This window comes from Zea mays, chromosome 5, assembly GCF_902167145.1.
Source record: "Zea mays cultivar B73 chromosome 5, Zm-B73-REFERENCE-NAM-5.0, whole genome shotgun sequence".
NCBI lineage: Eukaryota > Viridiplantae > Streptophyta > Magnoliopsida > Poales > Poaceae > Zea > Zea mays.
The window spans coordinates 32,864,293-32,935,737 of record NC_050100.1 but is presented as its reverse complement, the minus strand read 5'-3'; the positions used below and the strand labels follow the sequence as shown (position 1 = coordinate 32,935,737).

Here is a 71,445-nt window from a genome sequence, read left to right as displayed (position 1 = left end):
AGCATGATATATTGTAGAAGGTTCATTAACTTTCCTAGGAACATTAACAACCTTTCTTCTAGGCATATTACGAACAACATTTCTCCTACCAACATTTCTATCATGCATATAGGAAGAACTAGAAGCAAACATGGCATGAGAATCAAAATCATCATTATAACTCCTATAAGCCTTTCTAGTTTGTCTCCTATCATGGTACATAAAAGCATGGTTCTTTTTAGCATTACTTGCCATAGGGGCCTTCCCTTTCTCCTTTGCGGAGATGGGAGCCTTATGGCTTGTTAAGTTCTTGGCTTCCCTTTTGAAGCCAAGTCCATCCTTAATTGAGGGGTGTCTACCAATCGTGTAGGCATCCCTTGCAAATTTTAGTTTATCGAAATCATTCTTGCTAGTCTTAAGTTGGGCATTAAGACTAGCCAATTCCTCAGTTAGTTTGGAAATTGAAGCTAAATGATCACTACAGGCATCAACATCGAAATCCTTACACCTAGTGCAAATCTCAACATGTTCTACACAAGATGTTGTTTTACCATATTTTTCTAGTTTAGCATTTAAATCATCATTTATGCTCTTTAAACTAGCAATTGAATCATGACATGTAGACAACTCACAAGAAAGCATTTTATTTCTATTAATCTCTAATGCAAGTGATTTTTGTGCTTCTACAAATTTGTCATGTTCTTCATACAACAAATCCTCTTGTTTTTCTAAAAGCACATTCTTATCATTCAAGGCATCAATCAATTCATTAATTTTGTCTATCTTAGATCTATCTAAACCCTTGAATAAGCATGAATAGTCTATGTCATCATCATCACTAGACTCATTATCACTAGAAGAAGCATAAGTGGAGTCTCGAGTACTCACCTTCTTCTCCCTTGCCATAAGGCATGTGTGATGCTCGTTGGGGAAGAGGGATGACTTGTTGAAGGCGGTGGCGGCGAGTCCTTCATTGTCGGAGTCGGAGGAGCAATCCGAGTCCCACTCCTTTCCGATGTGTGCCTCGCCCTTGGCCTTCTTGTAATTCTTCTTCTTTTCCCTCTTGTTCCCCTGTTCCTGGTCACTATCGTTATCGGGGCAGTTAGCGATAAAATGACCAATCTTACCGCACTTGAAGCATGAGCGCTTCCCCTTTGTCTTGGTCTTGCTTGGTTGCCCCTTGTGACCTTTTAGCACCGTCTTGAAGCGTTTGATGATGAGAGCCATCTCCTCATCATTAAGTCCGGCCGCCTCAATTTGTGCCACCTTGCTAGGTAGCACTTCCTTGCTTCTTGTTGCCTTGAGAGCAAGGGGTTGATGCTCGTTGATCGGTCCATTCAAGGCGTCGTCCACGTATCTTGCCTCCTTGATCATCATCCGCCCGCTTACGAATTTTCCGAGTACCTCCTCGGGCGTCATCTTCGTGTACCTGGGATTCTCACGAATATTGTTCACGAGATGAGGATCAAGAACGGTAAATGACCTTAGTAATAGTCGGACGACGTCATGGTCCGTCCATCGCGTGCTTCCATAACTCCTTATTTTGTTGATGAGGGTCTTGAGCCGGTTGTATGTTTGAGTTGGCTCCTCGCCCCTTATCATTGCAAACCTTCCAAGCTCGCCCTCCACCAATTCCATTTTAGTGAGCATGGTGATGTCGTTCCCCTCGTGAGAAATCTTGAGGGTGTCCCATATCTGTTTGGCATTGTCCAAGCCGCTCACCTTATTGTACTCGTCCCTGCACAAAGAGGCTAGCAACACAGTAGTAGCTTGTGCATTTTTATGAATTTGTTCGTTAATAAACATAGGGCTATCCGAGCTATCAAATTTCATTCCATTCTCTACAATCTCCCATATGCTTGGATGGAGAGAGAATAAATGACTACGCATTTTGTGACTCCAAAATCCGTAGTCCTCCCCATCAAAGTGTGGAGGTTTGCCGAGAGGAATGGAAAGCAAATGTGAATTCGAACTATGTGGAATACGAGAATAATCAAATGAAAAGTTCGAATTGACCGTCTTCCTGTAGTCGTTGTCATCGTCCTTTGGGAAGAAGAGGATTCGTCGCTGTCGTAGTAGACGATCTCCTTGATGCGCCTTGTCTTCTTCTTCTTCCCATCTTTACGTCTGTGGCCCGAGCCAGAGTCGTTGGATTTATCATCTTTTGGCTCGTTGACGAAGGACTCCTTTTCCTTGTCGTTGATCACGATTCCCTTCCCCTTAGGATCCATCTCTTCGGGCGGTTAGTCCCTTTCTTGAAGAGAACGGCTCCGATACCAATTGAGAGCACCTAGAGGGGGGGGGGTGAATAGGTGATCCTGTAAACTTCAAAACTTAAGCCACAAAACTTTGATTAAGTGTTAGCACAGTTAATGCCAAGTGGCTAGAGAGAAGATCTTGCACAAAATGATAATCACAAAGAGTTCAACACAGAGAAGACACAATGATTTATCCCGTGGTTCGGCCAAGTACAAAACTTGCCTACTCCACGTTGTGGCGTCCCAACGGACGAGAGTTGCACTCAACTCCTCTCAAGTGATCCAGTGATCAACTTGAATACCACAGTGTTATGCTTTTCCTTTCAATATCCCGTTTGTGAGGAATCTCCACAACTTGGAGTCTCTCACCCTTACACTTGAGATTTACAAAGAAATACAGAGTAAGGGAGGGAAGCAACACACACAAATCCACAGCAAAATGCGCACACACACGGCCAAGAATCGAGCTCAAAAGACTATCTCAAAGTTCTCACTAGAACGGAGCTCGAATCACTTAGAATGACAAACGAATGCGCAAAGAATGAGTGTGGATGATCAGGAATGCTCTTAGGTTGCTTGGTGTATCCCTCCATGCGCCTAGGGGTCCCTTTTATAGCCCCAAGGCAGCTAGGAGCCGTTGAGAACAAATCTGGAAGGCCATCTTTGCCTTCTGTCGTCGGGCGCACCGGACAGTCCGGTGCACACCGGACACTGTCCGGTGCCCGATTTCCTTCCTTAAACAGCGCTGTCGACCGTTACAGATGCGGGAGCCGTTGGCGCACCGGACATGTCCGGTGCACACCGGACAGTCCGGTGCCCCCTTCCGACCGTTGGCTTGGCCACGTGTCCCGCGCAGATCGCGCGGCCGACCGTTGGCCCAGCCGACCGTTGGCTCACCGGACAGTCCGGTGCACACCGGACAGTCCGGTGAATTTTAGCTGTACGCCGTCAGCAAATTCCCGAGAGCGGCCTCTTCGGCCGAGGCAGCCTGGCGCACCGGACACTGTCCGGTGCGCCACCGGACAGTCCAGTGCCCCAGACTGAAACAGCCTCTTGGCTGTACACAGCCAACTTTCTTCTTTTCTTCTTCTTCCTGTTTCTACCACTTAGACAAGTATATTAGTACACAAAACCAATGTACTAAGACTTAGATACATACCTTTGTTCTAGATTTGCACTTTGTTTATCCATGGGCATTGATTCACATTTAAGCACTTGTGTTGACACTCAATCACCAAAATACTTAGAAATGGCCCAAGGGCACATTTCCCTTTCACCAAGCCATCCTGCAGGCGGCGTGCCTATCTATTCCGTTGGCAGGCAGTACGCCCGTGCTGCGGCGTACACTGTGCTCATCATCACCCGCGCGGTACCGAGGAAGCAGTGCGGGATATCAATACTATGTGCGCTACGACGCTTAGGGATCTTCTGGACGACACTGGCATTGGATACTTCTATATGTATTCCCTTCGTTTTGCCCCTGGGCCCGTATGTCGGGGCCCAGCACTCTTGTACGTGCCCCCCTTGAGCTATAAAAAGGAGGGCACACGACGTTACAAGGTAGACCCAACTGAGGCTCAAGCTCACTTAGACTCTCAGACTCACAAGTTCATACAAGCTCTCAGACTGTCTCCAGCAACGTCCTCTATATCTATCCTCTATATCCGTCCTTTACAGTCTTCTTTAAAAGATTTCATCCTCTATATCTCCTTCCTCTCCAACAACGTTCTCTAAATCACGTCCTCTATACTCAAATATCTATATTAGAGACATTTTTTATTTTTATTTTTTGTACATACGTATTTGTCATACTCTCAAATATATTGTACACATTTTAGTTTTGCTAAACCGGTTATTTAAAGTATTCAAATGGATAGAGGACCGTTTATAGAAACTCTATATATAGAGAATCCAGCAGTGTTCTCTAAGTTTAGAGTACCGTTTAGAGGATGCTGCTGGAGGGCGTAGAGAACCATTTGATCCTCTATATTTAGGGTACAGAACCCTTTAGGGTACCTTGCTGGAGCTAGCCTCAAGCTCAATACATCACACAATGGAGTAGGGTATTACGCTCCGGCGGCCCGAACCACTCTAAATCCTTGTGTGTTCTTGTGTTCTTTCCGTTTCCACCTAACAGGCAAAACGCTAAGGCCCCTCCTCATCTTAGGATCTAGGACGGGTGCATTCCGCCACCCGGCCGGAGAATTCCTCTCCGACATATACCCGTCCTCTAATAGGGGAATTTGCAATGGGAAATCGGGGACCGAGTCCCATTGCCATTTCTAGTTAGGGGGGCTCTGCCCCTCCTTATCTCCTTGAGGTTACTCAGAAAGTACTAGGGTTAAAATTCAGTGAGTGCACTTGATGACTTTCACCACGCCACACCAAAGGAGACGGGTCCAATAAGAAATAAGCAACCTCACCGGTGTAATCGGACCTGATGTCCTCCGTTGACGCTGACCTGATGTCCCAGTATGGCTCAGTGTTGCTCTAGCAATACCTTGGTCTAGCCCAACTAGATATCCATGGTAAAAAAAATCGTAACCCTAAACACAACTCATCTGTCACGATGTTAGGCCTCCACGTCATCGCTGTGACGTCGAGGCTCGGACCCGCGCCTCCGATCTCCATCGCCCTGGACCGTCGGCGTCGGGCAGCCGCGCCCAGTGCCCCCCTTCCACCTCCGAGCCCCATGTTCTGACCAGCGATCAGACGTACCCGCGGCTCCGCGCCTAGGCCAAGGCGTCGCTGCCCGCCGACTCGAGTTCAAAGCTCCTCCTCGCGGGTGCCAAACAGCCGCAACCAATCTCCTCCCCACGAGCGCGGAGCAGTTGCAAGTCAAGCTCCTCCATGTAGAGGCTCCTAGTGCAGAGCCACAGACCTGCTCCAGGCGGAGGTGTCGAGCTCGACCCCACGTGCCTCGCCACTGTCCAAGTGTAGCCGCCCCGGCTCCTATTCTCTTGCCTCGACTCCTGTTTCGACCATGGCGCTGCCTTCGTCGATGCTCCGCCATCTTAATTTTGGGATTTTAGCAACATATTAATTTTGGAGCGTCCTCCGCCACCAGTTAGTGTCCTTGACGACTTTCACTACGCCACGTACATCAAAGCAGACCGGTCCAATAGGCAATAAGCAACCTCACCGGTGTGATCGGACCTGACGTCCTCCGTTGACGCTGACCGATGTCATGGTGTAGCTAGCTATATATCTCAAGGATGTCCGCAGCGCCGGCCGGACAAGCAATAAATACCCGTCCCAATTCCCAACCTGGAGGAGGAGATTAGTAGGAGTAGTATCGATCGATCAGCGCCAGCAAACACAGTCGAGGCCCCCGCGACACGCGAGGTGTAAAACCGCAGACGGCGGCCGTGAGGTGAGCAAGTGCTGGTTCGCTGCTTCCACTTCCATGCCCTCGTCCGTCGTCACCAACTCGCCGAGAGGTCGAGCGCGGCGCGGTGGCCTATTTTTGGACGGGACCCTCCCTCCCCGGCTGACCCGATCGATTCATCTTCCTATCCTGTTGAACACTGCCTATGCTAGCTGCATGCATGCGCGCGGTGAGGCATGCAACATCACAGCACCGCAGTGTATATCTAGCAGCAGACGTGACAGTTTCCACTGGCCATTGGTTCCCGACCGCGACAAGTATCTGCGGCTCGCATTACACTTAATAGACGTGCTGTTGACGATATGCTTCTTCTCTGTGCTCCGGTTTTGCAGGATCTAGGCAGGAACAAGGCAGGCCCCTCGTCCCGCGGCTGACCACGCAGAGATCGCACGAGTGTGGCATTGGCCGTCGTCGCGACGACACTTGGGTCATCTATCATCCTCCGATCCGTCGCCTCGCCGCCGGCCGGCGAGCCCGAGAGTACGAGGCCATGACGCTTGCGAGCACGGACAAGGTGGTGCTGGGATGCGTCGCGTTCAGCATCTTCTGGGTGCTGGCCGTGTTCCCGTCGGTGCCGTTTATGCCGGTGGGGCGCACCGCGGGGTCCCTCCTGGGCGCCATGCTCATGGTGCTGTTCCGCGTGATGACCCCCGACGAGGCGTACAAGGCGATCGACCTCCCGATCCTGGGCCTCCTCTTCGGCACCATGGTGGTGAGCATCTTCCTGGAGCGCGCCGACATGTTCGAGTACCTCGGCGGCGCGCTGGCGTGGCGGAGCCGGGGCAGCAAGGACCTGCTCCTCCGCGTCTGCCTCGTGTCCGCCGTGGCCAGCGCGCTCTTCACCAACGACACCTGCTGCGTGGTGCTCACCGAGTTCATCCTCAAGCTGGCGCGCCAGAACGGCCTGCCCCCGCAGCCCTTCCTGCTGGCGCTCGCCTCCAGCTCCAACATCGGCTCCGCCGCCACGCCCATCGGCAACCCGCAGAACCTGGTCATCGCCGTGCAGAGCGGCATCACCTTCGGCCAGTTCCTCGTCGGCGTCTTCCCGGCCATGGCCGTCGGCGTCGCCGCCAACACCTGCGTCCTGCTCTGCTACTTCTGGAGGTACCTCGCGGCGCCGGAGAAGGACCAGGAGGCGGGGCCCGACGCGGTCGTGGCCGACGAGGAGGTCACCTCGCACAGGTTCACACCGGCGCGGATGTCGCACGCCTCGTCCATGAACGGCGGCTTCGACGGCGACTGCGTCAGCGAGCCCATGCGCCGGAGCGAGAGCCTGGGCAGGGCCGACGCGCTGAGGAGCCGCAGCTACAACTCGGAGGGCGACATCCAGGTCTCCATCCGGTCCATGCGCGCCTCCAGCCTGTCGCAGGAGATGGTGGATGTGTCCACCGTCGGCGACGGGCCCAGGAAGATCACCAGGAGCACCAGCCAGCAGCGCAGCGTCATCATCGAGGACGCGCCGCCCGAGGCCGACGACGACGCCCACAAGGGCAAGGACGGCGACGACGACGACGTCAAGGTGAAGAGGTGGAAGGTGGTCGTGTGGAAGAGCGCCGTGTACCTCACCACGCTGGGCATGCTCGTCGCGCTTCTCATGGGCCTCAACATGTCCTGGTCCGCCATCACCGCTGCTCTTGTCCTCCTCGCGCTCGACTTCACTGACGCGCAGGCTTGCCTGGAGAAGGTACGGCACTGCACTCCTGCACTCCTGCTCTGATGAATCCATGATGGTTTACGTTACGACACACTGCAGGTGTCCTACTCTTTGCTCATCTTCTTCTGTGGGATGTTCATAACGGTCGACGGCTTCAACAAGACCGGCATACCCAACGCGCTCTGGGAGCTGGTCGAGCCGTATTCGAGAATCGACAGCGCCAGAGGCACGGCGCTCCTCGCGCTTGTCATTCTCGTCCTTTCGAACGTGGCCTCCAATGTCCCAACTGGTTGGTATATATATATTCAGTCTGAACATTCGAAACATCTGACAAAGATCTGAGACTTCGTTTCCGATCCAGTCCTCCTGCTGGGCTCCAGAGTGGCAGCGTCAGCGGCTGCCATCTCCCCGGAGTCGCAGAAGAAAGCCTGGCTCATACTAGCGTGGGTCAGCACGGTGTCCGGCAATCTCACCCTCCTGGGCTCCGCCGCCAACCTGATCGTGTGCGAGCAGGCGCGGCGGGCGCAGTTCTTCGGGTACAACCTCACCTTCTGGAGCCACCTCCGCTTCGGCCTGCCGTCAACCATCATCGTCACCGCCATCGGCCTGCTCATCGTCGTCAGCTACTGAATGGTAGTGTACGTGAGAATTAATTGAAGCAGATGTTGTACCCCGCTCTTTGTTGTAGTTTTTTATGGAAGTTTTGCTTCGCGCAACCGATGCCTCAAAGGCGTCGGGTTGCCCATCTGAATGGCATCGATCGAGCAGTGGCCGGCACAGGTAGCAGGGCTCCTCTCAAGTCTCAATCTGGTTCTGTCGGAGGGGCCTGTGGTCGGAGCCTTTCTCGGTGAAGAAACAAGTTATGCCGAGGTGTGGACTTTGCAACTTTACCCTGCATTTGCAGGACGAAAATCGTTACAGAGGCTTGTGCTCTACCGACCCAGCTAGACGCGCCAACGTGGTTGTGTATTGAGATCTTTCTTTGTGGCAACAGGCCGGTCACTCTAGCACTCATAGCAAATAATATATAGCTGTTGAGTATCATATTTGGCACCTAAGCATGTTCGGACGGTTCGCCCATGTGGCCCGGACGGTCCGCATCTCCACGACCAGATTAACACAGATGAGAGTATTTATCCCATGCATGTGTATCCTAACATATCCGTGCAAATATATTGGTTCACGCCTAAAAATAGGTCCAGATCTCCTCCCTTATAAATATAAACGGGTAGGCTGATTGAGAACACCGAACACATTTCAATCGAATCAATCTATTATTTTCTTTATCATTCATGTCCTATAAGTAGACATAGTGTAGTTCTAGTTGTAGCTTTCCGCATATCCATATCCGCCCCTATTCGACTCTACGTCGTCTAGATTTGTTTTGGGTGGCCTGCAGACCCCAAAACACCCTAGGACCTTAGACGACTCTACGTAGTCTGGAAACGTCCCGGGTAGCCTGCCGACCCCGAAACACCGTAAGGTTTGTTCCCCAGGGGGTGAGATCTAGGTTCCCGCGAGGAGGACGACGACTCTACACTATAGCGGACCATTCAACCCAGAGCGCGAACCGTCTAGAGCAACGCGGAGAAGGAGCCGCTCATGCAGCGAGGTCACGGACCGTCCGACCTAGAGCCACGGATCGTCCATGCCACCATAAAAGGGCACTGCTAGGCAGTACACCTCTAGTGTTTGGTACCAGATCGGCGCCAAACACATTTTTTGGCGACTCCGCTCGGGAATGAATGTTGTAGATCTACAAAAATCAGCTTCTATGACCGATTCTAAAGATCTCAACGATGTTTTCTCTAGACAGCAATACAAGACTGACTAATTTATCGACCGCTGAGCATCAGGAATTAGAAGACTACATGATGAAATGGGACGAGGAGTTCCAGCGACAACAAGCTCAAAAGCGTGAGGTGATTGAGAAGTGGTAGCTCTCGCACTTTAGGATAGATCACCACCAGAAGGTCGTCCGAGAGAGGAAAATAAAGTACGATTCCCTATCAGCTTTGTTGCCGTAGCGCCCCACACTGTAAGTGACACCGCATCATTCGACGATATTCAATCTATTAAAAATTCTTTTTGATGATCAAATTAAAAGTATGACGAAGTGGAGGTCACTCTAGCACTCATAGCAAATAATATATAGCTTGCACCTAGGCATGGCCGACAGTTCGACCATGTGGCCCAAACGGTCCGCATCTCCGTGACGAGATTAAAATGGGCGAGAGTATTTATCTCATGCATGGTTATCCTAACCTATCCGTGGAAATCTGTTGGATCACACCTAGAAAATAGGTTTAGACCCCCTCCCCTACAAATGTAAAGGGGTACGACTTTGGGAGTTGTTGGTCCTTGTTCTCGAATGCTATACATCAAGAACACAGCAACACAATTGTTAATGATTAAAGACCTTCGTCCTTCGAAATATTATCTCCTTTTGGATATAATGATCTTCAGACGAAGGTCATGAAGGACGTACCTTTATCATCTTGATAAGTAAATAATTATAAACGAAGAAACATGAAATACAGAAGTGGAATATAAATAATGACAATAAAACAACACATTATTTATATTCTTATTTCATTTTATAAACATGAGCAAATGTTCATAATGTTTTATAAATACATATATCATTGATACCTTCGGCTTGACAGAAGGTGAAAAAGTGAGTGACGCAAAGATGATTACAATCCAGCGTGAACAGTATGGTGTTACTGTTCATCTATTTATAGGCACGGGACGCAGCCCGGACAAGATTACATTCATGTCCCTGATGTTCACTATTTACTATAAGGCAAGCTGTCGAGGACTAAGCAGTCTTTTCTCCTTTAGGTCGGTTTCGTCTTTCACCATCGTCATCATGCTAAGCCGAAGCTCCTTCGGTCGCAGCTTTGGAGCTAATTTGTCCCTCTTTCAGATCGCACCTTCATATCACGCACACCTTCATCTCAAAGCCGAAGCTTCCTGTAACAGTCTCTTATACTAAAAAACATGTTAGTTAAGTTTTTGAGGACCTTCGGAAGAGGAAGGCCCCCAACAGGAGTAGATATCCCCCAGGTCCTTACAAGCACAAAAACATTGTTCTGTCTCGCCCGAGGCCAACCTCGGATGGGAGATGATGTTCTGTCTCATCCAAGGCCAACCTCCGATGGGAGATGTTGTTCCGTCTCACCCGAGGCCAACCTTAGACGGGAGACGCTGCTCTGTCTCACCCGAGGTCAACCTTGGACGGAAGATGCAGTTCCATCTTGCACGAGGCCAACTGTTGGGGGTCTGCTTCGTCGCCGAAGGTCCCATAAGAAAAAACACCTTCGGAAGATTGACACAAAGCCGAAGCTATCAATCAGAGAGCTTCGGAGTGCATTTCCAAATGCACCAACTTAAAGATGAAATGACCAATCGGCCCATGATAACTTGTATTATGATTGTAAACCTTTGTAAAGGGCATGAATGTAATTTCTCACAGGCTGCGTCCTGTGCCTATAAATAAATGAACAGTACCCCTATACTGTTCACGCTATCATGTATTAGTTCGTGCGCAACATTTGGATTTTTGCCTTCTGTCAAGCCGAAGGTATAAATGTAATTAAATATCATATTTAAATATCCAAGTTTATATAATGAAAACATGTGAATGATATTATATGTTTGTTCATGTTATCTTTCATGTTTCATATGTTTCGTCTTTCATTATCTTATAACCGTGATTATGAAGGTACGTCCTTAATAACCTTCGTCCGAAGATCGTTATATCCTAAGGGAAATAATGCTTCGAAGGACGAAGGACATTAACATTTAATACTTTGTGTTGCCTTGTTCTTGACTCATAGCATTTGAGAACAAGTTCCCAACATTGGCGCCCACCTCCGGTAAACTCACTTCCACTTTTGAGCTGATGGCTTCGTCCAACACCCAAGCCGAAGCTGCTTCGACTACGAAGCTGGTGCTCCCAATAACAGGCGGTTCATTTTCAAAACTAGCCGACAAGAAGCAGAAGAAGGATGCTCAGAGAAGGGTGTAGCATGTTGGGGTGCAGGGACCCTTCATCAAGTCAAAATGGTCCCACATCCCAATCACCTTCTCCCAGGAGAACCTTCAGCTCAAGGATTACCCTCACAATGATGCTATGGTTATATCTTGTGTCATCAAGGGATTTCTGGTTCACAATGTTCTGGTTGATACAGGCAGTGCAGCGGATATCATATTTGCCAAGGTCTTCAGACAGATGCAAGAGCCAGAGGACAAGATTCATGATGCTACACACCCTCTTTGTGGCTTCGGAGGAAGGCAGATTGTAGCACTTGGCAAAATCACAATGCCAGTGACCTTCAGATTTGTCCACAATACAAGGACTGAACAGGTTGTGTTTGATATTGTTGACATGGAATACCCCTACAATGCAATCATTGGTCGTGGGACACTTAATGCTTTCGAAGCAATCCTTCATCCAGAATATCTATGCATGAAGATACCTTCGGAACAAGGGCCTATTGCAATTCATGGAAGCCAGGAAGCTGCCAGAAAGGCTGAGGGAAATTGGACAGACTCAAAAGCCATCCACAATATAGACGGAGCTGAAGCTTGTGAGCAGTACAAGTACAGAAGAGAGAAGGCTGCTTCGGCTGATCAGCCGAAGCCCATGCTTCTATGTGAAGACATAGCAGAGCAGAAGGTATTGCTGGGGTCTCAATAATCTGAAGAGCAGGAGAAAACTTTGATAAGGTTTTTATTCAACAATAAAGATGTTTTTGCATGGTCGGCCAATGATCTCTGTGGTGTTAACAGGGATGTCATTGAACATTCACTCAATGTCGATCCATCCTTCAGGCCCAGAAAACAAAGGTGTTGGGGACTTGTTCTCAAATGCTATGAATTAAGAACAAGGCAACATAAAATGTTAAATGTTAACGTCCTTCGTCCATGAAACATTATTCCCTTAAGGATAATGAGCCTTGGACGAAGGTTGATGAGAATATAATTTACGAAGCTCAAGTCTTCGTAATAAAATTTCAATAAATTGTATAAAATAACATAAGACAAAGGGTATAAAAGGGTAAATAAATCATAGACGAATTATATTATATTCACTTAATATATTGAATCATTGAACACAATAATACCTCTGCCTTGACAAAGGTTGGTTCCCGGGAGATGCGATTGCAATTTTCAAAAAAGCGTGAACAGTAAAGGAACACTGTTCACTATTTATAGGCACAGGACGCAGCCTGTGAGGAATTACAAGTATGCCCCTTATAAAAGCTTACAACATTGACTCAGACCTTTATGGACTAAAAGGTCATTCTATCTTTAAGTCGGTTTGTAATACCGAAGCTTCACGAAGAGGAACCTTCGGCCATCTTATACAAACAGCTTCAGCCGAAGACCGCTTCTTCCTATAAGACCTTCGGCGACGAAGCATAGACCCAACAAAAGGCTTCGGAAAATGTCTGATGATAAAGCCGAAGGTGCTCGAAATGAAGTAAAAAGACTTCTCAGTGCTGGTGTCATTAGAGAGGTAAAATACCCAGAGTGGCTAGCCAATACTGTTATGGTGAAGAAGGCCAATGGCAAATGGAGAATGTGTATTGATTTCACGGATCTCAACAAGGCCTGTCCGAAGGACGAATTTCCATTACCAAGGATAGACTCTCTTGTGGATGCAGCAGGTTCTTCAGAACTTATGAGTATGCTGGATTGCTACTCAGGATATCATCAAATATGGATGAAGAAGGAGGATGAGCCGAAGACTAGCTTCATAACTCCCAGTGGCACCTATTGTTATCTTCGGATGCCTGAGGGGCTCAAGAATGCTGGAGACAGTTTCAGTAGGATGACAGCCAAGGTCCTTCATTCCCAGATAGGCAGAAATGTGCTAACATACGTTGATGATATCATAGTAAAAAGCACTAGGCAAGAAAATCATATCACTGATCTGCAAGAAACATTTGCTCATTTCAGACAAGCTGGCCTGAAATTAAATCCTGAAAAGTGTGTATTTGGAGTGAAGAAGGGTAAGTTCCTTGGTTGTCTGGTTTCAACGAAGGGGGTTGAAGCTAACACAAGCAAGATCGAAGCCATCCTTCGAATGGAACCGCCGAGCACAAAGAAGGGGGCTCAGCGGTTGGCAGGAAGACTGGCTTCATTGAATAGATTTATATCTAGACCAGCAGAAAGAAACTTGTCATTCTTTGAAATACTAAAGTCAGCCAAAGTCTTTCAATGGGGCCTAGCTCAATAGAAAGCCTTCGAAGAGCTGAAGCAATACTTGATTGATATAACAACATTAACTCCACCCGCGCCAGGGGCTCCGTTGCTATTGTATGTGGCAGCTTCGCACTCTGCAGTGAGTGTAGCATTTGTGCAGAAGAAATTGGAAGGACAAATCAAAAAGCAAGCCCCAATATACTTTGTCTCCGAAGTTCTAAGCTTATCAAAGAAAAATTATACAGAATTGGAGAAGGTCTTGCATGCTGTCTTAATGGCCTCCAGGAAGCTTCGGCATTATTTTCAAGCATTCCATATAATTGTTCCTTCATCACAGCCTCTGAAGGATATCATGAGGAACAGAGAAGCTACTGTAAGGATTGGAAAATGGGCTGCGGAACTCAATGAATTCAGCATTGATTATGTGCATAGATCCTCAATCCAGTCCCAGGCTTTAGCAGACTTCATCGCTGACTGGACGCCAGGGGCTCAGGAAGAAGAAGCGAATAAAGATGCCGAAGCTTGGACAATATTCTTTGACGGTTTCTAGGGAACCTTCGGGGCAGGTGCGGCTGTTGTCTTAGTTGCACCTTCTAAAGTCAGAACATGCTATGCAATAAGGCTTGATTTCAGTTGTACAAACAATATTGATGAATACGAAGCTTTACTTTTGGGGCTTCGGAAGTTAAAAGCAATGGGGATAAGAAGGGCGAGCCTTAAAACTGACTCCCAAGTTATTTCTGGTCATATTGACAAGAGTTGTAAGGCAAGAGATCCAAAGCTTGAGAAATACCTGGATACAGTTCGAAGGCTTGAAGCTTCATTCGAAGGGTTTTCTGTTAAGAATATTCCACGAGGAGAAAATGAGCACGCTGATTTGTTAGCCAAGTCAGCGGCACAGGGGCTGCCTCTACCTTCGGAAGTATTTTTTGAGACAATAAGAGCACCTTCGGTGGAACTTCTCGAAAGAGCAGTGCTCACTATATCTCCTGTTCATAGTGAAGATTGGAGGACTAAGATTATATCTTTCCTCCAAGGTAGCTGCCTTTCAGATAATGAAGCTTATAATAAGAGAATGGAGGCAAGAACAAGACCATATGTAATAATAGAAGGGGAGTTATACAAACATGGAGTCTGCTCTCCACTTCTCAAGTGTCTATCCAGAACCGAAGGTACAGAGCTGATGAAGGAAATACATGCAGGCTTGTGTGGATCTCACATTGGATCTAGACCTTTGCTGGGGAAGGTCTTTAGACAAGGATTTTATTGGCCGAAGGCAGCTTCGGATGCAACGGATCTGGTTCAAAAGTGCGAAAATTGTCAAAAATGTGCAAGAGACCAGAAACAACCTTCATCGCTAACCCAGCTAATACAACCAACCTGGCCATTGCAAAGATGGGGCCTGGATTTGTTAGGTCCACTTCCACCAGCACAAGGCAATTTAAGATATGTTGTGGTCGCTGTAGAATATTTTTCCAAATGGATTGAAACGAAACCTTTGGCCACAATAACTTCGGTCACAGTCCAGAAGTTTTTTTTGCAAAACATTGTTCGTCGCTTCGGTGTACCAAAGGCTATAACTGTGGACAACGGAACACAGTTTGATGCCGAAGCTTTCAAGGAATTCTGTGATCAAATCGGCACAAAGATTCATTTTGCGTCAATCAGACATCCAGAGTCAAATGGACTTGTCGAAAGAGCAAATGGTATTATAATGACATGAATAATGAAGTTAATTTTTAATCAACCCAGAGGAAAGTGGCCTGAAGAGTTGATTAAAGTGGTGTGGAGCCACAATACAACCGTATCAAGATCAACAGGTTTTACGCCATTCAAGTTATTATTTGGTGACGAAGCTATAACCCCAGAAGAAGCTAAAACGGGGTCAATAAGAACAACAGCTTCGACTGAAGACGAAGCTGATTATCATGTGGCAAAAGACACTATAGAAGGGGTCAGACTTCAGGCTGTGGAAAATATTAATAAATATCAAGCCAAAACAATAAAATGGCGCGACAGAAAAGTCCGACTGAAAAATATCAAGCCAGGGCATCTGGTGCTTCGGAGAGTGGCTAATCCGGACACAGTAGGCAAATTACAGCTGAAGTGGGAAGGACCTTTTCTGGTGGTATCTTCGTCAAGGCCCTGTTCTTACAGACTAAAGGATATGGATGGCAATGATATTCCTAGGTCTTGGAATGCGGATGAGCTTCGACGGTATTATGTATAGATTCATGTAATCTTTTTCATTTTTCCATGGCACCCTTTTCCTTTCCAAAGGGGGAGAAAGGTTTTTAATGGGGCCATAGTTTGTAATTTTTTCCTTTCTTATTCAGCTCCACGAGAGCAAAATCCCCCAAAATATGTAAATGTAAAATCTGAGCATGCACCATCGAGTGCAGAAAAAAGAGAACACATGGAGAAGCTCGAAAGTCGTCCCTAAGGGGATGCAGAGCACAATGAAGCTACAAAAAGCCGTTCCTAAGGGAGCGCAGCGTAAGTTTAATGCTCAAAAGTCGTTCCTAAGGGAATGCAGAGCCAAATACCGCCGAAATATAAGGCGAAGCGCGAAAAGTCAACGCGAATACCGCCAAAATAGAAGGCGAAGAAGTTCAAAAGACGTTCCTAAGGGGATGCAGAACTTACACCAAAAAATAAGCGGTGCAGCCGAAAAATAAACGACAAAGAGATTTCAGTCATTCCTAAGGGAATGAAGGTTATGGATGAAGCTTCATATGCGTGTGTTTGGGCATTCATTTGCACGATACATTACATCATACAGTGCATTCATAAACATTCATTTAGACATACATAGGATCATCATCATCATCGTACCATACAGATACAGACAATTGTTTCGGCTATAAGGATACAGTTTCAAAAGCAGATTTATGCTTCGTTGTGTACGAAAAGAAGGGAAGGTGTTTTTCGCCTTCTGCTCAAAAAATACAAATTTCGTCCACATCAAAGCACTTCATACATTGATGGAAAGGTAAAAATATATTACAAGGTATGGACAAATTTACAGAGCAGAATCTGATTACAATATTCTTTATAAAGGTTAATACAAGAGTTTTCTTAGAATTTTTTCACAGCTAGGCATTCGAGCTTCTTCATCATCTATTGAGCTTCGGATCGTCTGCTAAGCTTCGGTTCAGTGTTCCTTGGCTTCGTCCTCCTGTACATATTAAAGCATTATAAGGAAAGTTAACGTTTCAAAGAAAAGGTAAGCATAAGGTATGATTTTATTACTGGCTTGAGATGACTCCGAGCTTCGTCACCATCTAGGCTTCGCCCACCCTTCGTCTATATTTGCTTTATAAATCTGTTTCCTATGCTTCGAGAAAGACTGGGGATATCAATCGGATCTGCTGGTGATAAGCTAAAGTTTGGTCTATTAACAATTTTCCCATGCGTGCAACCAGACTTCATGAAGGCAACAGCTGTGCCCCGAGAAGCTAGCAGGGCACAAAAATCACCGTGCCCAGCTATAACCTCATCAAGAGCATCAACTTCGCCCTCAATGTGTTCGAAGGTTCCCGGCAGGTCTTCAATCGAAGGACTGAATCTTTCAGAACTGGCTCCAACCGAGTTGAAGACCTGCATTAGCCGCTGCACGCATCAGTTGCTGAACTCTAGGCATTTATCTTGAAGCTCTTTCAATGATTTTTGCAAATTTGAACTTTTTTCGACCTCAGCTTCAAACTTCGTATCAAATTTCTGCTTTTCTTGTTTGAAGCTTTCTAATTTTGAGAGAAGCTCTTTATCCAATTTTGCAATTTTGGCTTCAGCTTCTGCCAGTAAACCCTCCACTGTCTGAAGTTCGAAATCTTTCTTTTCAAGAGCAGCTGCTTGATCTTTTATTTTGCTTTCTAAACCTTCAATTATAACTTCATGCTTTTTATCTTCAAGGTCCTGTTGCATCCTCAAAGCTTTACTCAATAACATACTCTGTATAGAAGCAACTTTCGTTAGAAAACACCTTCGTTGTTAAAAACAATGAAAAGTCGAAGAGAAGTTTTTACCTTGAAGTTGGAAAAGAATAAACTACCGACGATATGCTGTCGTCGGTAGCGACTGATATCAGTCTCAAGCTTCGGGAAACCAATACTCTTCGACAGAGTACCGATAACCTTCGCTCCGGTTTGGTCTCGGAGACAGCCTAAGCTTTCATCGTCAACACCGCCAAAGAGTTGCGCCCCTGGTTGATACCCGCAGGATATGGCATAGTCTTTCAACTCTTCTTTCTCAGCCTTTGATAATTCTTGTCCAATTAAGTTTTGAAAGTTGAAATTTTCTTCTTCCGAAGCATCTTCGGCTATTTCCTTCTCTTTCTCAGGCACTGTGGTCATGGTCTCTTCGGCAGCTGTAGCAACTTCTTCTGCGGCTATATCCAGAAGTATTCTATCAATATCAGAGAGTGTGCTTTCTAGATTTGCAACTTCGGCCGTTGCAGCTTCGGCAGCTGCAGCTTCAGTAGGTGCAACTTCGGTAGCTATAGCGCTCTCAACATCTGGTGTCTTTGACGCTGAAGCTGACGGTGGTGTTTCTTCAATGGCTTCAGTCACAGTAATAATTCTTCGCTTTTTCAGCCCAGCAGACTTCTTCGTTGACGAAGGCTCCTTCTTCTTCTGTAAAAGCTTCGTCAGATGTGGCCCCAGTGGACTTAGCTTGATAGGCAAAGATTCAGTCATTACCTTTAGAATTTCTTCCACGTTGGCAGCAGAAGGTGTTGAAGGAGTTTCTTCTTCTATATCAGTCGCCTTCTGCTTCGGAGCCGCAACTTTCCTTTTCTTCGGAGCAACTGCCTTCGGCTCAGGGCTCAATTTTCTCTTCTTCAGGTTTTCTTCATCTTCTTTTACCATTCTAGCAGCCTGTCTAACCACAACACTAACAATTCTTTTTCTTTTTTGCCCTTTGGCGCCCTTGTTCAATCGCTCATAGTCTGGATATTCAAAATTCAGGGCATCCATTACCCGATTCAATCTTCGCTTCGGTCGGGCACCGAAGGCTGCAGTCATCAACTGATCTTCTTTTCTCGTATAATTGCCCAAAATCTCGTTGCACATAACTTCAATTGTATCCAACCATTCTTGGCAGGGTTCTTTGAAGTGTTTCTTGAACTTGAAATGATAGGGCAGTCGAACGAGTTCATTCTTCTTCTTCTCTCCTTCAAGCTTCGACATACCCCATTCCCTTAGCGTTGGGAATACTCGGTTGGCCAAGTATTCTTGAACTAAATCCCTAGTTCCAATGTGTTCAGATACAACTTTAAACTCATACATAGCATCTGGGCATGGTGCCCCTGGTGTCATGTTGCACTGAGGCCTAGTCAGTCCGAAGGTTAGCTCCAGCGGGCTCTAAACTAGCTTCTCCTTTTTCTCGTCAATCTTAACATAAAACCATTCAGATTTCCAACCGGTCGGCCATTTAGTGTGATAGATAACACCGGTGTCTTCATGTCTTTGCGATAAGCAAAATTATAGCAGCCGAAGTTCTCATGCAGTCCGTCTTCTCTAGCCTTCGTCTGATAGTGAAGTTCATGTACTCGGCAGAAGGCTTCGGCGAGCGGCTCCACCCCTTGACTTCGGAGAGCCCAGATATACACACTGAGCCTAACAATGGCGTTAGGGGTCAACTGATGAAGGTAAATCTCAAAATTTTCCAAGACATCTGCAATCATCCCGTGCAGAGGAAATCTCAACCCTGCTTTGAAGAAGCTCTTAAAAACCACCGCTTCATCATTTTCTGGTTTCGGGATAGTCTCTTCCCCGCCAAAGCGAATCAACCCCTTATCGGCTTCTCTGAAGTAGCCTAACTTCGTCATCATAGACATATCAGCTTCAGACACAGTCGACTTCCCAAAATCCAAATGGCTGGGCTTCGATGGCATAGTGGTGTTATAATCAATCTCTTCTTCACCAGCATCGCCCTCTTCAATATCTGCCTTCTCGGCTTCAGCAGCGGGTGCATCTTCGTCAGAAGCGCCCTCAGTCACAACCAATCCCGACCGCCTCATGACTTCGGAAATCGGGACAGTTTCAGCAGTTTCGGTTTCCTCTCCGTCGCCAGTAACCCTAGCTGTTGAGCGCACTCTGGCCATTTGATGTTGAATTTCTTGCGTTTTGACGAAGTTGATTATTCTTTACCTTTGCCGAAGCTCCCTCTTGTCACGAAGCTAGAGCAAAGTAATACGGTGAACAAGCTTCGGCTGTGGTCAAATTTTTCGGCAGCACAACAATGCAATAACAGTAAATGCTGTGGTAACTTCACACCTACCCGTCTGTTTATATAGTGCTGCAGGTGGGAAGGTGAATCGTCAAGCCGCTCGCACCCGCTGAATAGTCACCCGCACTCGCTGAACGGTGGACCATAGTGCCCAAGAAGCTAAATCACCAGATCGCGCGTACCCGCTACATGGTGGGACCATCCTTCACTCGGAATATTTAAATCGTTTCTCAGCAACAAGCTCAGGGAAGGTGTTTTTTGGACCTTCGGCATTCCGAAGCCTGAGAGAACTTTTCACGGGTCGAGCTCGTTAAAAAAAACAATCTGGCACCGTGAAGGAGCTACTGTTGGGGGTCTGCTTCGTCGTCGAAGGTCCCATAAGAAGAAACACCTTCAGAAGATTGACACAAAGCCGAAGCTATCAATCAGAGAGCTTCAGAGTGCATTTCCAAATGCACCGACTTAAATATGAAATGACCAATCGACCCGTGATAACTTGTATTATGATTGTAAACCTTTGTAAAGGGCATGAATATAATTTCTCACAGGCTGCGTCCTGTGCCTATAAATAGATGAACAGTACCCCATATACTGTTCACGCTATCATGTATTAGTTCGTGCGCAACATTTGGATTTTTGCCTTCTGTCAAGCCGAAGGTATAAATGTAATTAAATATCGTATTTAAATATCCAAGTTTATATAATGAAAACATGTGAATGATATTATATGTTTGTTCATGTTATCTTTTATGTTTCATATGTTTCGTCTTTCATTATCTTATAACCGTGATGATGAAGGTACGTCCTTCATAACCTTCGTCCGAAGATCGTTATATCCCAAGGGAAATAATGCTTCGAAGGACGAAGGACATTAACATTTAATACTTTGTGTTGCCTTGTTCTTGACTCATAGCATTTGAGAACAAGTCCCCAACACCAACCTCGGGCCTCATGCTACTAGGTGCCACTACCACCATGCGGTGGGCCCCATGCCACTGGTCACCATCCCTGGAGTTCGCCACTGGCCAAACTTAGCCACCTAGCTAGAATCCACCCAGATAAGTGTTGAGACACCACTTGGACAAGTGCTGAGACACCTCGATCGTCCATGCGCCTTCCCTTAAGCCCCACCGACTGCTACTTCGCCATGTACATGGTCTGAGGAGAGCAAATTAGCTATTGAGGGAGGCATTGCGACATTGGGACACAACCCTAACACAACATGACTTCCTAAGAATCCTAAAATGCGAAGAAACTTACATGCTTTAATGTCACCAACGACATTGGTTTTGATTGATGCATATATAAGGATCCTGTTGAAAAAATTGTAAATGCATATTCACATGTTTATAATGAAATAGTTCATTTTTTACTAAGATGAACTCCAAAAGACTTTTCCTCAAGTCATATCACATCAATAACTTCTTGCATTGTTAGTAGACATGTCCACGGCAAGGTACTTCACTAACCATTACATACACTATCATCGCAGATGTTGTGTCTGTCCCTGAGCCTTATACTTCTTAAAATTCAAAGGTTCATGATATCACAAGTACTCCATTTGTGGATTGTCTAGTTTTAGCTAAAGCAAGCTATTCCACTATGCCTTCACAAAGCTAGTCCACTTTGGCTACAAGCTAACCTAACTGTTGTAGACTTGTTCTCAAATGCTATGAATTAAGAACAAGGCAACACAAAAAGAAGTTAATGGTTAATGCCCTTCGTCCTTCAAAGCATTATTTCCCTTAGGATATAACGATCTTCGGACGAAGGTTATGAAGGACGTACCTTCATCATTGCAGTATATGTTAATGAAAGACGAAGCATATGAAACACGAGAAATATAATGGATAATCATATGACATTATTAATATATCTTTGTTATATCATCATGGATGAATAAGAACAATATTGAATTACATTTGTACCTTCGGCTTGACAGAAGGCAAAAAGTCCAAGCGTGACGCACGAGCAAGTACAAGTCAGCGTGAACAGTACGGGGGTACTGTACGCTCATCTATTTATAGGCACATGGGACAGTCTGTATAAAATTACATTCATGCCCTTCATGTTTACAATTGACTTAAGGATGATCTGTCGAGGATTAAATAGCCTTTTCCTCTTTAAGTCGGTTCCTTTTTCTGCTACTGAGCCGAAGCTTCCTTCCGCGTAGGTTCGGAATTGATTCAACCTTCGTCCCGACCGTCCTTCGTCTCGATCATGCTTTCCATATTGTGGACAACTTCGTTCCAAGTCCGAAGGTTCCTGTACATACATTTCACTTGGAAAACATTGTTAAATCATGTTTTTAGGACCTTCGAAAGACGAAGACCCCCAACAGTAGCCCCTCGTAGTATTAATTTGTTATTATAACGAATTTAGACTGCGATGTGAACGAAGGCCTTAAGCCGAAGGTCCGAAAAAACACCTTCCCTTTGCTAGAATAGCAACAGTCAATGATAGACGGGGCCCTTCAAGTTGCAACACACTAGGCGTATAAATATGAGCCCACACCGGCAGCATTCTATACGCCATTTCTGCCATTTGCGTTATTTTCTCAAATTTTTAGCTCTTGCTCACTAGCTCTCGCCTGATTTTCAAGCTTTTCGAGCTTCGATTTAAAGGCGTGTTTCACCATGTCTGGGGAAAAGGTGACTGAGGAAAAGAAAGTGACTATAGAGACGAAGCTATCTGAGGAGACGAAGTTGTTTGAAGAAAAGAAAGTTGCGGATCGTTTTGCCACCGGATTTATTGAGTCCATGGCAAAAACAAATACAGAGAAAATCACTAAGGAGATTCTAGAAGGTTTATCCGAAGATTCTGATGACAATGATAGTTATGACGTGGAAAGTGGGGGTGAAGACTCTGAGGATCGGTCGTGGCGCCCAAGCCATACTATCTTCGGAAAATCAACTATCAAGCAAAGTCACATTGATGTCATGAGGGGGAGATATTTTCGTGACATGTCTATTGTTAGAATTGGAGGATACAATACTGCCCCTGCTCCAGAGGAAAATGAAGTTGTTATATACCGAAGCTTCTTAAAGGAAGGTCTTCGGTTCCCTTTGAGCAAGTTTGTGGTTGAAGTGCTGAAGATATACCAGATCTTTCTTCATCAGATCACCCCCGAAGCCATAATAAGGATGGGAATTTTTGTCTGGGCTGTAAGGAGTCAGGGGCTAGAGCTAAGTGCAAAATGTTTCTGTAGTATGCACAAGCTTTTTTATGAGACGAAGGCTACTGGCAAAGAACAGTACCACAACAACTTCGATTGTTATTGATTTATTGCTCGCCCCAATGCAAGCCACCCGGTGCCAACATTCCGGAAGAGATGACCCGGGGCCTGGATGGAGGAGTGGTTTTATGTTAAGAATGATTTAAAGAAAAGAGAAGATATCAAGGAAGTTATCCAGCGCCCCATCTGGTCCCGCTTCGGCCTCCGAAGGCCGAAGGTGAAAATTGATAGCGGTGTTGAAGAGTGTCAGAAGGCCTTTAGCACTGTGTGCTCCTTTATTGGCACAAGAGATTTAATTCAAGAGCACATAGCCTTCAGGGTATGGCCACTTGCGGAGAGCTAGGAAATGCCGAAGGAGACCACCGTCGATTCCAGTGAGGGTGGTTTAGTCCGATTGAAGTATACCTTCAGATTTGGGGAGAAGTTTGATGAGCCAAACGATGACTGGCTGAAGTATATTGAAGCTACTAGCGACTAGCTACTTGGGGCATACTCCAAGGCCGAGGATAATGCTTTGTCCGCAGCTTTCGGGGGTCAAAACAAGAAAAGATTGAACATGGTATTTGATGCTATTGGCTTCATATACCCTAATTATCACTACCCGCTGCGAGGGCAAGGGAAAAAGAGAAAAATTGCTGCTTCGGTCATTACAATTGAGCCAAAGGGCAAGAAGATGAAGGTTCTGACTCACCGGCTGTTTTATATTGAACCGGCCATGATACCTGAATTTGGCAAAGGGACCTCTTCAGCTGCCGAAGCAAAAGAAGTTGTTCCGATTGTGCAGAGCACTGATGAGCCGATTGTAGTGCCGAAGGTACCTACAGTTGGGCCAGCCGAGGATGAAGATGATAAGGCCAAGGAGCCACAGGTGGAAAGAGTGATAGATTTGCCGAAGATGCATAGAGCTCCTGTTGCAACTCCCAAAAGGAGGAGGATGGCCAATGTGTTGGATGCTATGCTGGAGACTACAAAGTCCTTGAGCCCTGCTCCTACAAAGAAAATTGTTGAAGCTACCTAAGCGCAAGTCGAAGCCGAAACTGGAGAAGCAGAAGCCGAAGCTACAAAAATTCAGGCTGAAGCCGAAGCTAGGCCTCCAGCGCCCTTCGCGGCGAAGACTGTCGCGTCCGAGGAAAAAACGGCAGGGCAAGATATGGCAGAAAGGGCAAGATCTCCTGCCTCCGAAGCGCAAGCCGAAGCTGCTGATTACATTTATCGACATGCTTCGGGGAAGAAATTGTCCGAAGATGAAATCGCGGAAGCAAGGCATTATGCTCAAAAGCTGAAATATTCGAAAGGAGCCTTAGTATTTAACAGAAGTAGTGAAGATGATTTCCTGTACTGTCTCTCGGACAACAAAGAAATATCCGTTTGTCGGGAGATAGATAAGAGCATGGGATTCTCGAAGCTAGAAGATGGTCTTTCGATTTTGTCGAAGGATGATCTTGCTGACAGCCTAGCATACAACAGTATAAAGGTATATAAGTTAGCTTTGAAATTGAGAATGACGAATTTTATTTGTCATGCTCAATTTTTTCTTCTCTTTTGTTACAGGGCCCTGAGGGCACAAAAGAATATTGAAGACGAAGACTATTCAATGGCTCTGAATAACCTTCGTTCAGAGGTGATTGAATTGAGAAACGAGGGTCTTGAAAAAGACAAAATCTTAATTTCATTGGTAAACAAAGTGAAGGAAGACGGAGCTAATTTCAAAGCTCGGGCCGAAGCCCAAAAAACTGAAATTGAAGACCTTTAGAGACAACTGGCCGAAGCTAAGGAAAACTGCGCACTCGCACAAGCTAACCAAGAAATTAGCGAATACTGGAAAAATCATCTAGAGAAAAACGTTGAAGAACTTCGCACATCCAAGGAAAGGTGCTTTGAGAAATCCTTGGATTACGTGAAGAAAATAAAAGCTAGCTTTGCCAAAGTGGGTGCCTACTCTGCTGAAGAAAACTTCATACGAGGCGACCCCGAAGGCGTTGTTGAATGGATAAATGGAGAAGCCGAAACCTTCGAAGAAATTTTGAGTGATCGCGGGGATGTTTGCGCGTTCTCCGGTGCGTGGGGAATTTTAGCCATGTTGGAGAAGGCGGGATGTGATCACATTAAAGTCGTAGCCGAGGCCGAAGCAGCCTTCTTCGTAGATGATACGAAGGATCTTTCAGCTGAAGCAACCTTTATGGGAGGGAAATTTTACAATGATGTCTGGGTGAATGGTGGCCGAGAGATGGCCCATGAAATTATAAAGAAAAGTGAAAAAGACACCAATGACGCCCAAGCAGAAGCAAAACGAGCTGAAGAAGCTGCAGAGCGCGAAAAGCGTATAGGTATTATTTTTTGGTTTTTAGCTTCGACATTTGTTTTTGTGGCTTCGGACTTATTAATTTTTCCTACTTCAGCTGAATTATCTCCGCCGCCGGAACCGTTCGATTCCCTAGTTGATCCAAAAATGAAGGAAGCGCTGGACATCATAAACATGGCCGAATCCATTGTCGACGAAGTCGTCAATAAATTGCTGAACGAAGTTGCAGAGAAAGTCCTTAAAGAGGAATATGTTTTATTGTAATAAACATTTTGAAAAGCTTAATATATATAATAAATGAAGGAAGATTAGGTTTCTACTGTAACCAAACTATGTAATATTTGGAGTGTGTAATGTTGAATTGAATATGTAAATTATTGCAGCTTATTTCTTTGCGATGCATGAAATTTACACACGTACCATTTTTGAGCCTTCGGCAAAAAAACACCTTCCCTTCTTTTCATGCTTCGTAAATAAAAATATCTATGCTTCGTAAAGAAAGATCCCTTCTTGTGATAAGGCTGATAAAACTGTATTTTCGAAACTTACTTCGTGCCTTAGCACCTTTTTATTTTGACGAAGCATTTACCGAAGATCAGCTTCGTATTCAATTCTCGTGTCATTGATGCGATATGATGTATGATGTGATGATATGCGAAATGATATGATGCAAAATGATGAGGATGCCGAAGACCCACACTCCCACACTGGAACACACAAGCTCTACATCTCCTTAGGAACGACTTTTGAGCTTCTTCACCTTCTATTTCGGTGATATAAGTTCCGCATCCCCTTAGGAACGTCTTTTGAATTTCTTCGCCTTCTATTTCGGCGGTATAAGTTCTGCATCCCCTTAGGAACGACTTTTGAACTTCTTCGCCTTATATTTCGGCTGTATTTGGCTCTGCATTCCCTTTGGAACGACTTTTGAGCAGAAAACTTACGCTGCGCTCCCTTAGGAGTGACTTTTTGTAGCTTCGGCAATTTAGGCTCTGCATTCCCTTAGGAACGACTTTTGAGCTAAAAACCTACGCTGCGCTCCCTTAGGAACGACATTTTTGTAGCTTCGGCAAATTTAGCTCTGCATTCCCTTAGGAACGACTTTTGAGCTTTGTAAATCCGTGAAGAACATATATTTCATTCTAATAGAAGCAAAAACATTACAAGAAATTAAAACTAAATTTACATTGCTTGTTCCTTATTAAAAAGAAAAATGGCATAGAACATAAAAGTATTTCAGAAGCAGGATATCGCTCAGTATATGTGCTTCGATTCTGGTACAATACTATTGACTGTACGAGCTTTGGATTCGTCCCTGAATTCACGTTGTTGTTCGGAGTGCTGGCGCCCTTCTGGTTGCTGGCTTTGGGAATAAATAGGTTGCAGTAGTTGTGGCGGTGGGAGCTGGGGCCAAGAAGCCTGTGAATGGCTTGCCGAAGCAACAGAAGCTGCAGGTTGGTTGCCCACATATTTTGGTATGTAGGGAGAGTGGCACGAAGCAGTATGTAGGACTTGCTTCGGCTGATTCTGTCGGGCTTCTGCTTCGGCAATCTCTTTTTGCTTCAGAATAGTGATCTGGCAGGTTCTTGTAGTGTGTCCTTTGTCCTCACCACAGAATAAGCAATAAGTTTTTCTAGGCTGATCCCCATATCTTCCTCCGAAGCCTTGCCGCCTCTGTCCCTAGGAGCTGGTGGCTTGAAGGAGCTTTGCTGCTGTCCCGAAGACTATGAGGTGTGCTATGCCCTCTGAAGCTGGCTTCCTTTGTCATCATTCTGACTGGAGCTGTGGATTGATCTGACATGCCTAGGGTGGATTCTCCCTTCGAAGCCCCTAGTCATCTCAGAAAATCTGTAAGCTTCCTCCCTTCTTCGTCGGAAGTCATTGTCAGCCCGGATGTACTCATCCATTTTCTGAAGTAGCTTCTCCAAAGTTTGGGGAGGTTTCCTGGCGAAGTATTGGGTCGTAGGTCCTGGCCGAAGACCCTTGATCATGGCCTCAATGACAATTTCATTGGGCACTGTGGGCGCTTGTGCTCTCAGTCGTAAGAACCTTCGGACATACGCCTGCAGGTATTCCTCATGGTCTTGTGTGCACTGAAACAAGGCCTGAGCTGTGATTGGCTTCGTTTGAAAGCCTTGAAAACTGGTAACCATCATATCCTTGAGCTTCTGCCATGACGTAATTGTCCCTGACCGAAGAGAAGAGTACCATGTCTGGGCCATGTTTCGGACTGCCATGACGAAGGACTTTGCCATGACAGCTGTGTTGCCTCCATATGAGGATATTGTTGCCTCATAGCTCATCAAGAATTGCTTTGGGTCCGAGTGCCCATCGTACATGGGTAGCTAGGATGGCTTGTAGGATTGTGGCCATGGGATAGCCTGCAATTCTGCTGCCAGGGGAGAAGCATCATCAAAAGTAAAGGTACCATGATTAAAATCATCGTACCATTCATCTTCATTGAATGAGCCCTCTTGACGAAGCTCCTTGTGTTGGGGCCTTCGGTCATGATCATCTTGAGTAAGATGACACACTTACTCAGTAGCTTCATCGATCTTCTTTTAGAGGTCGGCAAGCCGAGCCATCTTCTCCTTTTTCCTTTGTACCTGCTGGTGAATGATTTCCATGTCTCTAATCTCCTGAAGTGTTGGACTGATGGCCTTTCTCTTTTGGCTTCTGGCCTCTCGAAGAGAGAGAGTCTACTGGTTTATGTCCAGTGGCTGTAGTGCAGCCCCTGGCGCTGTTAACTTCTTCGGCGGCATGACGAAGGTTGATGCTTTGCCGAAGATTGTGGAAGTGAGTACACTGGAGGTGGGCGCCAATGTTGGAGACTTGTTCCCAAATGCTATGAATTAAGAACAAGGCAACACAAAAAGAAGTTAATGGTTAATGCCCTTCGTCCTTCGAAGCATTATTTCCCTTAGGATATAACGATCTTCGGACGAAGGTTATGAAGGACGTACCTTCATCATTGCAGTATATGTTAATGAAAGACGAAGCATATGAAACACGAGAAATATAATGGATTATCATATGACATTTTTAATATATCTTTGTTATATCATCATGGATGAATAAGAACAATATTAAATTACATTTGTACCTTCGGCTTGACAGAAGGCAAAAAGTCCAAGCGTGACGCACGAGCGAGTACAAGTCAGCGTGAACAGTACGGGGGTACTGTTCATCTATTTATAGGCACAGGGGACAGTCTGTATAAAATTACATTCATGCCCTTCATGTTTACAATTGACTTAAGGACGATCTGTCGAGGACTAAATAGCCTTTTCCTCTTTAAGTCGGTTCCTTTTTCTGATACTGAGCCGAAGCTTCCTTGCGCGTAGCTTCGGAATTGATTCAACCTTCGTCCCGATCGTCCTTTGTCTCGATCATGCTTTCCCATATTGTGGACAGCTTCGTTCTAAGTCCGAAGGTTCCTGTACATACATTTCACTTGGAAAACATTGTTAAATCATGTTTTTGAGGACCTTCGGAAGACGAAGGCCCCCAACACTAACATAAACGAGCCTACTCATGAGAATTATCTTGGAAATTCTAAGCCATGTAATGAACGTGTGGGTATTAATGGCAAAGTTGCGTACAAAGACCATGGTAAATGTGGACCCGATTCTGAGTCCAATGAAGAGTACTAGGAAGAGGATTGTCAAGTTGAGAAAGATCTTGTGCCACCTACACCAGTTATGAATTGCTACGTTTCTTGGTCAACATTTGAACCAATGCATCTCGACATATTGTATATGGCTAATGACATGTTAGCTATGCTTTAAAATGTTTCTTTAATTTTCCTCTCACTACCGGAATCCGGCCCTTTGCCGAGTGCCGGAGTCTTTGTCGAGTGCTTTTTATCGGACACTCGGCAAAGAAGACTTTGTCGAGCGCCGCACTCGGCAAAGTCCGCCGCTCGGTAAAGAGCTCGTTTACCGAGAGCGGGACACTCGGCACAGCGAAGCACTCGGCAAAGACTCCTTTGCCGAGTGTCAAACACTCGGCAAAGACGGCTCTCGGCAAAGGTCCGTTAGCGGTCGTCTACAGCTGACGTCCGTCAGTCTTTGCCGAGGGCCGCCAGCCGGCACTCGGCAAAGCAGATTCTTTGCCGAGTGCCACATAGCTGGCACTCGGCAAAGAGAGTCTTTGCCGAGTGTTTTCTGTGGACACTCGGCAAAGAAGATTTGTATTTTTTTATTTTGGCCACCAAACTTTTTGTGGTATGTTCCAACACTATATAGACCTACATGTACCATTTTGGGACAATTATAACTGTATTTTCAATAGCTAGTAGATTTAGTTCGTTTATTTGGATTTCTTTGGAAAATTCAGATTTGAACTGCAGGTCACTTGAAACTTGGAAAACAGTCCATGAAAAAATGATATCCATGCTACTTAACACAAGTTACGACCGATTTCAGGAGCGGACCGGAAACTTCGAGCACCATGCTCACTTAACATGGCCGTGAACTTGCCATCCAGGTGCTTATAAATTGTATAAAACACAAACAAAGTCAGAAAATCATGAAACCTGTCCACATGTCATGATATCATATGTAGAGGCTGTGATAAAAATTTGAAAAAATTTCGAGAAAGCTGTGACGCACTATGTGTGCAAACCTAAGAGATCCACATTGAAACTCCATGATTTCATTTGTAGTTCTCTTAGGTTTCTACACATACTGTCTCACAACTTTCTCCAAACATTCTAAATTTTTTATCACAGCCTCTACATATGATATCATGACACGTGGACAAGTTTTTATGATTTTCTGAGTTTGTTTGTGTTTTATAAAATTTTTGAACAGCTGGATGGCAAGTTCACGGCCATGTTGAGTGAGCATGGTGCTCGAAGTTTCCGGTCCGCTCCTGAAATCGGTCGTAACTTGTGCTAAGTAGCATGGATATCATTTTTGCATGCACGGTTTTCCAAGTTTCGAGTGACCTGCAGTTCAAATCTGAATTTTCCGAATAAATTCAAATAAACAAACTAAATCTACTAGCTATTGAAAACACAGTTATAATTATACCAAAATGGTACATGTAGGTCTACATAGTGTAGGAACACACCACAAAAAATTTGGTTGGTAAAATAAAAAAATACAAATATACTTTGTCGAGTGTCAGATGGTTGACACTCGGCAAAGTAGGCTTTGCCGAGTGTCAGCTGGGTGGCACTCGGTAAAGAATAGTAAAAGAATCTTTGCCAAGTGCCACCCAGCTGTTGCCGAGTGCCAGCGATCTGGCACTTGGCAAAGCGTATTTTAAAATTTTAAAAAATCTTTGTCGAGTGCCAGATCACGGGCACTCAGCAAAATACGTGTAAATACGGCTGGTAACCTTCTTTCTCTCTCACTCTCTCACTCTCACTCCGCGTCGCCGCGTCCCCGTCGTGCCCCCGCCGCCCACGCCGCGCCCACGCCCACGCCCGCGCCCGCGCCCACCACGCGCCCGCTCCCACGCCGCCGCCGCAGCTCGCGCCCACGCCCTCACTCCGCCGGCGCCCTCGCTCCCGCCCCCGCCCGCGCCCAAGCCCTAGTCGCGCCGCCGCAGCCGCGCCCAAGCCATGCCCCCGCCGTGCCCCTGTCGTGCACCCGTCGTGCCCCCGTCGTGCCTCCGCCGTGTCCCCGTCGTGCGTGCCCTCGCCGCGCCCCCGCCTTGCCCCCGTCGTGCCCCCGCCGCCGTACGCCGTTCCCCACTAGGTATGAATTTGTTTATGCTTTAGTTTTGTATTTATTACGTGTCAATTTGTATTTATTATTGATTAGATGATAGGATGTAAATAATGTAAATCATTTAAATTTGTGAATGATAGGATGTAAATAATGTAAATTATGTAAATTTGTGAATGATAGGATGTAAATCATGTAAGTTATATTATAGTCTCGTTGAGAATTTGTTGTGTTATCTCTGATAGATTGAATATATATAGATATGATTGCCGGCCATTGTGCCGTTGAATTATACGTGAATGTCAGCCATCGTGCTGATACTTTTATTTATAGGATTTCGAAACCTTCCCGTGCAGGGGAGGTGTTGCCGAAATTTCCTGTTGCCAGAGCCGACTGCAAAGGCGTTCTACGACATGTTCGACGCGGCACAGAAGCCCCTTCACGGCTAGACAAAGGTTTCTCAACTAGATGCCATTGGGCGTGTAATGGTGTTCAAGTCACAGTACAGCATGAGTAGAGACGCATTCGATGGCTTGTTGGCGGTTATTGGGAGCCTGCTTCTGGATGATCACGTTCTGCCAAAGAGCATGTACGAGGCACAGAAACTCCTTCGTGCACTCAAGATGACGTATGAGCAGATTCATGCTTGTCTAAAGGACTGCGTGCTATTTAGGAAAGAATACGCGGAGGCAAAGTACTGTCCCAAGTGTAAATCGTCTAGGTTCATGGAGGTAGACTCTAGTGATGGACAGAAGAGGCTGCTCGACATCCCCTTAACAATCCTACGACACCTTCCGTTCATACCGAGGATCCAACGTCTGTACATGACAGAGGAATCCGTGAAACAGATGACATGGCACAAAAATGGAAAACGATACAATCCTGACAAGATGGTGCACACATCCGATGGTGAAGCATGGAAACACTTTGATGCCATTCACCGTGAGAAAGCCGAAGAGGCTCGTAATGTACGTGTTGCGTTGGCCACAGATGGGTTCAATCCCTATGGAATGAGCGCTGCCCCGTACACATGTTCGCCCGTGTTTGTTATCCCAATCAATCTCCCCCCTGGTGTGTGCTTTCAAAGGCAGAATACATTCGTGTCGTTGTTAATTCTCGGACACCTGGGGAATAAAATGGGCGTGTACATGGAGCCTTTGATTGATGAATTGGTACGTGCCTGGGAGGAAGGGGTATGGACGTATGACCGAGCTACGAAGACAAACTTCAGAATGCATGTTTGGTACCAGTACTCCATGCATGACTTACCGGCGTATGGGCTATTCTGCGCCTGGTGTGTTCACGGTAAGTTCCCATGCCCAGTTTGCAAGGAAGCTCTCAGGTTCATTTGGTTGAAAAAGGGTGGCAAATATTCGTCCTTCGATAAACATCGACAATTTCTCCCTGCTAACCATCCATTCCGCCTAGACATCAAGAACTTTACGAAAGGTGTCGTAGTGACAGACCGCCCACCTGCAATGATGACTGGTGCCGAAATTCGTCAACAGATAGATGGGCTTGTGGCTAATACAGAAGGTGGTTTTGTGGGATATGGTGAGCAACATATGTGGACACATAAGTCTGGCTTGACTCGGCTCCCCTAATATGACGACCTGCGCCTTCCACACAACATTGACGTGATGCACACTGAAAAGAATGTTGCCGAGGCACTGTGGGCAACAATTATGGACATTCCTGATAAGTCAAAGGATAACGTGAAGGCAAGAGTGGATCTGGAAACGTTATGTGATAGACCAAACCTAGAGATGAAGCCGCCAAGTGGCGGAAAGACGTGGAGAAGGCCTAAGGCCGATTTCGTCCTAAGCAGGGCCCATAGGAAGGAAGTACTTCAGTGGATCAAGATGTTGATGTTCCCTGATGGGTATGCAGCTAACCTGAGTAGGGGGTGAACTTATCTACTATGCGAGTCCTAGGGATGAAGAGTCATGACTTCCACATATGGATTGAACGGATTCTTCCTGTGATGGTTCGAGGCTATGTCCCTGAGCATGTTTGGCTAGCGCTTTCAGAGTTGAGCTATTTCTTCCGTCAGCTTTGTGCAAAAGAGTTATCTCGGACCGTGGTTGCAGACTTGGAAAGATTGGCACCCGTGTTACTGTGTAAGCTTGAGAAGATATTTCCACCTGGCTTCTTCAATCCAATGCAGCATTTGATTCTTCATCTCCCCTATGAGGCACGAATGGGGGGGCCCGTGCATAGACGTTGGTGCTATCCAATCGAGAGATGTCTAAAGACTATTCAAAAGAAATGTAGAAATAAATGCAAAATCGAGGCTTCCATTGCAGAGGCATACATTCTAGAGGAGGTCTCAAACTTCGCAACAACTTATTATGGTGACAAACTGCCGAGCGTGCATAATCCACCCCCTCGTTACAATGATGGCGACAATGAATCGAACCTTAGCATATTTCGAGGCCAACTCGGAAGCGCAAGTGGCTCGACCACCAAGACCCTGACACATGAAGAGTGGCGGCATATCATGCTATATGTATTGACCAACCTTGAAGAGGTGATGCCATACATGGAACAATTCCTTCATGAATTCTGGCATCGATCAAGGGACCCCACTCCATAGGAATATGACACTCTTCTTAGAAAGGGTGCGAGAAATGGGTTGCCCGATTTCATTTCCTGGTTCAAACATAAGGTACGTGCTTAGTTTGTAAAAGACATACGTCTTTGAACTCAATTTAACGTCTTTTAACTTGCAAATACTTGCAGGGCCAAAGAGATCCGTCTATGAGTGCCGAGTCGAGACAAGTAGCCAACGACTTTGCTTATAGGGTCAAGAAACATTCTAGGTATGACGTCAATGGATACCGTTTTCGCACAACAAACTACGACAAAAGTCGGCCCAATCGGAAAACAACGTGTTCTGGAGTCTTTACGCCCGACCTTGACAATGTTGATTATTTTGGACGAATCAAAGAAATATATGAGCTCAATTTTTATGGTTCCAAACCTCTTACTCCAGTGATATTCAAATGTCATTGGTTTGACCCTCAAGTGATGAGACGGACACATTCTAATCTTGGGATAGTCGAAATTCGACAAGATTCCACCTTAGCAGGAGACGATGTCTATATCGTGGCCCAACAGGCCACACAAGTGTATTATCTCCCATATGCGTGCCAAACGAAAGAACATCTTAAGGGTTGGATGTTGTGTATAAGGTATCGCCGCACGGGAGGTTACCTGTTCCTAACGATGAAGATTACAACTTAGACCCGGACACATATGATGGAGAGTTCTTCCAAGAAGATGGGCTAGAAGGGCGATTTGAGATAGACTTAACCGAAGCTATCGGAATGGACGTAGATATTGAAATGGTTGTTTATGAGGAGGATGATGAGGTGCAAAATGATAATGACTTAGTAACCCTTGAAGGCAATGACATTAATGACGAGGTTGCGTCTTTCAATGGTGTTGAGATTGAAATGGTTGATAGTGATGATGAGAGTTATGATCCAGCTAACCCCGACACATACGAAGATTATTTTTAATCGATGTAATGCTATATGACTTTTTATTTCACACCTGTTTTTAAATACATCTTTTTATATGTGCTTATTTGTTTACTCTTAATTGCAGGTTTTTGGACAAATATGGTCGGCGGTGATTGGCTGAGTAGGAGGAGGAGGAGGAGTAGGACGGCGGACGAGGCAGGCCGACACCAGGCGGTGCAGCAGGACGACCTTGTCCAGCAGCAGGCGGCGCCTCAGGTCGACGACGACCAGCAGCAGGACGATGACGACCAGCAGCAGGACACCTCAGGTTCTGGTGCCTTAGGTTCGAGGGGCATCTACCTGCGAGGTCCCACGAGTCTTCCTCAGCGTCCCATACTTCGGGACAGGTGGCCGCTGATTTGGCCGGAAGGGGAGAGGTATGTAACTTTATGTTCTTCATTCTTGTTCATAATATGTGTTCAAAATCATAATATAAACTAATACTTTTTATTTATCACTTGGGCAGGTCTTGGACGGTTGTGGATTATGCTGGGGGTCATCGTCGCCCCCCCCAATGGCATCCTTGGCTTGCTGTGTAGGGAACACTTCTCTAGACTTGTGGAGTACGCCGGAGTGACGGGCCCAGCCTTCACCTTCGACCACTACGCCGTCGCCCCCGATGCAGTAGACCGGGACGGCCGGGAATTCAATAACAAGGCGGAGCGGGTGAAGCAAGAGCTATGGGTAAGTCTTAGTATAATGTAAAATATGTCGCATTAGTTGCAAATTCTTGAAATAATGTATGGATACATCGTTTTTGTATGCAGGATTTCTTCAGATGCGAGGCTGGATACGAGGCTAGGGCGGATGTGGTGGCCACCACGAGCTGTAAGATGCTCGTCATGGACATGCACTATGAGGCCCGAATCCAGGCCATCGTCACCTACCACGGCTCCGTCCTTGGGGAGAGGGTGACCAAAACTCAAGCCCGAACCATGTCGTTGACCAGGGACTAGTACCTGCAGGTAAAGTCATGCATGTTTAGTACTAGTACTCCATGCATGAATTTTATTTTATCTTCTGATATGCACTTTACGTGTTTACGTTGTAGATGATTCCACATTGGTGCGCCGCACATCCTCTGTGCTGGGAGCAAATGGTGGATAGGTGGTGTTCGGCTGAGTGGGACGAGGCGCACAACGCTAGCCGGGAACGACGTATGATGATGCAAGGTCCCTCCTGTGGCGGAACCACCCGAATTATTCCAGCTTAAGTGCCCAAGTCGCACCCTTAAGGGCAGCAACGCACTTAAACAGGAATAACCCGTCAGTCCCTCGGATCTAGTCCGATAAAGCCACTTACCAGGATCGAATACCACTAGCTCACACGATGGTGAGGCACAGAGAAATACAATAAAACATAATACCACAAATTTAATAAGTATCATTAGTGATTACATTATCGGAGTTTCAGAAATAATAAACATAAATTTTAATGCAGCGGAAATAACTAACGGAGAAAACCGAGTAACATGGCGAAGCCTGGCCACGCTACTCCTCCCGGTCCTCTCCTGCGGAAGCAATAACCCTCTCGACCGTCTATCCCGGTGGCAGGGATGAAGGCCAAGTCACACCATCAACCAATCATCCTAAGGGTACCTGCAAAAATTATGCCACAAGCAAGGCTGAGTATACTAATACTCAGCTAGACTTACCTGGTGTGAGGAGTCTACTCCTCTACCTCTAGACATGCAGCTGTTTGGCTGAGGGGTTTGGTTTGCCAAAAGCACTAGCTGAGTCTAAAATCAAGTTTTAGCTTTTCAAGTTTTCGTATGATCCTCTTTACTAGATGTGTACCTAGCTAGTCATACATGGTATCAAACATTTTATCAATCAACATCTTTTGCCATCTCATTTCCACTTATTACTCAATGCAGTACAATGGATCAAGCAGTCTCATTAGCTGCGAGAAGCAGACGATTCGAATCGAGTTTTTATCCTTGCAAGGTAAACCTAAACACACGACGTGGCGAGGCACTCCGTCCCCACACACATCAACCGTCCCCATCTATTCCCCGTCAGCAGATCAGGGCTCACCGCCTTGGCGTACAATGCCTCACTGACCCCGAGTGCCGTCGTGCAGTGACCGCACTTGTACCCACCATAACCGGAATGGGAGACCACGTCTCAGGTCGCGTGAGGGGCAAAGTCTACTGCCAGGTTCAATCAGGTACTAGGCTTACCGATTTACCATATTTCTCGGCATGTGCTTAGTATGTTCAAACGCTTGACACAGGTATCCGCACGTTAATCCTTATTCCAATTTCATCTCGTAGACCACGCATCCCCATGGATCCATGTCCACAGACCGACATCAGTATGATATGAAGGTGGATACAACCAATTTCCTGACCTCGCGCGAGTGCTAGAAAAATCACTCGACTTCTACCGAGATCCCTAATTAGCAAAGCAGCTACTTGACCTAGCATACTAGTATCCATCTCAAAAAGGAACCCTGAGTTCATGCAACTAGGGTTTCAGGCAACTCCTACACTTAAGTGCACAGTACAAGCCTACAAACATTAAGTGCAGTAAAATAGCATATATAACGGTTATGCATAAAACCGGGGCTTGCCTTTAATTTAACACTTAGGTAGTGTTTGCTGGGGGAGGTACTCGCTTAGCGAGCATCCACTGGGTAAGTCCACCATTCTTCAGGTCATCCATCAACGACATCTTGTTGTTGGCACCACATCACGTGCACGATCATCACCTCTCGGTCCTAAATGAGATGCAAGATGCATATGTATGAATATAATGAAAGGAGCACAAAAGTAGCACGGATATACAAAGACTCAGTGGCGAACTAAACATTTAAATTGGAAGACACCGTAGACAACCACACGTTAGCATTAGTTATCTACGCTTTATCGTCGATCAACATTAACACCATTAAAAAGATGACAATATTTTATATATTTACGCAACACAAAAATAACATCACAAGTACGCGCATTTTATTTATTTGGATACGGCTTTTCATTAGTTCTCATATGGATCGCGCAAAAGCATCACCGACCACACCAGTCCAACCAAGACAACATAAGCTTGAATACGACATAGGCATCACTAACTACGGAACTTCTATATCACAATCAACTAGAGCAAGAAACATACAAAACGTGACACACGTGCATTATTAAGCTTAGTCATGGCAAGTCTATATGACTTAAGTGTTAACTAAGCATTTTTAGCCAAAAGGGTCAACTCAACAATCAATTAAGCACTTGCAGAATTTTAGGACAGCAGCACAGCAGCTACTTGTTTCAATCATAACTTTTCAAATATTATTCCAAAAATAGCAAACTAAAACTTTTTGAAAAGTTTAGAAAGTTCTCTACAACTTTGGTATTGTCATCACAACATGATTCGACCCTTATCAAGGTCAAAACGAGCCAATACGACAGCTCTGTCCAGATTTGGACAGATTCAGACTTGCAACTTCAAAAATTCATAACTAAAGATTCAGACATCCAAACAATTTGATCCTAGACTTTCTGGAAAGGTAATTAATTTGTCTATACATTATTTATAAACATCCCTGGCTGGTTTAGCATGTATCAAGGGTAAAATATATTATGAAGGCTGTGTTGTCCAAAACTGGACAGATTCAGTCTTCACACTTCAAACACATGTAACTTAATATTCAGACCACAAAAAGAGTGATCTAAGACTTTTTGAAAAGCTTAGCAAAAGTACTACACAACTTTTATAATCACCAAGAAGTGATTCCAGGTTTAACTAAATCAAATATTACAGTTTTCGAAATCTGTTCTGACGGTGGACAGAACACAACAACCAGTCTGTAAAATTCATAACTCTTAAACCGTCAGGCCTATAGTTATGAAATTTTAGCACAAGCAATATAAGAAAAGCCTCTACAACTTTCTTATAATTGACAAGGACTGATTCTAACATTAACTTAAGCAAACAATGCAGTTTCTGAAATCTGTACAGAATTTGGACAGATTCAGTTACTGAATTTGTAAAAAGCACAACTCCTAAACGGTCAGACCTATGGCTGTCAAATTTTAACACCAGCAAGATAATAAAGTTATCTACCACTTTTCTATAGCGCATATCTACAGAAAACACAATTTAGTTCATCAAACATACAGCACACCAAAAACAGTACGTGCAGCCCAAAACAGAAATTAATAAATTTCAGCTCCTATACAATTCAAGAATTGCCATGTTCTAGAGACTTAAATCGTTCTAACACTTTGACAATTGTTAGAGTTAAAATAACTAAGTGAGAACTAACATGTAGACTTACTAATTTTTATACAAGTTATTTTGCGCACTAAAAGTACCATACTCAATTAACAATGCATTATCTATAACAATCAATATCGAAGCGCTTTTCACCAATAGTTTGCATTTTGATTTAGACATCACCTAAGCACTACTACTTTTCATTCGCAACCATAACCATACACATTTAGACCACAACAAGCAATTCATCGCGACTACAAACTTAACCAAAGCCATCTAACAAGTCGGCTAGCCAGAGAAACAATATAGGCCGCTATACATCACACGCGTCGGCTAGTCTATTATTATCGAAATCTGAGACACAACATGTATATGACAATCACTTAACGAAATCGACTCCTACTTAACATGAGTTGGTTAATCGCAGTATTGGACTTAGCGAACCATTTTAGACATCACAACTCAAAAACATGGGTTGGAGCAGATTAATCAGCTTTTCCTAATCATTGCTCAACTTAAAGTTGTTACTACACAGGTCACTTAAAATGGCACATTTTTGGGATCTAACATAGAGGCAATTACACATGGCGTAAAACTCCATAAGACTACATTTGCTACTGAAGGACCTGAAGCACTTATGTGCATATCTTAACGGATTGTTCTTCAATTTTAACAAGGACCGACTTATGAACGCTACTCGCCTCCAATAATTATTGGGCTGCGATAACGCTCGTATAAGACCTCTAATCGATCAACAAGACATTTATTTATCCAACGGACATGGAATGCAATGATTGACAAAACAAAGTACCAATCCACCATACAACAGAAATCATGACGACACCGATGGATGCTATCAACTACCTGTTTAAACATATTAAACTTACTTCTCGCTTCGCCACTACACCACCCTTTAGTCACATGACCATCAGGAGCATCCTTCACACGATTATACAATAGCAACCTACACGTCGGGTTACACAATACATACATCTTTTCTTCGTCGCGGGTATAACCACATTACGGCATATACCCGCACACCTCAATCAATTATCTTACGCCACCACTACTACAATACACTACGGCACACACACATATGTGTACTAATTCAATCCTCACATCACATATATTCCCAAACTTACTCATCACATAAAACAAGCACGACACACGTGTTTACCAAAACGTGAATGCGACCTTGCCACGGCATATAATCCAAACATTTTATGCCCACATCTAATCAAACACCACTATACACCACATCGACCCAAAACGTAATTAGACAAACTACAAATCGCACACCTCAACAATACATCGCATATATTCCTATCGAAATATAAAAACGTTCGAGTTCTTTTCTACTTCTTTTTCTTTCGCCACGAACTTCAATCCACACAAATACATTTTCTTACACATGCACAACATAGACCAAAGCTTAAACAGATTAATCCACAAAATACCAAGTGAACAACCTGGACGAATCGAGGCTAGTCACATGGGCTGTCCACAAGGCTTGGCATTTCGTCGAACGGCCAAGCGCGGAGCGCGACTTTGACGGTGGCTGCGATAATACACGAGTTTAGGGACTTGGCATATCGTCCACACCATGGATACAAAAACAGCAAGGGTAGCGGAATGTCTCACCGAGGGTCGATGACATCGCGAGCGGGTCTGCGCCAAAAACAGCAAACGCCCGGCGAGCGTCACGACGTGCTGTCCACCGGGCTTCACAAAACAGCGAGCCGGCAGCATGCGGCTTGCTGCACATTTTTACGAACAGCCGGCGGGCACCACGGAGAACAGCGAGGAGGGGGCTCGCTGTTTGCAGAGGAGGGCACAGGGAAAAAAATGGAGCAGGGAGGGGAGAAAGTTTCCTGCTGCTGGGCAGCCATGGAGCAGGAAGGTGGAGGTCGGCCGGAGGTGGAAGAAGGACGCCGAGCACAGGGGCTAGAGGTCGCAGTGGCGCTGGCCGTAGGGGGCGGCTCCACGCACGCCATGGGAGGAAGGGGGCGCTGGCCTTGGTGCTCCCTGCGCGCAGGGGGACAGCAGGGGAGAAAAGAAGCTCGGCCATGGCTGCTGGAGGTGCTCGGCTAGGGAGGGAGCATGGAGAGGGAGCCGGCTTCCATGGGGAAGAAGTGGAGGAGGCCATGGCTGCTGGCCGAGCTCCCTGCTGGCCACCGTGAGGAAGAAGACAGGGAGCGTGTGTACGTCGGCTGAAGGAGAAGAGAGGGAGAGATGGCTGTGGCGGCTAGGGGTAGGGAGTGGTAAATTTTTCCAACTTGCAAGGGGAGGCCTCATATTTATAGACATGGGCTAGGGTTAGGGTTCCAATTGGGCCAAATGGGCTGGGTTGGGCTTGGCCCAAAATCCCACTTCGGGTCGCATTAAATTTATTTTTCGGAATAAAAATGTTTATGCGGGTTTCGTCTGTACGCAAAACAGCGTGAAATAGATTTCGGATGAACGGACGGTTGCGCGATTAACTCGGCCGAGAGTCTGTTTTGACTTTGCTCGGAAATAATTCCTCGCGCATGATTCGAAAATAAATCGTCCTGAGATTTGATCGGTTTTGGATTTTTAGTCGGGGAAATCGGATCGTGACATTTTAAAATCGCTGTCGATACGGGATTTTGAATTTGGTTCGGACATGAGATATTTGGCTGAGTCGAGTAAGAATTAATTAGAGGACGACATATTGAGTATTCCGTCTGAGTGTACGGACTCGGATTAAAATAGTCAGACACAGATCAACGTTCGAGGAATTAACTCGGGCTCAGACCAAATAGCAGCCGTCGAGAGTTTGATTTAGAGAGCTTCAGATGAGATTTATAATTCGAGATTGACCATCGAGTTTGCATTCGTTCCGAGAATAAAAGTTTTAACACACTCCAAAATTGGTTGTTTCTCGCGATCGATTAACTCCGAATTCGGTGAACTTCCAACAGAAAGCCTGATAGACAGAGATAGACACGATCGAGAAATAGAAATTTTCACTGAGCATTCACGTTAGGGACAAATCTCCCGACATAACACGAAACTGACACCTGGGGTGTCACACCTCCCACCACCAAGGCAGCCGGAGCCTGGGCCAATATGCTGAAGCATGGGTACGCCCTCTTTTTTATTTAGTTATATAGCACTGGATTAGATATTATTTCTAACTATCTCGTTGGTTTTCTTGCAGTCAGCGTCAAATGGTGGCCGGTCTTGCTCCACCTTCTCGGCCTATGCTATGGCCCATAAGGGCAAGGCGACGTCCGACGTCACCTACAACCCGAATGACGGGTCTGAGGTCTACACCAACCCCGCCGTCTACAGCCGCCTTCATGACTACACCGCCATGGCGCAGGAGGTCCATGGCCCAGAGTATGATCCGAGCACCGAGGCGATCGACCCTGATGTGCTCATGAGGGTTGGAAGAGGCAAGAGACATGGGCAGTACTGGATTGCCGACGGGGCAATCGACTCGTCCTCCACTCCCACTCTGTCTCAGGTGAGAGCAAGGAGCACGGGCTCGAGTCCAGCCATATGACCTCGGCACGACAGCTCACAACAGCGCATACAACAACTCGAGGTTAGTGCTTCTGTAACTCGTTCTTCCTTGAGTTATATACCTTCTCTTTGAATTACTGTAACGCTGGCTTGTAATATTACAGACCCAACTAGAAGAGATGGAGGCAAGGATAATGGCGGAGCGGGCGGTGACTGATCAGAGGATGGCAGATATGTTCCAGTACATGCAGAGCCTTAGCGCGGCACAGGGTTTCGCTCCGCCACCTCCATTGTTCCCTGCAGTTGACCCTGCTATGTTCCATACTCCTGTGAGTATCAAAATTGTAGTTACATTTTGGTAATGAATATGGTATAACACATGCAATCTATTCTCTGTGCAGGGCCAATCTGGGGCGGCATCCAACAACCCACCTGAAGGGTTCAGCCCAACGCAGCACCAGACCAACCGCCCACCTCCATGAGTGCCGAGTTATGTTTTTAGTGTTTCGAACACAAACTTATGTTGAATACTTGTCAGAGCTTGTGAACTTGTGTTGATACTTCTGAACTTTTGAACTTATGTCAGTATTTGTGTTAATACTGTTTGTGTTGAGAACCTCTCAACTTATGTCAGTATTTGTGTTAATACTGTTTGTGTTGGCTATTTATGTTTGTGATGATATCTGTGATGTATATATGTGATATATATGTGATATCTTTTGTTTGTATGGATGGAATATAAAAAAAACAAATAAAAAAGGTGCCTACTAGTCACTTTGCGGAGTGTAACACTCGGCAAAGAGGTTCTTTGCCGAGTGTCCAGGTCATAGCACTCGGCAAAGAACTAAGACCTGGGCACCGGTATAGGTTCTTTGCCGAGTGTAATGTCCCTGACACTCGGCAAAGAACCTGATATGGGGACCCTCTCTGGCAGGATCTTTGCCGAGTGTCATAGGTGGCACTCGGCAAAGACGGATTCTTTGCCGAGTGTTGTCAGCCAGACACTCGGAAAAGGTAACTCCTTTGCCGAGTGTCAGCCGGGACACTCGGCAAAGGTGCCGTCTCCGTCAACCGACGCCGTAACGGTTGATTTTCTTTGCCGAGTGCCCGAGAAAAAGTACTCGGCAAAGAAGGCTTTGCCGATGCACTGTATGTCGAGTCTTCTTTGCCGAGTGTGACACTCGGCAAAGAACCTGACATGGGGACCCTCTCTGGCAGGATCTTTGCCGAGTGTCATAGGTGGCACTCGGCAAAGATAGATTCTTTGCCGAGTGTTGTCAGCCAGGCACTCGGAAAAGGTAACTCCTTTGCCGAGTGTCAGCCGGGACACTCGGCAAAGGCGCCGTCTCCGTCAACCGACGCCGTAACGGCTGCTTTTCTTTGCCGAGTGTTAGGATTTATGGGCTTGGCCCAATTAAGAAATTCAAATAAATCCCAGAAAATCTCAAAAGCCCATACAAGAGGATGGCTAGAGGATAGGTGGAACCATTAGCACCATATTGCTAGTTCTAGTGGAGTAGAGCTAGCTTAAATATGGAAGCCACACTCACTCACCAAGTCATGGATGAGAGGAGAGAGTGTGGAGAGCCACACGCGCGCGCGCTCGCTCGCCTCGCCTGGCCGGGCCGGGCCGGGCCGGGGCGGGGCGAAGGGCGCGGGCGCACGACATGCGATTGAATGGTCCGCCGAAATCCGGCCCCTCGCCTTGCAGGGGCGCGGCTACCTTTTGCCGTTTGATTTTTTGGTTTCTTGGCTGTTACGCTTATCCTAACCGATCGCTATAAAATCTCAACTGATTGCGAGATTTTCGTGGGCGGATAAGCACGGGGGGTCGCGGACTCGGCCCTATAAAAGGAGCCCGGCAGCCAGCCTCCAAATCATCCCCAGATCCCAGTTCGCTTTCGCCTCTCTTCATAGCTGAGCCGCCTTTTAGTTCCCTTCGTCCCGACCGCAGAGGTGCATCTACGATCAGGAGAGCAGGTCTCCGGAACCCTTCGTCTTCTAGATCCTGCACCGGGAGAGGGCGAATAAGGTTTTTGGGAAGCGTCTTCACGCGACTGCTCGTGATCTTCTGACCTCGTCAACCCTGTTGATTCGCTACTTCGACATCGTCGACCCAGCTGATTCTGGCGCGCGCCAACTATAAGTAAGTCTAATCAGTACGCATCATCTAATTTGGCTTTTATTTCAGTTCTTCTGATTTGGTCATGATTTATATTCGGAATTTAATTTGGAATTTGTCTAATTATTCAACAATCCAAAAACCTTATTGTAGACAATTTCCTAGTTTTTCTATGGCTGCTTTTGCCGACGCGCTGAAGCCAGAAAAGTTTAATGGTATGCACTTTAAGAGATGGCAAGTCAAGGGCACGCTCTGGCTTACTGCTATGAATGTCTTCCATGTTAGTAAAGGCAGACCTGAGGGTCCACTGACTCCTGAACAAGAGAAAGAGTACGACCATGCCAATATTATGTTCACGGGAGCCGTTCTTAGCGCCCTTGTTGACCGTCTGGTTGATGCGAATATGCAGTACACAGACGAGAAAGAGTTGTGGGATGCACTTACTACTAAGTATGGTGCATCAGATGCTGGCAGTGACCTGTATATCATGGAGAGCTTTCATGATTATAAGATGGTTGATAATCGCTCTATTGTAGAGCAAGCTCATGAAATACAGTGTATAGCCAAGGAGCTTGACCACCTTAAGATAGTCCTTCCTGACCGATTTGTGGCTGGGTGCATTATTGCAAAGTTGCCTTCTACATGGAGGAACTTTGCCACAGCTCTGAAACATAAGAGACAGGAGATATCAGTTGAAAATCTGATAGCGTCTCTGGATGCTGAGGAGAAAGCTCGGGCTAAGGACACGGGATCTAAAGGAGGCGAGGGCAACTCCAGCGCCAACATGGTTCAAAGGAACCACAACAAGGGGAAAGGAAAGCCAAAATCTAACAAGCCCAACAAAACTACCAACTTTAAGAAGAAGAAGAACAAGGCTGAATTGACATGTTTCGCATGTGGCGAGGCGGGTCATTTTGCCAAGGATTGTCCCGATCGAGCGGATCGCCGTGGCAAAAAGGGCAATGTCAACACAGTGGTCGCTAGCAATGAGGAAGACAAAGGGTATGATAATTTACCTTTCATCTTCTCAGTATTTCAATCACCTAGCTGGTGGCTTGATACTGGTGCTAATGTTCATGTGTGTTCTGACATCAACTTGTTCTCTTCTGATCAGGGCGCCCGGGATTCTTCCGTGCTAATGGGGAATGGGTCACATGCTTCTGTTCATGGCACTGGCACGGTGGATCTGAAGTTTACTTCGGGAAAGATCGTGCAGCTGAAGAACGTGCATCATGTCCCTTCTATACACAAGAATCTCGTTAGCGGAACCCTTCTATGTAGAGATGGGTTCAAGGTAGTTTTGGAGTCCAATAAATTAGTTGTGTCCAAGTCTGGACAATTTATTGGTAAAGGCTATGATTGCGGAGGCTTGTTCCGCTTTTCTTTGTTAGATTTCAATAATAAGTCTGTGAACCATATTTGTGCTAATGTTGATGATCTTGCGAGTATTTGGCATTCTCGTTTGTGTCATATTAATTTTGGCTCTATGTCTCGGCTTGCAACCATGAGTTTAATTCTGAATATCACCATAGTCAAAGGTTCTAAGTGCCATAGTTGTGTGCAGTCGAAGCAACCTCGAAAGCCTCATAAGGCTGCTGAGGAGAGACACCTGGCACCACTAGAACTCATACATTCTGATCTTTGTGAGATGAATGGTGTGTTGACAAAAGGTGGTAAGAGATACTTCATGACATTGATTGATGATGCGTCTAGATTTTGCTATGTATACTTGCTAAAAACTAAAGATGAGGCTTTAGACTACTTTAAAATCTATAAGGCTGAGGTTGAAAATCAACTAGAGAGAAAGATCAAACGTCTTAGATCAGATCGTGGTGGCGAGTTCTTTCCCAAAGTCTTTGATGATTTCTGTGCAGAACATGGCATTATTCATGAGAGGACTCCTCCCTATTCACCCGAGTCAAACGGGATTGCTGAAAGGAAAAACCGTACGTTGACTGACCTGGTGAATGCCATGTTAGACACTTGTGGTTTATCTAAGGCATGGTGGGGGGAGGCAGTCCTGACTTCATGTCATGTTCTGAATAGAATTCCTATGAGCAAAGAAGAGAAAACCCCTTATGAGAAGTGGGTTGGGAGAAAACCATCACTTTCATACTTGCGCACTTGGGGGTGCATGGCGAAAGTCAATGTACCAATTAATAAAAAGCGCAAGCTTGGTCCAAGGACAGTGGATTGTGTCTTTCTTGGATATGCTTCGTGTAGCATAGCTTATAGATTTTTAGTAGTTAAATCTGAAGTTCCTGATGTGTATGTTGATACTATTATGGAATCACGTGATGCTACTTTCTTTGAACATATATTTCCAATGAAAGACATTCATAGCAATTCTAGATACTCTTCTGAGATAACTCCTGATCATAGTACACCTATTGAGAGTTTTGAACAGCCACATGAAATTGTCCTAGAGGAGGATGACAATGATGCTCCTAAAAGGAGCAAAAGACAAAGGGTTGAAAAATCCTTTGGTAATGATTTCATTGTGTACCTTGTGGACGATACTCCTACTACCATTGCAGAAGCATTTGCATCTCCAGATGCAGATGATTGGAAAGAAGCAGTTCATAATGAGATGGACTCTATTCTTTCAAATGGTACGTGGGAAGTCACTGATCGACCCTATGGATGCAAACCTGTGGGTTGCAAGTGGGTGTTTAAAAAGAAGCTCAAGCCTGATGGTACAATTGAAAAGTACAAGGCTAGGCTTGTGGCTAAAGGCTATACTCAGAAAGAAGGAGAAGACTTCTTTGATACTTACTCACCTGTTGCTAGAATGACCACTATTCGAGTACTACTTTCTTTGGCTGCCTCGTATGGTCTTCTTGTTCATCAGATGGATGTAAAGACAGCTTTTCTTAATGAAGAGATGGACGAGGAAATCTATATGGAACAGCATGATGGATTTGTAGTAAAGGGTCAAGAAAGCAAGGTGTGCAAGTTATTGAAATCTTTGTATGGTCTAAAGCAAGCACCAAAGCAGTGGCATGAGAAGTTTGACACGACTCTAACATCTACAGGCTTTGCCATTAATGAGGCAGACAGGTGTATATATTATCGCTGTGGTGGGGGCGAAGGAGTTATATTGTGCTTATATGTTGATGATATATTGATATTTGGCACAAACATTGATGTGATCAATGAAGTCAAGTCTTTTCTATCAAAGAGTTTTGATATGAAAGATCTGGGAGAAGCTGATGTGATTCTAAACATCAAGCTGATTAAGGCAGATGGTGGGATTACTCTCTCGCAATCTCACTATGTTGAAAAGGTTTTGAAGCGATTTGGCTTCTCTGAGTGCAAACCTTCTCCAACACCTTATGATCCCAGTGTGACACTGCGAAAGAACAAGAAGATTGGTTTAGACCAATTGAGATACTCTCAGATTGTCGGTTCACTCATGTATCTTGCTGGTGCAACAAGACCCGATATCTCGTTTGCTGTGAGCAAATTGAGTAGGTTCATGTCAAACCCCGGGACTGATCATTGGCATGCACTTGAGCGGGTTATGCGCTACCTGCAAGGTACAATGAGTTATGGAATTCACTATTCTGGTCAGCATGCAGTACTTGAAGGATATAGTGATTCGAACTGGATATCTGATGCAGACGAGCTTTATGCCACCAGTGGTTATGTCTTTACTATTGGTGGAGGTGCGGTATCATGGAGGTCATGCAAGCAGACCATTTTGACGAGGTCAACCATGGAAGCCGAGCTAGCTGCACTTGACACAGCAACCGTTGAGGCAGAATGGTTGCGTGAACTCTTGATGGACTTGCCGGTGGTTGAGAAACCAATACCAGCTATCCTTATGAACTGTGACAATCAGACAGTGATTGCTAAAGTGACGAGTTCTAAGGATAATGGAAAGTCATCAAGACATGTCAAAAGACGATTGAAGTCTGTCAGAAAGTTGAGAAACTTCGGAGTTATAAGTGTGACTTATATTTCAACAGATAAAAATCTGGTAGATCCTTTTACCAAGGGACTACCACGTAATGTGATAGAAATCGCATCGAGAGAGATGGGTATGAGACCCGAATAAAGTTGCCATGGTGGAAACCCAGTCTATGTGATCGGAGATCCCGTGAATTAGGTCCTGGGAAGAACAAGCCATTGGTGAACTGAGGAGAGTAACCTTTGACCCTCTCTAAGTAAAGATGCAATACTCTCAAATGCTGTAAGGCAGGTTGGCTTTGTGCCTTAATGTGTTCTGTTGGCTTGTATTAGCGAAGATGTTGTCCTGCAGAACATTCTTTGAAAGAACACACCTATATGAGTTAGACTGTCTAACGTCGCAGTCTATGAGATTTGGGTGATCTATAGTAAACTCATGAAGAGACCTTGGAGTACGACGTATATGCTCCACCCGAGAAGGGGACTACTGGTAGCCAAGTACTGGTCATGACTTCAAGTGAAACCCATTCACGCAAAACTTGCAATTCAAGGCATAGTCCATTGTCCAAGTTGTGGGTTGGTGTAGCTTGGAGTTCTAGGCGGAAGTTCAACTTAACAGTCTCTGCTGAAAAACTAGTATATTAAACAGTAGTGAACAGTGGCGAAAACTGCAGATGGGCATTTGAGATCTGGTGGGGGATTGTTAGGATTTATGGGCTTGGCCCAATTAAGAAATTCAAATAAATCCCAGAAAATCTCAAAAGCCCATACAAGAGGATGGCTAGAGGATAGGTGGAACCATTAGCACCATATTGCTAGTTCTAGTGGAGTAGAGCTAGCTTAAATATGGAAGCCACACTCACTCACCAAGTTATGGATGAGAGGAGAGAGTGTGGAGAGCCACACGCGCGCGCTCGCTCGCCTCGCCTCGTCTGGCCTGGCCTGGCCTGGCCTGGCCTGGCCGGGGCGGGGCGGGGCGGGGCGAAGGGCGCGGGCGCACGACATGCGCGTGAATGGTCCGCCGAAATCCGGCCCCTCGCCTTGCGGGAGCGCGGCTACCTTTTGCCGTTTGATTTTTTGGTTTCTTGGCTGTTACGCTTATCCTAACCGATCGCTATAAAATCTCAACTGATTGCAAGATTTTCATGGGCGGATAAGCACGGGGGTCGCGGACTCGGCCCTATAAAAGGAGCCCGGCAGCCAGCCTCCAAATCATCCCCAGATCCCAGTTCGCTTTCGCCTCTCTTCATAGCTGAGCCGCCTTTTAGTTCCCTTCGTCCCGACCGCAGAGGTGCATCTGCGATCAGGAGAGCAGGTCTCCGGAACCCTTCGTCTTCTAGATCCTGCACCGGGAGAGGGCGAATAAGGTTTTTGGGAAGCGTCTTCACGCGACTGCTCGTGATCTTCTGACCTCGTCGACCCTGTTGATTCGCTACTTCGACATCGTCGACCCAGCTGATTCTGGCGTGCGCCAACTATAAGTAAGTCTAATCAGTACGCATCATCTGATTTGGCTTTTATTTCAGTTCTTCTGATTTGGTCATGATTTATATTCGGAATTTAATTTGGAATTTGTCTAATTATTCAACACCGAGTGTCCGAGAAAAAGTACTCGACAAAGAAGGCTTTGCCGATGCACTGTATGCCGAGTGTTCTTTGCCGAGTGTGACACTCGGTAAAGTCTTTGCCGAGTGGTAATATCTCATGTTCCTGTCATCCGTCATGTATTCTCCTATGAATATATGCTTCTGCTATGGAGATTAGTGGCATGCAAGGAATTGTTGGAGAAAATTCAAGAAAAGGGTAAAACTATCTATTCTCATTTTCGGCGGTTGAATGTAACATGATGCATGAGCCCTCACGTCCATAGATAATTATTGCAACACTCTTGTGTACGTTATCACAGATTGATGTTTCAAACAAACAAGATCAGATGACTACTAAATTGAAGAAAACTGAAATATTCTCTCAAGCGGTTTATTGAAACCAATACATAATTTATAACGCCTGGAGGAAATGATAAAAAAAGTGGGTTTTATTGAGCGATCGATAGCATCTTAATTTACTTAGCCTTGTCCACCTTGGCCAGAGCTAGAGCCTGATGCACCTCCGTATCCACCGGCATACCCACCGTCATGCCCACCGCCTTCACCGCCACCGCTTCCCCCGCCATTGGCAGAACTTCCACCGTTTGGACCAGCAACGTAGCTAGAAGAGATCCCTCTTCCAGAACCAGAGCCGGAACCACTCCCGTTTTGTGGACCTCCTCCACGGCCACCACCACCACCACTGCCTTGTGCATCTGAGTACCCTCCACCATAGAAGCCAACAGTGTAGCTACGACTTGCCGAAGACCCGGAACCAGCTCCAGACCCACCATTATCGCCGCCGCCGCTCCCGCCACCGTCTACACTAGCCATGGAGCTACCGGTCCCATATGGCCCACCAGGAGTGTTGGTAGCTCCAGCGGATCCGTAGCCGGAGCCAGATCCTGAACCATAGCCATTCATGGAACCTCCACCTTCCCCTCCTCCCCCTCCCTGACCAGCAGCGTCGGTCATTGGGTGCTCCCAAGGGAACTCCCTAGCTTTGGATACACCAATGGTCAACAGGGCTACAAGGCTAAAGGATAGGAGCCTCTTACTCTCCATTATTGTGACTTGGTGTTGTGTGGGAGATGAGCTGAATGAAGGCAACATGTACGCGAACGTAGAGATATTTATACTGCTTTAGCCAAGAAAAATGCATTACTTTATATCAGCTGTATATATGCATACAACTGGCGAGGATACGGCACGGTGTACAGACAGAAAAAAAAGTCCAATACACATGCAAACGAAATCTGTCGGTCGCAACAGTTTCGGTGCATCTCTCGCGCGCGTCACGTGGATCGTAGTAGAAGCAAGCCATAGAATACGTTTCGTTATTTTTTTTGTCCCCGATTCCCAAGGTAGATGCTCGATCGTTAGGGCACCTGCTCAGGATAATTAATTGAACCATTGGAGAAGAGAGAGAGATGCTTTTGTAAATAGCTATGTTCTCCCTCCGTTCTAAATTATGTTCATTTCAACCTTTTAGGGGGTGTTTGGTTTGAGGAATCACTTCATCCAAAATGTGGTGGTGCATCATGAGTCAATTCCTCAAATTTGGTGGGATGACCTCATGCCTTATATTAGTACTAACTAAATAACTATAAGGAATGAGGTGATGATGGATCAACTCAATCCATTCCACAAACCAAACAAAAAAGTGAGGAGTGAGAAGACGATGGACTAGATCATTCCTCAAACCAAACAGCTTATTAGATTATCATAACATCTCAAATTTAAACAAGTTTATGTAATAGAATGGAAATATTTATGATACTAAATAAGTATTGTTAGATTTTTACTAATTACATATCTATAGTATATTTATTTGATTCCATAATTTTTGTAACGACAAAGTCTGGAAAATACTCGGAAAACTCTTTGTCGAGTGTGAGGTCTCGGTGAACTGAACATCGACAGCGGTCTCTTTGCCAAGTACTTTTTATCGTACACTCGGCAAAGAAAGTCGTTGTGACGGCGCCAAGTGACGGTGATGGAGGCTTTGCCGAGTGTATTCATTGACACTCCGCAAAGAAGCAGCCTTGTTGAGTGCCTACTGGCCTGACACTCAGCAAAGAAAGGTCCAATGGGCTCCCATGGTAGCCTCTATGTCGAGAGTCACAAGCTGGCACTTGGCAAAGAGAGCTACTTTGTCGAGTGTTAGCTTGCCTGACACTCGACAAAGGGAGTACCAGTGGGCTCCTTTTTCGGTCTCTGTGCCGAGTGCGCTGGCCCTAGGCCCACAGGGGGACACACGACGAAGCCTTACTTTACCGAGTGTCGAGGAAAGACACTCGGTGAAACCTTACTTTGCCAAGTACTCACAGGGGGACACTCGGCAAAGAAGTTAGTTTGCCGAGTGTCAACTCCGAACACTTCACATAATTAACGATTGTCACTAGAAAATAAAGTCTGATGGAGCTATAAGGCATGTTTGGTTAAGTTTTTTCTGGCCAGCTTTTATGAGAATCTAGCTCTATAAAGAATCTTGCTATGGGAAGAATCTAAGTATCGTGGGGATTACATGCGGAGAAAGATGAAATGGTCCAAAGGGTTTAGGATCTAGAAAGTGATGGATTCCTACTATCGTGACAACTCGATCGATTATGTGTTCATGTTGATTTTGGATGATTTTTACCAGAATGATTCTTATAGAAGCGGACTAAAAAGTTGGAACGTTTGGCTGTCCGTGGCAGCTTTTGGTGGCCAGAAGCTGAAAAAATCCAAACAGATAGGACCATAGATTGCCAAGTGAACTGAATTAAATTGTTGGCACTAAGAATGACCTGACTCGTAGTGCCTCGACACGACATGGTGAAAGGGAATTAGGCTTACACCTATTTCCTAAGTAATTTTGGTGATTCAATTGCCCAAACACAAATAATTGGACTAACTACTTTTCTCTAGTCTATAAGTTATACAGGTGCCAAAGGTTCACACTAAGCCAATAAAAAGACCAAGAAAAGGGTTCAACAAAGAGAGCAAGGGATAACCGAAGGCACCCTGGTCTGGCGCACCGGACAGTGTCCGGTGCACCAGGGGACTCCAAGCTAAACTTCGCACCTTCAGGAATTCTCAGAGGCGCTTCACTATAATTCATCGGACTGTCCGGTGCACCACCGGACAGTGTCCGGTGCCCCAAGACCAAGCGACTCTGAACTCGCCAGCTTCGGGAATTCGCTCCGCTATAATTCACCGGACATGTCCGGTGCACACCGGACTGTCCGGTGAGCCAGCGGAGCAACGGCTACTTCGCGCGCAACGGTCGACTGCAACGCATTAAATGCGCGCCAGCGCGCGCAGAGGAGCAGGGCACGCACGGGTGGCACACCGGACAGTCTACAGGACTTGTCCGGTGCGCCACCGGACAGCCAGGCGGGCCCATAAGACAGAGCTCCAACGGTCGGAACCCAACGACCATGTGACGTGGCTGGTGCACCGGACACTGTCCGGTGGCGCACCGGACTGTTCGGTGCGCCATGCGACAGCAGCCTCCACCAAACGGCTAGTTTGGTGGTTGGGGCTATAAATACCCCCAACCACCCCACATTCAAGTCATCCAACAACTACTTACAAGAGCTCTAGCATTCAATTCTAGACACACCCAAGTGATCAAATCCTCTCCCAATTCCACACAAGGCTTTAGCAATTAGTGAGAGAGATTTGTTGTGTTCTTTTGAGCTCTTGCGCTTGGATTGCTTCTTGCTTTCATTCTTTCTTGCGGACAACTCAATTGTAACCGAGGCAAGAGACACCAATTGTGTGGTGGTCCTTGCGGGGAAGTTTGTTCCCGTTTGATTGAGAAGAAGAAGCTCACTCGGTCCGAGGGACCGTTTGAGAGAGGGAAAGGGTTGAAAGAGACCCGGTCTTTGTGACCACCTCAACGGGGAGTAGGTTTGCGAAAACCGAACCTCGGTAAAACAAATCCGCGTGTCATACTCTTTATTCGCTTGCGATTTGTTTTGCACCCTCTCTTTCGGACTCGATTATATTTCTAACGCTAACCCGGCTTGTAGTTATGATTAAGTTTGTAAATTTCAGTTTCGCCCTATTCACCCCCCCTCTAGGCGACTTTCAATTGGTATCGGAGCCTGGTACTTCATTACAGCTTAACCGCTCGAAGTGATGTTGGGAGATCACGCCAAGAAGGAGATGGAGACCGGCGATAAGCCCACTACAAGCCACGGGAAAGCTACATCGGAAGAGTCCCGCAACAAGGGGAAGGGGAAGGAGAAGAAAGCCTCTTCCCACAAGTCGCATCGGAGTGGAGACAAGAAAAAGAAGATGAGGAAGGTGGTCTACTACGAGACCGATACTTCATCACTGTCGGCGTTTCGAGACCGGGGGGTCCCTGGGCCGACGAGTGAAATGTCGCCGCGTGCCCCAGCCCAGATGGGTCGGCGCGAGGCCGAGCGCGAAGGGGGGAAGAAGGCGTGAGAGAGGTGGAAATCCCTCGGCCTTCGTGTTCGTCCCGCACCCAAGTCTGGTGCGCTTGCAGTAGGGGGTTACAAGCGTTCCACGCGGGAGGGAGCGAGCGGCCTCACGCGAGCGCCAGTCCCGTCCTCTTCCCCGCGTGGCCAACCCTCTCTAAGGGGGCCCTGGTCCTTCCTTTTATAGGCGCAAGGAGAGGATCCAGGTGTACAATGGGGGTGTAGCAGAGTGCTAACGTGTCTAGCGAAGGAGAGCTAGCGCCCTAAGTACATGCCATCGTGGCAGCCGGAGAGGTTTTGGCACCCGGTTCATGTGGTGTCGTGGCCATCGGAGGAGCGCTGGAGCCTGGCGGAAGGACAGCTGTCGGAGCTGTCGAGTCCTTGCTGACGTCCTCTTGCTTCCGTAAGGGGGCTGAGAGCCGCCATCGTCATAGAGCGTGCGGGGCGCCATCATTGCTTGTCTGGCGGAGCGAGCCAGATGGGACGCCGATCTTGTTTCCCGTATCCTGAGTCAGCTTGGGGTAGGGTAATGATGGCGCCTCCTGTCGACGTGGCCGGTCCGCGCCCTAGGTTGGGCGATGTGGAGGCTCCTCCGAGGTCGAGGTCGAGTCTGTCTTCCGAGGCCGAGGTCGAGTCCGAGCCCCTGGGTCGGGCGAGGCGGAGACCGTCGGCTGAGGCCAGGGCTGAGTCCGAGCCCTGGGGTCGGGCGAAGCGGAGTTCGTCGTCTTCAGGGGCTAAGCCCGAGTCCGAGCCCAGGGTCAGGCGGAGCGGAGTTCGCCGTCTTCTGGGGCTTAGCCCGAGTCTGAGCCCTGGGTCGGGCGGAGCGGAGTTCGCCGTCTTCCGGGGCTTTGCCTGAGTCCGAGCCCTGGGTCGGGCGGAGCGGAGTTCGCCGTCTTCCGGGGCTTAGCCCGAGTCCGAGCCCTGGGTCGGGCGGAGTGAAGTTCGCCGTCTTCTAGGGCTTAGCCCGAGTCCGAGCCCTGGGTCGGGCGAAGCAGAGTTTCCTATGGTGCCTGAGGCCGGGCCTGGCTACCTGTCAGCCTCGCTCTGTCGAGTGGCACAACAGTCGGAGCGGCGCAGGCGGCGCCGTCCTTCTGTCAGGCCGGTCAGTGGAGCGGCGAAGTGACTGCGGTCACTTCGGCTCTGTCGACTGGAGGACGTGCGTCAGAATAAAGGTGTCAGGCCACCTTTGCATTAAATGCTCCTGCGATTTGGTCGGTTGGTGTGGCGATTTTGCCAGGGTTGCTTCTTGGCGAAGACTGGGCCTCGGGCGAGCCGGAAGTATGTTCGTCGCTGGAGGGGGCCTCGGGCGAGACGTAGATCCTCCAGGGTCGGCTGCCCTTGCCCGAGGCTGGGCTCGGGCGAGGCGTGATCGAATCCCTCGAATGGACCGATCCCTGACTTAGTCGCACCCATCAGGCCTTTGCAGCTTCGTGCTGATGGGGGTTACCAGCTGAGAATTAGGAGCCTTGAGGGTACCCCTAATTATGGTCCCCGACAGTAGCCCCCGAGCCTCGAAGGGAGTGTTAATACTCGCTTGGAGGCTTTCGTCGCACTTTTTTGCAAGGGGACCAGCCTTTCTCGGTTGCGTTTTGTTCCGGTGGGTGCGCGCGAGCGCACCCGCCGCGTGTAGCCCCCGAGGCCAAGGAGGAGTGGTTTGACTCCTCCGAGGTCTTAATGCCTCGCGCAATGCTTCGGCTGGTCTGGTTGTTCCCTCATGCGAGCTGGCCGTAGCCCGGGTGCACGGTCGGGTCCCAAGTTCTCGGGCTGGTATGTTGACGCTGTCAACGGTTTGGCCGAAGCCGGGTTTGCGAGAGCAGCCCCTGAGCCTCTGCACAGGGCGAGAGGACGGTCAGGGACAGACTCGACTTTTTTACATACGCCCCTGCGTCGCCTTTCCGCAAGGAGGAGGGGGGAAAGCGCCATGTTGCCCTCGGAGGGCGCCGAACATGGTGTCTCCGGTGAGCTGCTGGCGGGTAATCCGAGCGGACGTTTGTGCCCCATTTGTTAGGGGTCGGCTAGAGGCCCAGAGGCGCGCCCAAAAGTACCTGCGGGTGATCTGCCGGACCCGGTCCCCTGTCGACGGGGTCCGAGGGCTCGATGCCTCCCTCTGATGGGATTCTGTTACAAGATCGTTCCCGCTGGTCTCGGAAATGTCCTAGGGTACCTCGGGAGTGTAGCCCGAGCCTCGGTTATGTATCGAACGTACCCAGGGTCATCCCTCGCTCTATGTCTGAGGCGGCTGTGAACCCTTCGAGGGCCAGCCTTCAAACCCCTGATCAGTAGTGGGCGCGAAGCCCGAGTGGCCTGAGGCAGCCGTTGAACCCTTCCGAGGAGCCGGCCTTCAAACCTCTGACCAGTAGTGGGTGTGGAGCCCACACGCTCTGAGGCGGCTGTTAAACCCCTCCGAGGGGCCAGCCTTCGAACCTCTGATCAGTAGGGAGGCTCGGAGCCTGTTTCCTTCACGGAGAAGGATCCTTTTCGGGGTATCCCCCTTTCTCGGTCCCTGTTGTAAGAGAGAGAAAGAGGAAAAGGAAAAGGATACGAAATCGAATGATGTGGCGTACCTTTTTTGACGCGGTCATTATGGCGAAGGCGAAGCGTCGCTCGCTTCTCCTGCCAGAGGCGCCGCCTGTCGCGCCGCGGAGTTAATGCGACGGAGCGGGCGGTTCGCGAGGTGGCCGTTGCGCGTGCGCGAGTGTAACGCCCTGAATTTGGAGGTAGAATTTTTTCTTCTTTTCTCTCACCAAATTCGGAAGTTACTCTCTTTTCTCTTTCTTGTTTCGCTCCTCCTTCCCAATTTCAAACCAGTATAGCGACAGGTGTCCGTGTCATGTATAAACCAAAACCTAAGTGTCATGGGTGTTGCATCATGCCGAAGCACATTTCTTTGTCTGATGTTGAGTGTTCGTCTTGTTCCGTTCCGGATTTCGATTCGCGATTTAATTCCATTTAGTGGTCCGCGCTCGTCGTGGGTTTTCGATCCGTGAAGTGGCCCGGCCCAGCCTAGCCCAGCCCAGCCCAGCCCTGCCCGGCCCGGTCCGGCCCAGCCCTGCGCGCCCCTAGCGCCCAAACCCCCCATGCGCCCCCCTTCTCCCTCTCTCTCTCATTTGGATCTCCCGCGCAACAACCTCTCCTCTCCCTCTTCCACCTCTCTCTCCCTGTGGTGCCCTAGGATTTGGAGACGGCGATCACCGGATTTTGGACCCCGAGGTGAGCTCCCCTCCCCTCCCCTTCCCTTCTCCCTCTCCCTCTCCCTCCTCTTCTTCCCCCCGCGCGCGCCCTCCCTCTCCCCCTGCCCGCGCGCGCCCCCGCCCTTCCCCCTGCGCGCGGCGGCGCGGCCCCCGCCCCGGCCTCCCCGACGGCGCTCGGCCCCCCCGCCCGGCCTCCCTCCTCTGCGACGCTCGGCCCCTCCCCCTCCCTCCCCGGCGGCGCTCGGCCCCGCCCCGGCCTCCCCGGCGGCGCTCGGCCCCCCGCCCGGCCTCTCTCCCCGGCGGCGCTCGGCCCCGCCCCGGCCTCCCCGGCGGCGCTCGGCCCCCGCCCGGCCTCCCCTCGCGGCGGCGCAGCCCCGCCCCCTGCCCCTCCCCGGCGAGGCGGCGCCCGCCCCCTGCCCCGGCCCCTGCGCGCGGCGGCGCCCGCCCCTGCCCCGGCCCCTGCGCGTGGCGCTCGCCCGCCCCGCCCCTCGGCTCGGCCGGCCGTGGTGGCCCGGCGCCCTCCCGCGGCGCGGCGAGCCCCGCTCGCCCGCGCGCGCCCGCCCCCGGCTCGGCCGCCCGCCTCCCGGCGAGCTCGGCCGCCCCCCCCGGTTCAACCGCCCCGTGCCCCGGCTCGGCCGCCCGTCCCCGCGCTCGGCCTCGTCCGGCCGTATCCTCGCTCGCCCGCGCTCGCTTTCCCCGGCGTGCTTGCCCGCTCGCCCCGCCGTGCCTTGCTCGCGTCGTGTCGGCCCCTGCGTGGCCTCGAGCTTGGCCCAGCGTGCCTATGGCGCGCGGCTTTGAGCTCGGCTAGCGCTCGGCCCCGACGTGCGCACGGCTAGTCCGTGGCGTGTGCGTGCGGCCTCGCGCGCGTGCCCGCGTAGTGCGCGTGCCTTGGCACGACCCGTCGTGCCCCGTCTACCCCCAGACGCCCCGTCTACCCCCCCCCCCCCCCCCCCCCCGTGTCCTATGCGCGCTAATCTCATGTTTATATTAATAAGATAGGAGTCTCAATTTGGAAATTGGTTACGTTAGTTGATTTGTATAACTAATCATCTATCTCGTTCAATGTTAATCTACTAAAAGTGGTCGCGATTAGATTAGTGCATGTAGCTAATTCTTTTGTTAGAACCAATTAAAAACTAGAGCACGTGACGTCTAGTCCTTCGTTTACCCGTAGTGCCCCTCGAGCATAAGCTTTAACCCCTGTGAGACCTTCTCTTGTTTCTTTCTAACCAAGGTAAATTCATTATCGTATGTGGTATTCTATGCATATTTGCTTTACTTGTTCTCTTGTATGGTGTACTGTTGGTTTCCTAATTTCAATGGATGGATGTATGTATGTTTGCACTCGCTTAGAGAACGACCCGGTCGAAGAGCCCGAGGAACCCGCAGGAGAAGCCCCTGAGCAGCAATCGGTTGGTGGAGGCAAGTGTCCTTTGACCTATCTCTGTCCTATTCATTCTTTAATTCACCTCCCGCATTACACATTTATGCCTAAGGATTGACTAGCTTTTGTTATCCATGTCCTTGTTTACCTATGTGGGTCGGATTATTATTGCTTAGCTTTATGCTATTGCTTAACTCTAATCAATGAACATGATGAGATTATCTATGATACGCTGTTTTCCCTTCTCTTATTATGATGTTACTTGTGGCCTTTAAGGGGGCTCGAGCGGTTTCTCGAGTGCCTCTCCGTAAGGACCTGTTCTATGGATGACCGCCCGGGAAAACAGTGCAACCATGAGGGTGGAATGGGATGCCCCTAGCTGAATAATTAGAGGATCCGGGGTGTAGTTCGCTTCGCCGTCGTGCCGTCAATGGGGCTCGGTGTATGCGGCTCGCTCTGCCAAGGTTGATTTGTCCCTTGGGGAGGAGTGCGGTACATTTAGGAAACCTAACGGGCGGCTATAGTCCCGGGGAATCTTTGTAAAGGCTATGTAGTGATGCCCTGCTGGGTCACCTTGGTAGTGATCAATGGAGAGTCATGATCTCCGGGCAGAATGGGAATCACGGCTTGTGGGTAAAGTGCACAACCTCTGCAGAGTGTTTGAAAACTGATATATCAGCCGTCCTCGCGGTTATGAGCGGCCAAGGGAGCTCCAGTGATTAGTGGTACTTGATCAGAGACATTATGGTACAGGTGGTTATGAGATCGATGGTTCTAGTTATGACTATGGTGCTGGTAAGTGGTATTCTTTCGTTTGGAAAGGGTACATCGGGCTAATAACTTGGGTTAATGCTAAAACCTGGCTTTCTATTAGTAAATAATAATCTGACCAACTAAAAGCAACTGCTTGACTTATCCCCACATAAAGCTAGTCCACTACAGCCAAACAGGATACTTGCTGAGTATGTTGATGTGTACTCACCCTTGCTCTACACACCAAACCCCCCCATCCCCAGGTTGTCAGCATTGCAACCACTGCTCAGGAGAAGATGAAGCTGTGGAAGGAGACTTCCAGGAGTTCCAAGATTACGACGAGTTCTAGGCGTGGGTTAGCGGCAACCCCCAGTCGGCTGCCTGTGAAGCCCGCAGTTATCTACGTTTCTTTTCCGCACTTTGATTTATTGTAAGAACTATATGGACGTCTCAGACGTATGATGTAATCGACTATTATTTCCCTTTTAATACTATTTTGAGCACTGTGTGATGATGTCTATGTTATGTAACTGCTGTGTACGTGAATAACTGATCCTGGCACGTACATGGTTCGCATTCGGTTTGCCTTCTAAAACCGGGTGTGACATAAGTGGTATCAAAGCCGTGCTGACTGTAGGACCGCTAACCTAGAATAGAATGGTCGTTCTAAGGACTATAGACCTCTGTCCCTGCCTTGACTTTGATATCTCTTGAAAAGTTGGTCATACCGACCAAACCTATGTTCTACTATATAATATACCTTGCTGAAAATCATGTTTTATTCTAATCCTTCATTTATTTATGATTCATTATTTGCTGGTCATATTAATTCTGTTCTCACCCTTTTGCTTGCGATGTCTTTTGTAAATGGCTCGACTTAGACACACTGCACGAAAGTCCGTCATCCCCTTCTTACCCTCCCGTCTTGCTGAGCGTCCGCTTCGCCGTCCCGTGGCCGGACAGTCCAGCCACTTGGAGAGACTGCACCACCGCCTGCATGAGGAGCAGGAACGTCGACGACAGGAGCAGCAGGGCTCTTCCTTCTCGCTCCAGCAGGAGATAGAGTCTGTGAGGAGCTGCTCCCCTGTGCTTCCTCTAGAGGCGCCCCCTGCACCACCACTGGGCGCCCTAGCTTCTGGAGTAGCTGCTGGAGGAGACCCAGACGACGGAGGTGGCGACGACAGCTCGAGCCACGACACCGACTTCTCTGCTGACCATGAGCCGGAAGGATGGGTTGCTCGACCCATCACTCGCGACGCTGCCCGCGGGTGTCACTTCCACGATGCGCTCGACACCCTGCTACGTCGGGCACTTAACCGGCGTACTTGGTCCATCGAGTATCGCTGTGTGGTCTACCAGCATAGTCGCGGGGTCTACCCGGACCGCTGGGAGGCGACCTGCTTGGTGCGCCGCCCGGAGAACAGTCTCTAGGGTGCGGAGGCCTGCTCAGAGCACTATTCTATCTCTGAGCGGGACTCAGCTGAGGCGGCCATGCAAGATGCCGCACGGCGTGCGCTTTCGCACTACTGCTCGGTTCTCGGTGGAGTAGCTGACGGTCTTGACCTGAAGTATTACCCCCGCCATCCATCTGGCAGCACAGGAGGCGTGATTGTCTCACCTGTCGGTGAGGGCAATCCTAGGTTGAGCAGCACAGTCAACCTAGCTGTCGTGCTAAACACGGAGCTGGACCATGCGCTAGACGAGCTGAGTAGGGCTCGTGCTGAGCTCGCCCTGCTGCAGGCTGAGCGCGCGGAACGTCGTCACCTGGATGGTGGCTCCCCCGCTCCCGTCGGGACTCAGCACCCGTACTGCTCACCTCGGCGTGGACACCAGTCTTATGGCAATCCCGACTGCAAGACCAAGATAAATCTAGAACCATAGATCGTTAGAGTTGGATCTCGTAATTAATACGAAATATATACATAGAAGCTACAGTCTTAGCGATTGTCTCGGTCTTAGTTAATCTTAGTTAGACAGGGTAGTTTGCTATATCCTGTGCATTTATGATTGTCATGATGAACTATGTTTGGTTTGGATCTTTGTAATGATTGTCACCAGAGTGTGGGTATCCCCTGCATTTTGGTTTACCTATTATGTTAATGGAGTTAGTTATATAGTTGGGGAACCTTTTTATTCTACTTTCCTTTTTATCTGAGAAGCTGTGTGGTCTGTGTTGGAGATCAGTGAAGATGCTCATCTGTTCAGTGCTGTTGAAGAATTCTATACTCTTTTCTTATGCTGCAAGATTTGCCAGATCAGTTCTGATGTGTGGTTGCATTCTGCAGATGTCAGAGAACAGGCGCAGAGGAGGAAGGCGTGCTCAGCAGGAGCGAGCCGCTCAGCAGGATGAGGTGCCCCAGCAACAGCACCTGCCGCCCCCGCCCCCGATGTCCATCGAGCAGATGTTTCTGATGCAGACTCAGGCAGTTCAAGCCATCGGTCAGACTCTGGCCGCCATTCAGCAGCAGCAGCAACAGCAGCAGCAGGCCCCACCTCAGCCTCAGATGCCTCAGATGCCCAGAGACAAGCGTGCTGAATTCATGAGAGGTCATCCACCGACGTTTGCTCATTCTTCTGACCCCATGGATGCTGAAGACTGGCTACGCACTGTGGAGCGGGAGTTGCATACCGCTCAGTGCGATGATAGGGAGAATGTCCTGTATGGTCCCCGTCTGTTGAGAGGAGCAGCCCAATCATGGTGGGAGTCTTACCTCGCCACCCATGCCCACCCTGACGCCATCACCTGGGAAGAGTTCAGAGGAAGCTTTCGTCAGTACCATGTGCCTGCAGGTCTGATGACAGTGAAGAAGGAGGAGTTCCTGGCCCTCAAGCAAGGGCCATTGTCTGTCAGTGAGTACCGAGACAGGTTTCTGCAGTTGTCTCGCTATGCTCCTGAGGATGTCAACACTGACGCCAAGCGACAGTACCGTTTCCTGAGAGGCTTGGTTGACCCTCTGCAGTACCAACTGATGAATCACACCTTCCCGACATTCCAGCACCTGATTGACAGAGCAATCATGACAGAAAGGAAGCGTAAAGAGATGGAGGATCGTAAGCGCAAGATCAGTGGACCCCAGCCTGGAAGCAGCAGTCGTCCTCGTTTCTCAGGCAATCAAACTCAGCAGTTCAGGCAGAACCAGTGCCCCACCTCAGCAGCATCAGCAGTTTCAAAGGCAGTACCCTCAGCATCAGTACCAGAACCGTCAGAGCAATCAGTCAGGAGGTTAGTTTCAGAGGCAGAATCAGCAGGCACCTCGTCTTCCTGCCCTAGCAAACCAGCAGAACAGTCAGGCTGCACCAGCTCAGATTGGGAACAGAGCATGTTTCCACTGTGGAGAGCAAGGCCACTGGGTGATGCAGTGTCCGAAGAATGCAGCCCAGCAGCAGTCAGGCCCCAATGCCCCAGAAAGCAGAATGTGTCTTAGCCTGGAGCAGGCAATCGCCCTCAGCCGCGCTATAACCATGGGAGACTGAACCACTTGGAGGCTGAAGCAGTTCAGGAGACCCCCGGCATGATAGTAGGTATGTTCCCAGTCGAATCCCATATTGCAGAAGTGTTATTTGATACTGGAGCAACGCATTCTTTCATTACTGCATCTTGGGTAGAAGCACATAATCTTCCAATTACTACCATGTCAACCCCCATTCAAATTGACTCAGCCGGTGGTAGAATTCGAGCCGATAGCATTTGTTTGAACTTATGTGTGGAAATAAGGGGGATAGCATTTCCCGCCAACCTCATAGTAATGGGTACTCAGGGAATAGATGTCATCCTAGGGATGAATTGGCTAGATAAGTATCAGGCAGTTATCAGTTGTGATAAGAGGACAATCAAGTTGGTGTCCCCACTAGGAGAGGAAGTGGTGACCGAGTTAGTCCCGCCTGAGCCAAAGAAAGGAAGTTGTTATCAGATGGCCGTTGATAGCAGTGAAGCAGATCCAATTGAGAGTATCAAGGTTGTGTCCAAGTTCCCAGATGTGTTTCCAAAGGACTTACCGGGTATGCCACCAGAGCGGAAAGTTGAGTTTGCCATAGAGCTTCTTCCTGGAACCGCCCCCATCTTTAAGAGAGCTTACAGAATATCTGGACCAGAGTTGGTTGAGCTTAAGGAGCAGATTGATGAACTGTCAGAGAAAGGTTACATTCGGCCAAGCACCTCGCCTTGGGCCGCCCCTGTCCTGTTCGTGGAAAAGAAAGATGGCACCAAAAGGATGTGTATCGATTATCGAGCTTTGAATGAAGTCACGATCAAGAACAAGTACCCTTTGCCCAGAATAGAAGATCTGTTCGACCAGTTGAGAGGAGCCAGTGTGTTCTCCAAGATTGATCTGAGGTCAGGTTATCATCAGCTCAGGATCCGACCTTCGGACATTCCGAAGACGGCATTCATTACCAAGTATGGTTTGTATGAGTTCACAGTGATGTCTTTTAGTTTGACCAATGCGCCAGCGTTCTTTATGAACTTGATGACATTCTGATTTACTCTCAAAGCGAAGAAGAGCATGCAGATCATTTGAAGATGGTATTGCAGAGATTGCGAGAGCACCAGTTGTATGCAAAGTTGAGAAAGTGTGAATTCTGGATCAATGAAGTCCTGTTCTTGGGTCACATAATCAACAAAGAAGGATTGGCTGTGGATCCGAAGAAAGTGGCAGACATTCTGAACTGGAAAGCGCCAACAGATACTCGAGGAATTAAGAGTTTCATTGGAATGGCCGGATATTATCGGCGATTCATTGAAGGGTTTTCAAAGATTGCGAAACCAATGACAGCGTTGCTAGGCAACAAGGTTGAGTTCAGGTGGACCCAGAAATGCCAAGAGGCCTTCGAAGCGCTGAGAGAGAAGTTGACAACAGCGCCTGTCCTAGTCTTGCCTGATGTGCACAAGCCCTTCTCGATGTATTGTGATGCTTGTTACACTGGTTTGGGATGCGTGTTGATGCAAGAGGGAAGAGTTGTGGCCTACTCGTCCCGACAGTTGAAGGTTCATGAGAAGAATTACCCAATCCATGATCTAGAGTTGGCAGTAGTGGTTCACGCACTGAAGACATGGAGGCACTACTTGTATGGACAGAAATGTGATGTTTACACAGACCACAAGAGTCTGAAGTACATATTCACTCAGTCAGAGTTGAATATGAGGCAGCGAAGATGGTTAGAGCTGATCAAAGACTATGAGTTGGAGATCCATTACCACCCAGGCAAAGCAAACGTAGTGGCAGATGCTTTGAGCAGGAAGAGTCAAGTCAATCTGATGGTCGCTCATCCGATGCCTTATGAGTTGGCCAAGGAGTTTGACAGGTTGAGTCTCGGATTTTTGAACAATTCACGAGGAGTCACATTCGAGTTGGAACCTACCTTGGAGCGCGAAATCAAAGAAGCGCAGAAGAATGATGAGAAGATCAGTGAGATCCGGCGACTGATTCTAGAAGGCAAGGGCAAAGATTTTCGAGAAGATGCAGAAGGCGTGATATGGTTCAAAGACCGCTTGTGTGTTCCCAATGTCCAATCCATTCGGGAGTTGATTCTCAAGGAAGCTCATGAGACAGCCTATTCGATTCACCCTGGCAGTGAGAAGATGTATCAGGATCTGAAGAAGAAATTCTGGTGGTACGGAATGAAGAGGGAGATCGCGGAGTATGTGGCTATGTGTGATAGTTGTCGAAGGATTAAGGCAGAGCACCAGAGACCAGCTGGATTGTTGCAACCGTTGCAAATTCCTCAGTGGAAATGGGATGAAATCGGTATGGATTTCATAGTCGGATTGCCTCGCACTCGAGCCGGCTACGATTCCATTTGGGTAGTGGTGGACCGTTTGACCAAGTCAGCCCACTTCATACCTGTCAAGACCAACTACAGCAGTGCAGTATTGGCAGAGTTGTACATATCTCGGATCGTTTGTCTTCATGGTGTGCCAAAGAAGATAGTGTCAGACAGAGGAACGCAGTTCACCTCTCATTTCTGGCAGCAGTTGCATGAAGCTTTGGGCACACATCTGAATTTCAGTTCAGCTTATCATCCGCAGACAGATGGCCAGACCGAAAGGACCAATCAAATTCTTGAAGACATGTTGAGAGCCTGTGCGTTACAGGATCAGTCCGGATGGGACAAGAGATTGCCTTATGCAGAGTTTTCCTATAACAACAGTTACCAGGCCAGTTTGAGGATGTCACCATTTCAGGCACTCTATGGAAGGAGTTGTAGAACTCCATTGCAGTGGGATCAGCCTGGAGAGAAGCAAGTGTTTGGGCCAGATATTCTGCTGGAAGCTGAAGAGAACATCAGGATGGTTCGAGAGAATCTGAAAATAGCGCAGTCAAGACAGCGAAGCTATGCAGACACAAGAAGAGAGCTGAGTTTCGAAGTCGGCGACTTTGTCTATCTGAAAGTGTCACCGATCAGAGGAGTTAAGAGGTTCGGAGTCAAAGGCAAGCTAGCACCCCGCTACATTGGTCCGTACCAAATCCTCTCAAGACGTGGCGAAGTGGCCTATCAGCTCAGTCTGCCAGAGAATTTGTCTGTTGTGCATGATGTCTTTCATGTGTCTCAGTTGAAGAAGTGCTTGCGTGTGCCAGAGGAGCAGTTGCTAGTGGAAGGTCTTGAAGTCCAAGAGGACTTGACCTACGTTGAGAAGCCAGTGCAAATCCTTGAGGTTGCAGACCGAGTCACCCGAAGGAAGACCATCAGAATGTGCAAAGTTAGATGGAATCACCACTCTGAGGAAGAAGCAACCTGGGAGCGTGAAGATGATCTGATGGCTAAATACCCTGAGCTCTTTGCTAGCCAACCCTGAATCTCGAGGGCGAGATTCTTTTAAGGGGGATAGGTTTGTAACGCCCTGAATTTGGGGGTAGAATTTTTTCTTCTTTTCTCTCACCAAATTCGGGTGTTACTCTCTTTTCTCTTTCTTGTTTCGCTCCTCCTTCCCAATTTCAAACCAGTATAGCGACAGGTGTCCGTGTCATGTATAAACCAAAACCTAAGTGTCATGGGTGTTGCATCATGCCGAAGCACATTTCTTTGTCTGATGTTGAGTGTTCGTCTCATTCCGTTCCGGATTTCGATTCGCGATTTAATTCCATTTAGTGGTCCGCGCTCGTCGTGGGTTTTCGATCCGCGAAGTGGCCCGGCCCAGCCTAGCCCAGCCCAGCCCAGCCCTGCCCGGCCCGGTCCGGCCCTGCGCTCCCCTGGCGCCCAAACCCCCCATGCGCCCCCCCCCTTCTCCCTCTCTCTCTCATTTGGATCCCCGCGCAACAACCTCTCCTCTCCCTCTTCCACCTCTCTCTCCCCGTGGTGCCCTAGGATTTGGAGACGGCGATCACCGGATTTTGGACCCCGAGGTGAGCTCCCCTCCCCTCCCTTTCCCTTCTCCCTCTCCCTCTCCCTCCTCTTCTTCCCCCCGCACGCGCCCTCCCTCTCCCCCTGCCCGCGCGCGCCCCCGCCCTTCCCCCTGCTCGCGGCGGCGCGGCCCCCGCCCCGGCCTCCCCGGCGGCGCTCGGCCCCCCCGCCCGGCCTCCCTCCCCGGCGGCGCTCGGCCCCCCGCTCGGCCCCTCCCCCTCCCTCCCCGGCGGCGCTCGGCCCCCCGCCCGGCCTCCCTCCCCGGCGGCGCTCGGCCCCGCCCCGGCCTCCCCGGCGGCGCTCGGCTCCCGCCCGGCCTCCCCTCGCGGCGGCGCGGCCCCGCCCCCTGCCCCTCCCCGGCGCGGCGGCGCCCGCCCCCTGCCCCGGCCCCTGCGCGCGGCGGCACCCGCCCCTGCCTCGGCCCCTGCGCATGGCGCTCGCCCGCCCCGCCCCTCGGCTCGGCCGGCCGTGGTGGCCCGGCGCCCTCCCGCGGCGCGGCGAGCCCCGCTCGCCCGCGCGCGCCCGCCCCCGGCTCGGCCGCCCGCCTCCCGGCGAGCTCGGCCGCCCCCCCCCGGTTCAACCGCCCTGTGCCCCGGCTTGGCCGCCCGTCCCCGCGCTCGGCCTCGTCCGGCCGTATCCTCGCTCACCCGCGCTCGCTTTCCCCGGCATGCTTGCCCGCTCGCCCCGCCGTGCCTTGCTCGCGTCGTGTCGGCCCCTGCGTGGCCTCGAGCTTGGCCCAGCGTGCCTATGGCGCGCGGCTTTGAGCTCGGCTAGCGCTCGGCCCCGACGTGCGCACGGCTAGTCCGTGGCGTGTGCGTGTGGCCTCGCGCGCGTGCCCGCGTAGTGCGCATGCCTTGGCACGACCCGTCGTGCCCCGTCTACCCCCAGACGCCCCGTCTACCCCCCCCCCCCGTGTCCTATGCGCGCTAATCTCATGTTTATATTAATAAGATAGGAGTCTCAATTTGGAAATTGGTTACATTAGTTAATTTGTATAACTAATCATCTATCTCGTTCAATGTTAATCTACTAAAAGTGGTCGCGATTACATTAGTGCATGTAGCTAATTCTTTTGTTAGAACCAATTAAAAACTAGAGCACGTGACGTCTAGTCCTTCGTTTACCCGTAGTGCCCCTCGAGCATAAGCTTTAACCCCTGTGAGACCTTCTCTTGTTTCTTTCTAACCAAGGTAAATTCATTATCGTATATGGTATTCTATGCATATTTGCTTTACTTGTTCTCTTGTATGGTGTACTGTTGGTTTCCTAATTTCAATGGATGGATGTATGTATGTTTGCACTCACTTAGAGAACGACCCGGTCGAAGAGCTCGAGGAACCCGCAGGAGAAGCCCCTGAGCAGCAATCGGTTGGTGGAGGCAAGTGTCCTTTGACCTATCTCTGTCCTATTCATTCTTTAATTCACCTCCCGCATTACACATTTATGCCTAAGGATTGACTAGCTTTTGTTATCCATGTCCTTGTTTACCTATGTGGGTCGGATTATTATTGCTTAGCTTTATGCTATTGCTTAACTCTAATCAATGAACATGATGAGATTATCTATGATACGCTGTTTTCCCTTCTCTTATTATGATGTTACTTGTGGCCTTTAAGGGGGCTCGAGCAGTTTCTCGAGTGCCTCTCCGTAAGGACCTGTTCTATGGATGACCGCCCGGGAAAACAGTGCAACCATGAGGGTGGAATGGGATGCCCCTAGCTGAATAATTAGAGGATCCGGGGTGTAGTTCGCTTCGCCGTCGTGCCATCAATGGGGCTCGGTGTATGCGGCTCGCTCTGCCAAGGTTGATTTGTCCCTTGGGGAGGAGTGCGATACATTTAGGAAACCTAACGGGCGGCTACAGTCCCGGGGAATCTTTGTAAAGGCTATGTAGTGATGCCCTGCTGGGTCACCTTGGTAGTGATCAATGGAGAGTCATGATCTCCGGGCAGAATGGGAATCACGGCTTGTGGGTAAAGTGCACAACCTCTGCAGAGTGTTTGAAAACTGATATATCAGCCGTGCTCGCGGTTATGAGCGGCCAAGGGAGCTCCAGTGATTAGTGGTACTTGATCAGACACATTATGGTACAGGTGGTTATGAGATCGATGGTTCTGGTTATGACTATGGTGCTGGTAAGTGGTATTCTTTCGTTTGGAAAGGGTACATCGGGCTAATAACTTGGGTTAATGCTAAAACCTGGCTTTCTATTAGTAAATAATAATCTGACCAACTAAAAGCAACTGCTTGACTTATCCCCACATAAAGCTAGTCCACTACAGCCAAACAGGATACTTGCTGAGTATGTTGATGTGTACTCACCCTTGCTCTACACACCAAACCCCCCCATCCCCAGGTTGTCAGCATTGCAACCACTGCTCAGGAGAAGATGAAGCTGTGGAAGGAGACTTCCATGAGTTCCAAGATTACGACGAGTTCTAGGCGTGGGTTAGCGGCAACCCCCAGTCGACTGCCTGTGAAGGCCGCAGTTATCTACATTTCTTTTCCGCACTTTGATTTATTGTAAGAACTATATGGACGTCTCAGACGTATGATGTAATTGACTATTATTTTCCTTTTAATACTATTTTGAGCACTGTGTGATGATGTCCATGTTATGTAACTGCTGTGTACGTGAATAACTGATCCTGGCACGTACATGGTTCGCATTCGGTTTGCCTTCTAAAACCGGGTGTGACAGCGAGCCGTTCGAGGAACAGAACACGGGCGCGCTGTCTTCACGCCGTGAGAGAGGGTTCTCTTGCTGCCCCTGGATGGGACGTAAGCTTGGCTGACGACGTGACCGCTGCTCCTGCCCGCCTGCCACCGCCATTACTGCCGGCCCATTTTTGCCGTATTGACCGTCGCGCCAGGCTGGCGCTTGCATGACGCGTGGGCGTGTTGGAAGTCGGAGAGGTGCACCCACTTGGCACGGTTGCATGCCGCCTGCATGGCTGCCCGCCCTTTCATCCGCAGGTCTGGGCGAAAGTGGAGGGGCACTTGTAACCACTGGGCGGTTGCATGCACCGCGCGCGGCGGTTTGGCTTCTTCTGCTCTGGGCCAGTTTGCATGACGTGTGGGACCCAGCCCCCACGCCGTAGGGGGAGGACCTTGGAGCGTGTTGGAGAAGACTCAGCCCACGACGGCTGGGGACGCAGGTAGGGAGAGTCGCCTTTTAAAGGAGGGTGACCCCCTTGAAAGGCGACCATGTCTTCGCGCTCCCTTATGCATCGTGTCTTTCCGCCTTCCGAGCCCCCGGATGGGGGACACCCGCAGTCCTTCCGCCTTGTCGTTGGAGGAACGCAACTCCGTGGGAGTTGGTACCTTTCAGCCATCGTTCGGCTTCAAGGATTTTCATCAGTCAGCCCGGCTACATCTCCTCGCCGGTGGTCACCCAAGACGGTGACCACCAGCCCCTGGGTGGGGAGAAGCAAGCCGGGCTGCGGTCTTGGTCCCACCCTCAGCTTCAAGGATGTTCATCATCCTCGCTGGGGTGGAGGCCGGGCTGAGCCGAAGCTCTACCTCCCACGCGGGTTCGTGGGTCAGCCTCTCCTTCAGCGTCCGAGGGAGAGGGCGCTCACTGGCCCTGCGAGAGGGGTGGACTTCGACAATGCGGGGCTGGTCGGCGGCGGGCGTCGTCAGCTTCAGCGTGTTGGGCTCGCCGGCTTGGCTCCCGACGCCCCCTCCTGCCGCAAGGGTGGTTGTCGCGCCGTGCGCACGGGAGGACCGCCCAAGACGTCGCGAGCTACCAGGGCGGCGTTCGTGTTCGGGGCGGTCCTGCCTTTGCACCGGTACGGCGCCCCTGCGCGGAGGTCGGTGCTCCGCTCGTCCGGGAGGATCCGAGTGGGGATCTGCCGGAGGGCTGACGGCCCCTGTCGTCGGTGCCGAGGCGGAGGCGGCTCGAGAAGTCCCCGTCGCCGACGGGATCACCGCCACCATCCGCGCTTCAGGCCTCCGGCTCTTTGTACTTGTCCTCGCCCCTCGAGCGTCGGCGAGGGCGAGGGCAAGGTTGCAGCGGCGTTTGCCCTGAGGCCATCGCTGCTGCAGTTCGGCCACCCGTAGAGGGGTCGTTGTCGCTGCTGCTGGAGCGGGCGACGGTGAGCCGTCCGTCGGTCTTCTGTTGCTCCGCAGGCCCCCCAATCGAGTGGGGTTGTTCGTACCTGCGGAGGTGGAACCAGAGTTCCGTTTGTAATGGCACCTTGAATGCTGGTCTTTTGTTCATTGTGGCTGTTGGGGCCTGAACGTGTATGTATTTTTGGCGCGGAGCCGTGTTTTTTCCTCATTTTCGAGCACTAAGACTCGCCTGTTGGTTGTCTGAACCGCTTCACCAAGCGTGAGTCGCCTCGTACAAAGGTGATGAGTGAGGTATCCGTATCTCGGAGGCGTAGGAGTCCCTCGGCTCGGTCGGCCTTGCTGTCCGAGGCTTCTCTTGCTTAGTTAAAGGAACCTCTCGGCCGCTCTTCGATGAGCCGAAGCTAGGGGTAGCGGTGTCAGCACGGACAGAGGTAGAGTTGGCTCGAAAAGAAGACTTGGTCGGCCGGAGCCTCGTCGGGTCGTC

The 71,445-nt window shown here is 48.4% G+C and overlaps 2 protein-coding genes across 4 annotated transcripts; one reads left to right on the top strand and one right to left on the bottom strand.

The window, feature by feature from the left end:
- The first annotated feature begins 5,026 nt into the window (after positions 1–5,026).
- LOC103626193 (silicon efflux transporter LSI2) lies at positions 5,027–8,420 on the top strand. Of its 2 annotated transcripts, none has more exons than XM_008646595.3 (4): positions 5,027–5,610; positions 5,958–7,309; positions 7,379–7,568; positions 7,641–8,420. In XM_008646595.3, the coding sequence occupies exons 2-4, from the start codon at positions 6,116–6,118 to the stop codon at positions 7,907–7,909; spliced, it is 1,653 nt and encodes a 550-aa protein (XP_008644817.1). In that variant the 5' UTR covers positions 5,027–5,610; positions 5,958–6,115; the 3' UTR covers positions 7,910–8,420. The 2 variants fall into 2 exon arrangements, with proteins under 2 accessions (XP_008644817.1, XP_008644816.1); XM_008646594.2 differs by lacking the exon at positions 5,027–5,610 and adding an exon at positions 5,618–5,794.
- Positions 8,421–37,010: 28,590 nt separating this feature from the next.
- On the bottom strand, positions 37,011–40,924 carry LOC111589263 (vegetative cell wall protein gp1). 2 transcript variants are annotated; one of them, XM_023300061.1, is made up of 3 exons: positions 40,321–40,924; positions 40,149–40,237; positions 37,011–37,186 (listed from the first exon to the last, which is right to left on the bottom strand). In XM_023300061.1, the coding sequence occupies exons 1-2, from the start codon at positions 40,823–40,825 to the stop codon at positions 40,164–40,166; spliced, it is 579 nt and encodes a 192-aa protein (XP_023155829.1). In that variant the 5' UTR covers positions 40,826–40,924; the 3' UTR covers positions 37,011–37,186; positions 40,149–40,163. The 2 variants fall into 2 exon arrangements, with proteins under 2 accessions (XP_023155829.1, XP_023155828.1); XM_023300060.1 differs by lacking the exon at positions 37,011–37,186 and having other exon boundaries at positions 39,823–40,237.
- Positions 40,925–71,445: the final 30,521 nt, after the last annotated feature.

Coding starts and splice junctions, on each gene's coding strand:
- LOC103626193 (XM_008646594.2), top strand. CDS start 5,644: ATGCCCTCGTCCGTCGTCACCAACTCGCCGAGAGGTCGAGCGCGGCGC. Junction 5,795..5,957: donor TAGCTGCATGCATGCGCGCG/GTGAGGCATGCA, acceptor CCGGTTTTGCAG/GATCTAGGCAGGAACAAGGC. Junction 7,569..7,640: donor GGCCTCCAATGTCCCAACTG/GTTGGTATATAT, acceptor TTTCCGATCCAG/TCCTCCTGCTGGGCTCCAGA.
- LOC111589263 (XM_023300061.1), bottom strand. CDS start 40,825: ATGGCCTCCTCCACTTCTTCCCCATGGAAGCCGGCTCCCTCTCCATGC. Junction 40,238..40,320: donor CGCGATGTCATCGACCCTCG/GTGAGACATTCC, acceptor GTATTATCGCAG/CCACCGTCAAAGTCGCGCTC.